The sequence below is a fragment of the Cannabis sativa genome, chromosome 2 (genome assembly GCF_029168945.1).
Source record: "Cannabis sativa cultivar Pink pepper isolate KNU-18-1 chromosome 2, ASM2916894v1, whole genome shotgun sequence".
NCBI classification, from domain to species: domain Eukaryota; kingdom Viridiplantae; phylum Streptophyta; class Magnoliopsida; order Rosales; family Cannabaceae; genus Cannabis; species Cannabis sativa.
This window is the reverse complement of record NC_083602.1, coordinates 10,895,668-10,967,756: the sequence shown is the minus strand read 5'-3', so window position 1 is coordinate 10,967,756 and position 72,089 is coordinate 10,895,668. Positions and strand designations below refer to the sequence as shown.

At 30.4% G+C, this 72,089-nt stretch overlaps 3 protein-coding genes across 4 annotated transcripts; 2 read left to right on the top strand and 1 right to left on the bottom strand.

The window, feature by feature from the left end:
* The first annotated feature begins 29,518 nt into the window (after positions 1-29,518).
* LOC133034118 (uncharacterized) lies at positions 29,519-31,045 on the top strand. The gene has a single exon (XM_061109139.1). It carries the CDS (start codon positions 29,519-29,521, stop codon positions 31,043-31,045), a length of 1,527 nt encoding a protein of 508 aa, XP_060965122.1.
* A 2,795-nt stretch (positions 31,046-33,840) lies between these two features.
* LOC115719142 (uncharacterized) lies at positions 33,841-34,614 on the top strand. The gene is made up of 4 exons (XM_061109138.1): positions 33,841-33,914; positions 33,994-34,095; positions 34,184-34,416; positions 34,506-34,614. The coding sequence occupies exons 1-4, from the start codon at positions 33,858-33,860 to the stop codon at positions 34,612-34,614; spliced, it is 501 nt and encodes a 166-aa protein (XP_060965121.1). The 5' UTR covers positions 33,841-33,857.
* A 13,694-nt stretch (positions 34,615-48,308) lies between these two features.
* On the bottom strand, positions 48,309-53,183 carry LOC115720952 (probable leucine-rich repeat receptor-like protein kinase At5g63930). 2 transcript variants are annotated; one of them, XM_030650167.2, is made up of 3 exons: positions 52,613-53,183; positions 49,537-52,404; positions 48,309-49,008 (listed from the first exon to the last, which is right to left on the bottom strand). In XM_030650167.2, exons 1-3 carry the CDS (start codon positions 52,659-52,661, stop codon positions 48,644-48,646), a joined length of 3,282 nt encoding a protein of 1,093 aa, XP_030506027.2. In that variant the 5' UTR covers positions 52,662-53,183; the 3' UTR covers positions 48,309-48,643. The 2 variants fall into 2 exon arrangements, with proteins under 2 accessions (XP_030506027.2, XP_030506026.2); XM_030650166.2 differs by having other exon boundaries at positions 49,537-53,183.
* Positions 53,184-72,089: the final 18,906 nt, after the last annotated feature.

Sequence of the window (72,089 nt, the reverse complement as noted above, 5' to 3'; positions counted from 1 at the left end):
CTTGCATTTGGAGAAGTGCTATGTTCTTTCCAGAGCATTGGTTAAAGTAAAGCTCAGGTTGGATGCATGGAGTATGCATCGGAAGGGACAGATATTGAACTTTGACTTAGATTTATTAAACTTACCATAATATCTATTCAAGTCAATATCGCCTAGTTGATCCTAGATCAAATGATCTTAATCCTGTTATGATTAGGCTCAATCTTGAAAGGCTATTCGTGTTCTTTGATTTGTTAGTTAAGCCTACTTTTAGGTCAGGGTGATACGTACATTTTGGGAACACGGTAGTGCAATTGAGTGGGAGCGCTAGCATAAACATGGAATCTATAGCTTCTATCTGGCGAATAGTAAGCAAAGGATGATCTCCTTCGAGCTTGACCAAACGAACATAAATGGTGGAGTACTCATTTCACATAAGCTGAAATATCATTTATACGGGGTCAAGTGTTTTAAGGAATAAATACATTGTAGGGTGTAACGGTAATCTAATCCCTTTACAGTGTAGATCATTCATATAGAAGATCATTCATCACATTAGGATTATAACATTGGATAACTAATGATGCGTCTATATGGTGGAACATATAGAGCATTCTATATACTGAGAGTGCAATTCTAAGTTTTATGCGTGGATTCAACGAAGAATTAATAAGTTAGTGAATTTTAGTGCTAAATTCTTGATCTACTTATTGGAAGCTCGGTTATATAGACCCATGGTCCCCGCACTAGTTGAGATAATATTGCTTGTAAGACTCATGTAATTGGTTTTGATTAATCAATTATAATTCTCAAATTAGACTATGTCTATTTGTGAATTTTTCACTAAGTAAGGGCGAAATTGTAAAGAAAGAGTTTTAGGGGCATATTTGTTAATTATGATACTTTGTATGGTTCAATTAATAAATATGATAAATGACAATATTATTTAATAATTATTTATAGTTATTAAATAGTTAGAATTGGCATTTAAATGGTTGAATTAGAAAATTGGCGTTTTTGAGAAAATCAGATGCATAAATGATAAAACTGCAAAATTGCAAAAAGTGAGGCCCAAATCCACTATGTAGGGCCGGCCACTTTTGTAGGGTTGTTCCCTCTGATATTTTCATTATTTTAATGCCAAATAATTCAAACCTAACCCTAGTGGAATGCTATAAATAGATAGTGAAGGCTTCAGGAAAATTACACTTTTCTTCTGACACTTCTGATTCAGAAAAACCTGAGCCTCTCTCTCTCCCTATCTTTGGCCGAACCCACTCTCTCTTTCTTCTTCCTTAAATTTCGAAATCGTTACTGTATGAGTGTGCCCACACACAGCAAGTGATACCTCAATCATAGTGGGGAAGATCGTGAAGAAAGACTTTCAGCAAAAAGGAGTTTTAGCATCAAAGATTCAGAGAAAGAGATCCAGGTTCAAATATTGATAATGCTCTGCTACAGAAAGGAATCAAGGGCTAGATATCTGAACGGAAGGAGTCATATTATTCCGCTGCACCCAATGTAAGGTTTTCTAAACTTTATACGTGTTTATTTCATCGTTTTAGAAAGTTCATATTTAGGGTGTTAATCAACATACTTGTGAGTAGATCTAAGATCCTGGTAAAATAAATTTCCAACATTTTTATGTTGAAATTCGTTTAGCACAAATAGGCACACCTAAATACTTATAAGGTAGCTCATGTTGCTTGAAACTCAAAGCATCTAGCATTCGTTGAACATATTCATCACTCATATTGCTGCAATAAAAAGTAATTTTTGTAGGATTAGGCATTAAACCTGATGTATGAGAAAATAATTTAAGACCTTACAACATGAGATATATACTCTGGAAGTCCCCACTGCAAAATAGAAGGACATCATCCGAGTTGAGATGATTTAACTTTAAATCTCCACACTTCTCATGGAACTTGAAATCTTATTTCTTCCCAATTTTTTGCATGATTCTGGAAATATATTCAATTCTTAAGACAAAGAGAAGAGGAGAGATTGGATCACCTTGCCTTAAACCTCTCTTTTCCCCAAAGAAACCATGAAAATAGCAATTGAACATCAGAGAAAATCTTGGTATTTAAACACAGTTCATAATCAATCTAATGAACATGTTTTGAAACTGAATTGCATAAAGCATCTCTTCAATGAAGTCCCACTTGATGGTGTCATAAGCTTTTTGTAGATCAAGCTTAATCATGCAATTAGCTTTGCTTGACTTCCTCCCATAACACCAAATAAGATCCTAACATATCATGATATTATGACTAATGAATCTTCCTTTAATAAATCCTCCTTGGTTCTGGGCTACAAAGTTTGGAAGGATTACTTTAAGCCTTGAACAAATTAGCTTTGTAGCAGCTTTATAAAAGATATTGCAACATGCAATAGTTTGATAATCACTAACTATATTTGCGCACTTGCTTTTAGGAACAAGCGTCAAAATAGTTGAGTTGATTTCTTTTAAAAGCTAACCAGCATGAAGGAATGAAGTTATAGCTTCAAAAATATCATTACCTATAAGATCCCAATTGTCTTGAAAAAAAAAAGCTGCTATAACCGTTAGGTCCAGGAGCTTTGAGACCAGAATGTCAAATATTTCTTTCTTAACTTCTTCAAGAGAAAAATCAGCTAAAAGAATGTAGGCTTGATTGTATTTTGTTTTTGTTGGCTATTGATCCCTCGAACATTCCAGCTCATGATTTTATCTATTTCCAAGAAAGGGTGCTCCCCATCCTATTTTTTTCCTTCTCAAGATACTGTTTTTGATAGTTTCCAACTTGCTCTCCTTCTTTATGAGTTGTGTTCAAAGGATCAGCCAAGGCTTGAAAAGACTTACTTGTAGTTTCAACCATTTCCAGGGCCTTTCCTTTTGGTTTCCAGCCCTTAGCAACTGATTGAAAACCATCAGAGCCAACCTTAACTTCTTTATTAGTCTCAACAACATCTTTCTTTTTCACATCTTCTTTAATGATCCACCCTTGTTTTCTTTCTCTTTTTTCCCGCACTCAGCTGTAAGGTGGCCCGTTCCAAATAAATGATCACACACAATAGGTTTCCATTCGTATGTGATCGACATCGAGGTGTTGAATCCATTCTAATTTTCAAAGTATATGATTTTTGGGAAGTATTGTTTCAAAGATACCTCAATTAGCACTTTGGGAAAACTAAGTTTATCTCTACATTTAGTTGCATCATCAAGCATTATAAGCTTCCCTACTTGTCTAATGATCTTGAACAACGATTTCTCACCCCAATACTTCAAGTCAAGATCATCAAGATGAGCCCAAATTGGAATCACCCTGATACCTCCTTTTTAAAGTTAATCGCAGGGTCCCAAGCTTTCATAACAACAGACCTTTTGTTAAAGAAAATATATCTCCTTTTAAGCACCTTATTTCTATCTTCAATGGAGTTGAATCAAATCAAGAAAACACCATAAGATAACATTCCAACTCTTTCAATCTTATCTTTTCACATTTTCCATGAAAATCCTTCTAAGATTGAAAGAGGAGGATTTGCCCCCAACACATAACACAATAGAAGGCTTCCAAAAGTCTACTTCATATTGTATTTACTGTAATCTTAAGCATACTCTTTGAACCAGTGCTCGAGAAGGTTTTTTCAGGACATCGTTGAACATTTCCAGACCTTAATATAGGGGGATTAGAGGAATTACCTTAAGCAATATCCTCAGAGCAGCGATTAGTGGCTTCCAAGAAATGAGCAAAGTCCTCTCTTATCTCTTTTAATATTATCTAAGAATAGTGTTATATTTAACTAATTAGTATAGTTTTATCTAATAAAACTAAATAGTTAAAAAAATTTAATTATAATTAATCAAAATAATAATTTCACAAAATACTATTTTACCCTTAAGAATTTATTTTACATAGAAATTAATTCTCACTCGAAATTCAATCATCAAATAAAACTTTTCTCTGTATAGTGTTGTATAGAGGTGAGTCAGGGACCATGGACCTATATTTTGAAGCTCCGATAAACCCATGATTATTTTTTATCTCATCAATAGAATAATCCAGTTTATTAAATCCATTATTACTCCACTATAAATATGAAATTACACTCTTTGACAAGATAGAATTATATTTATAGAATTTTTACTTGTAGTCTATTGATATAATCAATATAAGTAATTCGCCCTCCAATTATTAGTTCATAATCAAAGTTGGTAAAAATACCATTTTACCCTTCTAATTATCTCTTGATTCTTTATGTACCATTTACTCAATGTGAACAGTTAATCTATAACTGATTATCGATTTGGATCCAACTGTTAGCACTCCCAAAATTGACACTATTTGGATTCTACTATTGTATAACATGTTCTCAGCCACTCATGTTCTTAAGCTCCCAAAATAGAAGTTGTAAGAATCATCTTCTTTGAGAAACTTAAATGAGTAAATCAAAGAACTCAATAAATACAAATAGGAGTTCATGTATACTTAGGATTCAAGCTGATCTACTAATGATCATCATTGTGATATGAATAACTCTTTCAAGGTAAACGATAAGTTAATAAAAGATGCTTATTATATATCAGTCCAGTCATGCATAATCTAATTATACACAGTACCTTTACTATATGTCCATTGACATATGTGATCTGAATCAAAATCACACACACACACACTAGAAGTATAGTGTATAGTACACCATACTTAGCAGTTTCATATTAAAGATTCTCATTACTTTAATACACTACCGACTTGTTTAATTTATATCGTATAATCTTAATTCTCTTGTACATCCTTACAAGATTATACCTTCTCCATATCAATAAGGAATTTTCATATATTTAATAATTATACTCTTATAATTATAATATATTATTTATCTTATAATTGTATTTTATATATTAATTCTTTAATATATTATCCATTAATTACTTACTTTTAGGGCATAAATCCCAACATAATGAGTTCTTTAAAAGCTTGGAACTCATTGACCCACATACTCGTGAGTATGTTAAAAGATTAAGGGATATACACAAAATGTGATTCACCTCGGAATAATCACAAACAATACAAGATGACAATGTCTCACGTAAATATATTCAGTCAGCACTAACATTATAGAAGAGTGCGAGAAGCACTTTAGAAATCATACTTAGGCACAGCAATTGCCTTCAAGGTAAACATCAGAAGGTGATTATCAATATTCACTACAAGAAAAGGGCTTTTTGCCGGCGCATTTCGTGACATGCGCCGGCAAAAGTTGTCGACACAAACAAATGTGTGGACTCCCAAATTTATTTTGGGTTTACTTTTATGCACCGGCAAAACATAGCTATACCGGCGATGTCAAGTTAAATGCGCTGGTAAAACGTAAAACCATTAGGCGAGAGAATTTGTTGCCTTCGATTTCATTTTTAGGGCACATTTATACTTTTACCGGCGCATAGGTGATGAAAATTATTTTACCAGGATCTTAGATCTACTCGCAAGTATGTTGATTAACACCCTAAATATGAACTTCTAAAACGATTATGAAATAAACACATATAAAGTATGAGAAACCTTACATTGGGTGCAGGGGAATATAATGACTCCTTCCGTTCAGATATCTAGCCCTTGATTCCTTTCTGTAGCAGAGCATTATCAATATCTGAACCTGGATCTCTTTCTCTCCTTCTTTAGTGCTGAAACTCCTTCTTGTTGAATGTCTTTCTTCACGATCTTCCTCACTATGATTGAGGTATCACTTGCTGTGTGTGGGCACTTACTCTAATTACTAAGAGATTTCGAAATATCAAGAAAGAGAAGAAGGTGGCAGCTAGGTATAGAGAGACAAGGCTCAGGTTTTTCTCTGAAGGAAATCAAAAAGTTAAGTGTAAATTTCCTAAAGCCTTCACTATCTATTTATAGCATTTCACTAGGGTTAGGTTTGAATTATTTGGCATTAAAATAATGAAAATATCATAAGATAAATCCTATAAAAGTGGCCGGCCCTATACAATGTGGATTTGGGCCTCACTCTTTGCAATTTTGCAGTTTTATCATTTCTGCATCTCATTTTCTAAAAAACGCCAATTTTCAAATTCAACCATTTAAATGCCAATTATAACTATTTAATAACTATAAATAATTATTAAATAATATTGTCATTTATCATATTTATTAATTGAACCATACAAAGTATCATAATTAACAAATATGCCCCTAAAACTCTTTCTTTACGATTTCGCCCTTACTTAGTGAAAAATTCACAAATAGACATAGTCTAAATTGAGAATTATAATTGATTAATCAAAACCAATTATATGAGTCTTACAAGCAATATTATCTCAACTAGTGGGGGGACCATGGGTCTATATAACTGAGCTTCCAATAAGCAGATCAAGAATTTATAATCTAAATTCACTGACTTATTAATTTTTCGTTGAATCCACGCATAGAACTTAGAATTGCACTCTCAGTATATAGAATGCTCTATATGTTCCACCATATAGACACATCATTAGTTATCCATTGTTATAATCCTAATTTGATCAATGATCCTCTATATGAATGATCTACACTGTAAAGGGATTAGATTACCGTTACACCCTACTATGTATTTTATCCTTAAAACACTTAACCCCGTATAAATGATATTTCAGCTTATGTGAAATGAGTACTCCACCATTTATTTTCGTTTGGTCAAGCTCGAAGGAGATCATCCTTTACTTACTATTTGCCAGATAGAAGCTGTAGATTCCATGTTTATGTTAGCACTCCCACTCAATTGCATTACCGTGTTCCCAAAATGTACGTATCACCCTGACCCAAAAGTTGGCTTAACTAACAAATCAAAGAACACGAATAACCTCTTGAGATTGAGCCTAATCATAACACGAAAACCCTGTGTCTGATAAATCTAGGAAACTTTATTCACATAGTCATGTTTACTTTCCAAAGTATTGACAACACAATAAACAGGATCAAGTATGTGAAAAAGGGTTTCAGATGAATTCATACATTGTGTACATATAATCCTGAAATAAATCATGTGAACCATGCAACATTAAATGTTATTTCTGATCTATATTAATAAGTAAATCTGATTATATTGAAATGAGTTTTATTTAGGGCATAAAACCCAACAAACTCCCACTTGCACTAATATAAAACAAAAAGTGCATCTCAAATAATCTCAACACCTTGATACACAAATCAAGTGTAGTAGTAGTAAACTCCTCGTAATAGGATCTAAAAGGTTGATTTAAACACAACCTTTTCTCCACCATTACTCTTCCTTAATCACAAAATCATTAATAATGTGAAATTCCTCTCTATATGTTTACTCTTTTTGGGATACTGGATTCTATACCTTTGGCAACTACTTTTGGTTAATCAGGAAATAACACTAGTAGTTTAGGCAATTTGGAATGGTACCAAAGATGTATAGAACTTTCCTTAGACTGAATAAGTACCTTCCCTGCAACTTTAACATTCAGTCCCTTTCTGGTAGACCTAGAGACTTCAGATAGGTTTTTACACTTCTCCAAAATCACTATTCCACCCCCAGAGTAATCACCATCTTATCAGAAAGATTTTCTAGCACAAAGACAAATCTCGAAATCTGATGTGGTGTAGTCTAAGAGTTTTAAATACACTCTTATTGACTAACATATAGTTCCTCTTCTTAATCTTAAGATTTACTTGATTGTCTTCCAGTGTTCTTCTCCTGGATTAATCTGATACCTACTCATTACTCCCACTCAACAGCAGGTGTCTGGTCTAAGGCATACTAAAGCATATCTGAGACCTCTCACTGTTGATATAAGAAATTCTTTCATGGCTTTATCTTTTCTCGAATAGTTGAGACTTTTCCTTAGATAAATAAAATCTATGTCTAGGAAGTTGTGAAGCTTCTATAGATTGCCATTAGAAAGAAAATGCTTCAGCATCTTACTAAAGTAAGTTGCTTGCATTAGAGTAAGTAATTACCAGGTATACCACAAGCCATAGGTTTAGATAAACTCCAACCTATAATACTAGGAACAGGAAGTCTTGTTAAGTCCATTGAATAGACTTATTAACGAAAACTTCCTTTTATGTCCTTGTAATAGAAAACTTTAGGTTACTCCATGTGAATGGATTAAACCATAGTTCTATTGGCTTTTCTTCTTAGTTTCTTATCTTGACAATCCATTACTAGTTTAAACTCACAATGGATTTTAATCACTAGTGTCTTCCAAGTCATAAGAAGGTGAGTTTCTAGAAACTCTCCCACTACAACAAGGTACCGTGAATTATGTCTAAGAAAACTAAATGGTATTAACCTCTTTAGTTGTGACAAGACAACAGAGGCAGTGGGATCATCATATGTCAAATAAGATGATAGAACACTTTTGGAATTAAGAAATAAATATCTCCTTTATTTGCTACTTTGTTTTCAGACTTAGTCATTTTCTTAGAAAAGTAGTATATGTTTAAACAAACACTTTCTTATCTATTGACTATGGGATGGTCCACCCCTAATCACTTAGAATAGCTAACAAACATGCAAACCATGGTTAACAGTTCTAGCTTTTCTTAAGATTTTGATTAGGTCATCCATGAATCTAGTAATGATTTACATCAAGTATACAACCATTACATCATTCTGAAAATGTATTACCATAGAAGGATTTAGGCAACGACGAGTAACTAATCATCAATATGCAAATCGAAACATCTGGGGAGGTAAGTTTGGATATAATTCAAAAATCAATTTAATGATCTTTGAACTGCATATCAACTAACTATTTCTCCACCCCTATCAGTTCGCAAGATCTTTAACCACTTACCTTAATGGTTTTAACCATTGCTAGAAATTAATGAAATTTTTCAAACATTTCAAATTTTTTTGCATAAGGTATAATCTAGAGTTACGTTTTAAGAATACCACGAAAAACTCATATCCACCCCTGAATGTACATCCATCTGCGAATGAGATGAACTACTTTCAGTGGATATAGGCATATTAACTCTTTGCAGAGATTGATCTTGTCAAAACCACTTTGAACAAGATACAAATGCCATAGATTAATAAAAATGTGGTTGTGTCGTTTTGATGACTTAGGTTTAGTTACATCAAAGAGTTCTTAGAATAGTGCAAGTGGATCCTGGTCACAGAATACTAAACTCATATTCCATACAGTTTGAATCCATTGATAGAAGATGAATATTAAACACTTGTGAAAGTGTAACTGTATTGTAGTTCAAGTCACACACTCCCATAATCTCAAAGAATTCACTAGCACTTCCGCGCAACAACTCTACCATCCTTGAATTAGAAATATAAGAAAAAATCTGTTTGGAATCTAAAATTTAAGTCAAATACTTAAATTTATACCAAATATAATGAGTAATTCTATCTTGGACCACCACTACTAATTTAATTCTAGGTCTGATTTGCCCATACAAGTAGGAGATTTCTAAGATTGAGGATTTATATCATTTTGGGATAGAATTTCGGGAATATAATCAAAAGTGTCATTTAATCTCTTAAAAGAAAATAGAATGACATTAAATGATTTATAGACCATTCATCCAATGATATGTTATTGAGCTAATTCGAAATGAATAAGCTAAGAGGAATTAGGATAATTTCGTTTATAAATAAGAATCCAACGATGCTTCGATTAACGAGAGTCAAAGTAATCTTATTTATACAATCTTCTTGTTTCATATTGTAAAAAGACTAGTCTAAGGTGTCATCAATTGATGAACAACTAGATGTTGCATATACAATATTTATCTTTTGAGATCTAACAGTATTATGTAAGTCTAATGGTGAAAATCCATTAGGGATTTATCTCATTAGATAAACAAACCAAGTTAGACCAACAATGAAGATTCGAAATTAAACTACAATTAAAAACAGAATATAACATGGTTCAATATAAATTCATACACAATTCAGAAATTATTAAACATATAGCAAGTAGGAATGACAAGTGAAAATACTAAAACATACAATCCTAAATAATTTCCAAGGTTTTCAACAAACTGATATCAGTGTCCCGTTTAGGCGAGAGTCAAAGCTACCATCCATTGAATAGAGTTGTCAGCTCATCTAAAATGTTAAACATTCTAGCAATCTTTTATTCGATCAAGATTGGAATTCAGCGTTGCCCCGTTTAGGCGAGACTCAAGGCAATTCTGTCTTATGAGCTTCTACCATTGTTTCATATTTTGTAAGTCAAATATGGTCGCCACCATTAGGGTGATCCATACCATATAAAACACTTACAAAGCTACTTATCTTTCGAGATTAAACGATGCAAAATTGCTAATGAACGTTCCTCCATTAGGGAGGATTACTCACTAAAACAAACGCTATGTAAAACCAACAATGGAGATCGAATATCTTAATAATAAAGCTCATTCTTTGAAATGTATTTTCATTATTATTTATAATAAAATATATTCATTAAATATCGAATTTAGAATGAAAATTCTAAATTAGAATTTAATCTAATATTTATAAAATTATACTTAGATGGTGATTGAAATAAGTTGAATTATTTCCATCTCGGTAGTAATTTTGATATATAAATATTAAGAAAATTATTTAAGTTGTATTAATTTAAATTAATTTGCAACTCAAAATAAATTTTCATGAGAATATATTTATTATATTTTGAAAAAGAAAGTATAAAAACTTTATGTTTTTCGAAATACTTAAATAATAATTACTTAGAAAAATACTTCAAGCAAAAATATCACCTATCTAGATTTTCCTTGACTAATTAATTTAATTTCTAATAATATACTTTAATTCATTTATTTTAAATTAATCAATAAATGAAAAAAATCATTGATTTAAGTTGGTCCAAGAATTAATTAAAATAAATAATTAATTTACAACTTAATCTATTTTTCAAGATAAATTCAAAATCATCTTGCATTATGAAATGCAATTTCGAAAATTGATTAATAAAATAAAGAAAAAATATATATTTTGAAAATTATTTAAATTTAAGTTGAAAAAATAAATTTCAACTAAAAATAATTTTTTTTTTAATTAAGTGTCATGAAAAAAATATATGTAAGTATCATGATGAAAATCAACTTAGATATTTAATTTTCAATTTAGTTAAATGTATTAAATTCAAGAAATAAATAATTAAGTGTAGAGAAGGCTTAATTATTAATCTCTAGTTTAATACTAGGAAAAAATATACTTAAAATAAATTGTACCAAAATTAATTATTTAAATAATTAATTTCACAATGTATAATATTTTCCTATTTAATATTAGAAATAATAAGTAGTCTAGAAATAACTATCTAGAAAATATCTTATTTGACTAAGTATCTTTTCCTCAAAATTTGAAAAAAATATCTAATTTAAGTTGTATTAGAAAAAATCTAGAACTTAAATATTTTTCAAATTTAAATTTAACTAAATATCAAAAATTAAGCAAAAATTAAGTTGTAACAACTTAATTTGAAAATATTCCATTTTAAGTTAATATTTGAAAAAATATCAACTTAAAAAAATATATCTAAAGAATCTTAATAACCAATTCCTAAAATTCCTCAACTTATTTTTGAAATTTGAAATTCAAAAGATGTTAAGATTTAAGTTGATTTAGAGATAACTAAATATCAACTTAAATAGGAATATTTAATGAAAAATTTAAATTATGCTTCAGAAAGAATCTAGATGGTTATAATTCTATATTTAATTAAATACAAGAAAATATATATAGTTTAGCTTAGAATAAATATATAAATTCTTTAAACTATGGTTTTCTTAAATTAATTTCAAAATAAATGAAATTAATTATGTTGCTAATCAATTTTATTAGATTAAACTAATTTAATTAACCTAGTACAGTTATTCAAATCAGGCAAATGGGCCTTCACAATTGGGGTGGTTCATGTGAGGGGGGCTGGGTTCAGTATGTCATACCCACTTCTATGGCTCCCAACTCTCACACAAGGCCCAAAAGAGAGGAATTTAACCTTAAAATGAACAACTGTTAGTAATTGAATAGGCCCAAAACTAAATGGGCCTAAATAAAATCTATCAAGAACTATGATATTTTATTTAGCAACAACAGCCTATATGCATCTATAATAAAATTAAACACATAGGCTCACACAGGCACACAATTTGGATAGATCCTATCATGTTGCTAGGTCATACACAGATGAAAGAAGATTGTGAAAATTACCTGTTACAGATTATTTACTTGACCAAGGGAGCCATGAGTTAAAATCAGATCATTGGATCTGTCAACAAGTTAACCATGACTATTTGCAATCAAGCAATAATAGGTTTTAAAAACTTACAAACAAGCTAAAACACATACTCCTGCAACAAGGTTAGCTGGATAGTTGGATGTAGGATTTATTTAATTTAAATAATTAAATAAAAAAAATATTTTCGAAAAAAATAATAAAATAATAAAATTTATATATTTTCGAAATTAATAAAATAATATTTAAAATTAAACCTACAATTTTGAAAAATTAGGTTTCAACTAACCTAAATATCATTTCAAAATTTGCTAACTACTTTTAAAAATTTAATGTTATTTTATAAATTAAATATTCAATAAAAATAAAAAAGATAAATAAATATCTTTTTCAGATTTTATGATTTAATTTAAATAAAATAACAAAATTTTAAAGTTAGCAAAATATCTTACTTCTATTTAAAATTACATGATTATAGTTATCTTATTTTAAATTTAAATAAGGTCAAATTATTTTTTAAAAAATATTTAATTTAAAAAATTTAAAATCTGACCTTAAATTTAAAAATAAGATAAGATATAATCAAATTTAAAAATAAGATAGATAATTAAGCAAAAAAGATAGATATTTACTATTTTCAAATTCAAATTACACTAATATCATGAATTAATTTAAAAAATTAATTAATTTAATTATGATATTTAGAATTGAATTAGGAATAGTAAATGTCTAAATACAATACTACACAAAAAATCGGAAGTTAATTCCATGAAATAGCATGAAAAATCGAAGAAAAACGAAAAAAATGCGAGTTGTATGCATACTGTCCATGGGCGCGAATGGGAGTGCTTGGGCGAGGAAACACGGCTTAGCAAGGGTGCTGCATGATTTCCGCGCGCGCGTGGTGCAGTGACACCATCCCGATATTTTTCGAAACTTCAAAAAATCATAACTAATTCAAATTAAATCGAAATTGAGTTCTGTACAAAAGTAACTTGCTTAATTATTTCCATACTATCCAATAAAAATAATTCCAGAAACAGATATTCAATTATTTTTCACGAAAATTTACAAACATCAATCAATCATCAAACAACACTCAAAACAACATGATACCATCCAAAACATCAAACAAATCGTTTTAAGTCCAAATTTCTTGCAAGCAAATCAATTACCATGGCTCTGAGGCCAGTTGATGGAAATTATTTTACCAGGATCTTAGATCTACTCACAAGTATGTTGATTAACACCCTAAATATGAACTTCTAAAATGATTATAAAATAAACACATATAAAGTATGAGAAACCTTACATTGGGTGCAGCAGAATATAATGACTCCTTCCGTTCAGATATCTAGCCCTTGATTCCTTTCTGTAGCAGAGCATTATCAATATTTAAACCTGGATCTCTTTCTCTGCTTCTTTAGTGCTGAAACTCCTTCTTGTTGAATGTCTTTCTTCACGATCTTCCTCACTATGATTGAGGTATCACTTGCTGTGTGTGGGCACTTACTCTCATCACTAAGAGATTTTGAAATATCAAGGAAGAAGAAAGAGAAGAAGGTGGCGGCTAGGTATAGAGAGAGAAGGCTCAGGTTTTTCTCTGAAGGAAATCAGAAAGTTAAGTGTAAATTTCCTGAAGTCTTCACTATCTATTTATAGCATTCCACTGTTGGAAATTATTTTACCAGGATCTTAGATCTACTCACAAGTATGTTTATTAACATCCTAAATAAGAACTTTCTAAAACGAAATAAACACATATAAAGTTTAGGAAACCTTACATTGGGTGCAGCGGAATAATATGACTCCTTCCGTTCAGATATCTAGCCCTTGATTCCTTTCTGTAGCAGAGCATTATCAATATCTGAACCTGGATCTCTTTCTCTGAATCTTTGATGTTGAAACCTCCTTCTTGCTGAAAGTCTTTCTTCACGATCTTCCTCACTATGATTGAGGTATCACTTGCTGTGTGTGGGCACTACTCACACTAAGAATTTCGAAATTTTGAATAAGAAAAGAAGAGGGAAGTGGCAGCTAAAGATAGGGAGAGAGAGGATCAGTTTTTTCTGAATCAGAAGTGTCAGAAGAAAAGTGTAATTTTCCTGAAGCCTTCACTATCTATTTATAGCATTCCACTAGGGTTAGGTTTGAATTATTTGGCATTAAAATAATGAAAATATCAGTTTAAATTGCCTACAAAAGTGGCCAGCCATGCTTAGTGGATTTGGGCCTCACTTTTTGCAATTTTGCAGTTTTACCTTTATTGCATCTGATTTTCTCAAAAACGCCAATTTTCAAATTCAACCATTTAAATGCCAATTCTAACTATTTAATAACTATAAATAATTATTAAATAATATTGTCATTTATCATATTTATTAATTGAACCATACAAAGTATCATAATTAACAAATATGCCCCTAAAACTCTTTCTTTACAATTTCGCTCTTACTTAGTGAAAAATTCACAAATAGACATAGTCTAATTTGAGAATTATAATTGATTAATCAAAACCAATTATATGAGTCTTACAAGCAATATTATCTCAACTAGTGTGGGGACCATGGGTCTATATAACCGAGCTTCCAATAAGTAGATCAAGAATTTAGCACTAAAATTCACTAACTTATTAATTCTTCGTTGAATCCACGCATAGAACTTAGAATTGCACTCTCAGTATATAGAATGCTCTATATGTTCCACCATATAGACACATCATTAGTTATCCATTGTTATAATCCTAATTTGATCAATGATCCTCTATATGAATGATCTACAGTGTAAAGGGATTAGATTACCGTTACACCCTACAATGTATTTTATCCTTAAAACACTTGACCACGTATAAATGATATTTCAGCTTATGTGAAATGAGTACTCCACCATTTATATTCGTTTGGTCAAGCTCGAAGGAGATCATCCTTTGCTTACTATTCGCCAGATAGAAGCTATAGATTCCATGTTTATGCTAGCGCTCCCGCTCAATTGCACTACCGTGTTCCCAAAATGTACGGACCTAAAAGTAGGCTTAACTAACAAATCAAAGAACACGAATAGCCTTTTAAGATTGAGCCTAATCATAACAGGATTAAGAACATTTGATCTAGGATCAACTAGGCGATATTAACTTGAATAGATATTACGGTAAGTTTAATAAATCTAAGTCAAAGTTCAATATCGGTCCCTTCCGATGCATACTCCATGCATCCAACCTGAGCTTTACTTTAAACAATGCTCTGGAAAGAACATAGCACTTCTCCAAATGCAAGTAAACTCTGTTGTAGATTATCATATCAGTAAAACCTTATGTCTGATAAATCTAGGAAACTTTATTCACATAGTCATGTTTACTTTCCAATGTGTTGACGACACAATAAACAGGATCAAGTATGTGAAAAGGGTTTCAGATGAATTTATACATTATGTACATATAATCATGAAATAAATCATGTGAACCATGCAACATTAAATGTTATTTCTGATCTATATTAATAAGTAAATCTGATTATATTGAAATGAGTTTTATTTAGGGCATAAAACCCAACATCCACTAGGGTTAGGTTTGAATTATTTGGCATTAAAATAATGAAAATATCAGAAGATAAATCCAATAAAAGTGGTCGGCCCTATACAATGTGGATTTGGGCCTCATTTTTTACAATTCTGCAGTTTTATCATTTCTGCATCTCATTTTCTCAAAAATGCCAATTTTCAAATTCAACCATTTAAATGCCAATTATAACTATTTAATAACTATAAATAATTATTAAATAATATTCTCATTTATCATATTTATTAATTGAACCATACAAAGTATCATAATTAACAAATATGCCCCTAAAACTCTTTCTTTACGATTTCGCCCTTACTCAGTGAAAAATTCACAAATAGACATAGTCTAAATTGAGAATTATAATTGATTAATCAAAACCAATTATACGATTCTTACAAGCAATATTATCTCAACTAGTGGGGGGATCATGAGTCTATATAACCGAGCTTCCAATAAGCAGATCAAGAATTTATAATCTAAATTCACTGACTTATTAATTCTTCGTTGAATCCACGCATAGAACTTAGAATTGCACTCTCAGTATATAAAATGCTCTATATGTTCCACCATATAGACACATCATTAGTTATCCATTGTTATAATCCTAATTTGATCAATGATCCTCTATATGAATGATCTACACTGTAAAGGGATTAGAACACCGTTACACCCTACTATGTATTTTATCCTTAAAACACTTAACCCCGTATAAATGATATTTCAGCTTAGGTGAAATGAGTACTCCACCATTTATTTTCGTTTGGTCAAGCTCGAAGGAGATCATCCTTTACTTACTATTTGTCAGATAGAAGCTATAGATTCCATGGTTATGTTAGCACTCCCACTCAATTGCATTACCGTGTTCCCAAAATGTACGTATCACCCTGAGCCAAAAGTAGGCTTAACTAACAAATCAAAGAACACGAATAATCTCTTGAGATTGAGCCTAATCATAACAGGATTAAGATCATTTGATCTAGGATCAACTAGGCGATATTGACTTGAATAGATATTACGGTAAGTTTAATAAATCTAAGTCAAAGTTCAATATCGGTCCCTTCCGATGCATACTCCATGCATCCAACCTGAGCTTTACTTTAACCAAAGCTCTCGAAAGAACATAGCATTTCTCCAAATGCAAGTAAACTCTGTTGTAGATTATCATATCAGTAAAACCCTGTGTCTGATAAATCTAGGAAACTTTATTCACATAGCCATGTTTACTTTTCAAAGTGTTGACAACACAATAAACAGGATCAAGTATGTGAAAAAGGATTTCAGATGAATTCATACATTATGTACATATAATCATGAAATAAATCATGTGAACCATGCAACATTAAATGTTATTTCTGATCTATACTTATAATTAAATCTGATTATATTGAAATGAGTTTTATTTAGGGCATAAAACCCAACAATAGGTGCACCGACAAAAGGCATAAAGAATATTGGAGGGAAAATTCCCGCGTGGGAAAATTCCTTAGACTGAATAAGTACCTTTCCTGCAACTTTAACATTCAGTCTCTCTCTGGTGGACCTAGAGACTTCAGATAGGTTTTTACACTTCTCCAAAATCACTATTCCACCCCCAGAGTAATCACCATCTCATCAGAAAGATTTACTAGCACAAAGGCAAATTTCGAAATCTGATATGGTGTAGTCTAAGAGTTTTAAACACACCCTTATAGACTAACATATAGTTCCTCTTCTTAATCTTAGGATTTACTTGATTGTCTTCCAATGTTCTTCTCCTGGATTAATCTGATACCTACTCATTACTCCCACTCAACAGCAGGTGTCTGGTCTAAGGCATACTAAAGCATATCTGAGACCTCTCACTATTGATATAAGAAATTCTTTCATGGCTTTATCTTTTCTGGAATAGTTGAGACTTTTCCTTAGATAAATAAAATCTATGCCTAAGAAGTTTTGAAGCTTTTATAGATTGCCATTAGAAAGAAAATGCTTCAGCATCTTACTAAAGTAAGTTGCTTGCATTAGAGTAAGTAATTACCAGGTATACCACAAGCCATAGGTTTAGATAAACTCAAACCTATAATACTAGGAACAGGAAGTTTGTTAAGTCCATAGAATAGACTTATAAACGAAAATTCCTTTTATGTCCTTGTTATAGAAAGTTTAGGTTATTCCATGTGAATGGATTAAACCATAGTTCTATTGGCTTTTCTTCTTAGTTTCTTATCTTGACAATCCATTACTTGTTTAAACTCACAATGGATTTTAATCACTAGTGTCTCCCAAGTCATAAGAAGGTGAGTTCCTAGAAACTCTCCCACTACGACAAGGTACCGTGAATTATGTCGATGAAAACTAAATGGTATTAACCTCTTTGGTTGTGACAAGACAACAGAGGCAGTGGGATCATCATATGTCAAATAAGATGATAGAACACTTTTGGAATCAAGAATTAAATATCTCCTTTATTTGCTACTTGTTTTTCAGACTTAGTCATTATCTTAGAAAAGTAGTATTTGTTTGAACAAACACTTTCTTATCTATTAACTATGGGATGGTCCACTCCTAATCACTTAGAATAGCTAACAAACCATGGTTAACAGTTCTAGCTTTTCTTAAGATTTTGATTAGGTCATCCATGAACCTAGTAATGATTTACATTTAGTATACAACCATTACATCATTCTGAAATTGTATTACCATAGAAGGAATTAGGCAACAACTAGTAACTAATCATCAACATGCAACTCGAAATTTCTGGGGAGGTAAGTTTGGATATAATTCAAAAATCAATTTAATGATCTTTGAACTGCATATCTACTAACTATTTCTCCACCCCTATCAGTTCGCAAGATCTTTAACCACTCACCTTAATGGTTTTAACCATTGCTAGAAATTAATGAAATTTTTCAAACATTTAAAATTTATTTGCTAAAAGGTATAATCTAGAGTTATTGTTTTAAGAATACAACGAAAAACTCATATCCACCCCTGAATGTACATCCATCTGCGAATGAGATGAACTACTTTCAGTGGATATAGGCATATTAACTCTTTGCAGAGATTGATCTTGTCAAATCCACTATGAACAAGATACAAATGCCATAGATTAAAAAAATGTGGTAGTGTCTATTGATGACATATGTTTAGTTACATCAAAGAGTTCTTAGAATACTGCAAGTGGATCCTGGTCACAGAATACCTAACTCATATTCCAAACAATTTTAATCCATTAGTAGAAGATGGATATTAAACACTTGAGAAAGTGTAACTGTATTGTATTCTGGAATTAGAAATATAAGAAAATTTCTGTTTGGATTCTAAAATTAAAGTCAAAGACTTAAATTCAACCAAATATAATGAGTAATTATTTCTTGGACCACCACTACAAATTTAAACTAGAAGTCAGATTTGGCCATACAAGTAGGAGATTTCTAAGATTGAGGATTTATATCATTTGGGAATAGAATTTCGGCATTATAATCATATGCGTCATTTAAATTTCTTAAGAGAAAATATAGAATGACATGAAATGATTTATAGACCATTCATCCAATGATATGTTATTGAGCTAATTCGAAATGAATAAGCTAAGAGGAATTAGGATAATTTCGTTTAAAATAAGAATCCAACGATGCTTTGATTAGCGAAAGTCAAAGTAATCTTATTTATACAATCTTCTTGTTTCATATCGTAAAAATACTAGTCTAAGGTGTCATCAATTGATGAACAGCTAGATGTCGCATATACAATATTTATCTTTCGAGATCTAACACTATTATGTATGTCTAATGGTGAAAATCCACTAGGGATTTATCTCATTAGATAAACAAGCCAAGTTAGACCAACAATGAAGATTTGAAATTAAACTACAACTTAATAACAGAAAATAACATGGTTCAATATAAATTCATACACAATTTAGAAATTATAAACATATAGCAAGTAGGAATGACAAGTGAAAATACTAAAACTTACAATCCTAAATAATTTCCAAGGTTTTCAACAAACTGATATCAGTGTTCCGTTTAGGCGAGAGTCAAAGCTACCATTCATTGAATAGAGTTGTCAGCTCGTCTAAAATGTTAAACATTCTAGCAACCTTTTATTCGATCAAGATTGGAATTCAACGTTGTCCCGTTTAGGCGAGAGTCAAGGAAATTCTATCTTTTGAGCTTCCACCATTGTTTCGCAATTTGCAAGTCAAGTATGGTCGCCACCATTAGGGTGATCCATACCATACAAAACACTTACAAACTACTTATCATGCGAGGTTAAACGGTGCGAAATTGCTAATGAACGTTCCTCCATTAGGGAGGATTACTCACTAAAACAAACGCGGTGTAAAACCCACAATGGAGATTGAATATCTTAATAATAAAGCTCATTATTTAAAGAGAGTTGTATTTTCTTTGATTCTCTTTATTTAATCTATTTATTTTAAATATATATTTATTTAATTAAAATTTCCAATGTAGAATGAAAAATTCTAAATATAAATTTTAATTTAATATTTATAAATTTTACTTAGATGGATAAGAAAATAACATGAATTATTGCCATCTTAGTAATAATTTCCAATAAATATTTAGAAAAATATTCAATTTAAGTTGTTACAAAATTAATTTACAACTCAAATTTAATTTTCTATAAATATATATTGCATTTCGAAAAATTAAAGTATTCAAGGATACAATTTTCGAAAAGGCATGTTAAAATAAAAAATTAATCCTGGAAAAATTATTCTAATTTAATGTTCGCCCAAAATTAATTAATAAAATTAATTTACAACAAAAAATATATTTTTCCTATTTAATTAAATATATATAAGAAAAATTTCAAATATTTAAGTATGATGATGAAAATAAACTTAAATATTAATTTTCTATTTAATTAAATACACTAGAAAAATACTTTAAGCAAAAATATCATCTATCTAGATTTTCCTTTGACTAATTAATTCAATTTCTAATAATATACTTTAATTCAATTTATTTTAAATTAATCAATAAATGAAAAAATCATTGATTTAAGTTGGTCCAAAATTAAAATAAATAATTTACAACTTTAATCTATTTTTCAAATAAAATTCAAAATTCCAGCATTTAAGAAATGCAATTTCGAAATTTGATTAATAAAATAAAGAAAAAAAAATATATATTTTGAAAATTATTTAAATTTAGTTGAAAAAATAAATTTCAACTAAAAATAATTTTCTATTTAATTAAGTGTCATGAAAAAGAAATATTTAAGTATCATGATGAAAATCAACTTAGATATTTAATTTTCAAATTAATTAAATGTATTAAATTCAAGAAATAAATAATTAAGTGTAGAGAAGGCTTAATTATTAATCTCTAGTTTAATACTAGGAAAAAAATATACTTAAAATAAATTGTACCAAAATTAATTGTTTAAATAATTAATTTCACAATGTATAATATTTTCCTATTTAATATTAGAAATAATAAGTAGTCTAGAAATAACTATCTAGAAAATATCTTATTTGACTAAGTATCTTTTCCACAAAATTTGAAAAAATATCTTATTTAAGTTATATTAGAAAAAATCTAGAACTTAAATATTTTCAAATTTAAATTTAATTAAATATCAAAAATTAAGTTGTAACCACTAAATTCAAAAATATTCCATTTTAAGTTAATATTCGAAAAGATATTAACCTAAAAAATATCTAAAATATTCCATTTTAAGTTAATATTCGAAAAGATATTAACTTAAAAAATATCTAAAGAATCTTAATAACCAATGCCTAAAATTCCTCAACTTAATTTTGAAATTTTAAATCCAAAAGATATTCAGATTTAAGTTGGTTAGTTGAAGATAACTAAATATCAACTTAAATAGGAATATTTAATGAAAAATTTAAATTAAGCTCTAGAAAGAATCTAGATGGTTATAATTCTATATTTAATTAAATACAAGAAAATACATATAGTTTAGCTTAGAATAAAAAATTCTTTAAACTATAATTTTCTTAAATTAATTTCAAAATAAATGAAATTAATTATGTTGTTAATCAATTTTATTAGGTTAAACTAGTTTAATTAACCTAGTACAGTTATTCAAATCAGGCAAATGGGCCTTCACAATTGGGGTGGTTCATGTGAGAGAGTGCTGGGTTCAGTATGTCGTACCCACTACTATGGCTCCCAACTCTCACACAAGGCCCAAAAAAGAGGAATTTAACCTTAATAAGAACAACTGTTATTAATTGAATAGGCCCAAAAACTAAATGGGCCTAAATAAATTCTATCAAGAACTATGATAATTTATTTTAGCAACAACAACCTATATGCATCTATAATAAAATTAAACACATAGGCTCACACAGGGCACACTTTGGATGGGTCCTATCATGTTGCTAGGTCATACATAGATGAAAGAAGATTGTAAATATACCTGTTACAAATTATTAACTTGACCAAGGGAGCCATCAGATCATTAGATCTGGCAAAAAGTAACCATGGCTATTTGCAATCAAGTAATAATAGGTTTTGAAAACTTACACATAAGCTAAAACACATACTCCTGCAACAAGGTTAGCTGGATAGTTGGATGTAGGATTTATTTAATTTTAAATTAAATAATTAATTTCGAAATAAATAATTAATTAAAAAAAAATTCGAAAATTTAAAAAAAAAAATTTGAAATAAAATTTCGAAATTAAATTAAAAATTTAAATTTAAAATTAAACCTACAATTTTGAAAAATTAGGTTTCAGCCAACCTAAATATCATTTCAAAATTTGCTAACTACTTTTAAAATTTAAATGTTATTTTATAAATAAAAATTAAATAAAAAATTAAAAAAGATAAATGAATATCTTTTTCAGATTTTAAATGTAATTTAAATAAATAAAATAACAAAATTTAAAAGTTAGCAAAATATCTTATATCTATTTAAAATTACTTGATTATAGTTATCTTATTTTAAATTTAAATAAGGTCAAATTATTTTAAAAAAAAAATTTAATTTAAAAATTTAAAATCTGACCTTAAATTTAAAAATAAGATAAGATATAATCAAATTTAAAAATAAGATAGATAATTAAGCAAAAAAGATGGATACTAACTATTTTTAAATTCAAATTACACTAATATCTTGAATTAAATTTAAAAAATATTAAATTAATTAATAATGATAATTAGAATTGAATTAGGAATAGTAATAGTATAAATATAGAACTACACAAAAATCGGAAGTTAATTCCATGAAAAAGCATGAAATTCGAAGAAAAACGAAAAAATTGTGAGCTGTACGGACAGTTTTCGCGATCGCAGGAAAATTTCAGCACAACTCCGATTTTTTCGAATCTTCAAAAAATCATAACTAATTCAAATTAAATCAAAATTGAGTTCTGTAAAAAAGTAACTTGCTTAATTTTTTCCATACTATCCAATAAAAATAATTCTAGAAACAGATATTCAATTATTTTTAAAGAAAATTCACAAACACCAATCAATCATCAAATAACACTCAATACAACATGATACCATCCAAAATAAACAAACAATCGTTTTAAAGTCCAAATTTCTTGCAAGTAAATCAATTACCATGGCTCTGAGGCCAGTTGTTGAAAATTATTTTACCAGGATCTTAGATCTACTCACAAGTATGTTTATTAACATCCTAAATAAGAACTTTCTAAAACTAAATAAACACATATAAAGTTTAGGAAACCTTACATTGGGTGCAGCGGAATAATATGACTCCTTCCGTTCAGATATCTAGCCCTTGATTCCTTTCTGTAGCAGAGCATTATCAATATTTGAACCTGGATCTCTTTCTCTGAATCTTTGATGTTGAAACCTCCTTCTTGCTGAAAGTCTTTCTTCACGATCTTCCTCACTATGATTGAGGTATCACTTGCTGTGTGTGGGCACTACTCACACTAAGAATTTCGAAATTTTGAATAAGAAAAGAAGAGGGAAGTGGCAGCTAAAGATAGGGAGAGAGAGGCTCAGTTTTTTCTGAATCAGAAGTGTCAGAAGAAAAGTGTAATTTTCCTGAAGCCTTCACTATCTATTTATAGCATTCCACTAGGGTTAGGTTTGAATTATTTGGCATTAAAAAAATGAAAATATCAGTTTAAATTGCCTACAAAAGTGGCCAGCCATACTTAGTTGATTTGGGCCTCACTTTTTGCAATATTGCAGTTTTACCTTTCTTGCATCTGATTTTCTCAAAAACGCCAATTTTCTAATTCAACCATTTAAATGCCAATTCTAAATATTTAATAACTATAAATAATTATAAATAATATTGTCATTTATCATATTTATTAATTGAACCATACAAAGTATCATAATTAACAAATATGCCCCTAAAACTCTTTCTTTACAATTTCGCTCTTACTTAGTGAAAAATTCACAAATAGACATAGTCTAATTTGAGAATTATAATTGATTAATCAAAACCAATTATATGAGTCTTACAAGCAATATTATCTCAACTAGTGCGGGGACCATGGGTCTATATAACCGAGCTTCCAATAAGTAGATCAAGAATTTAGCACTAAAATTCACTAACTTATTAATTCTTCGTTGAATCCACGCATAGAACTTAGAATTGCACTCTCAGTATATAGAATGCTCTATATGTTCCACCATATAGACACATCATTAGTTATCCATTGTTATAATCCTAATTTGATCAATGATCCTCTATATGAATGATCTATAGTGTAAAGGGATTAGATTACCGTTACACCCTACAATGTATTTTATCCTTAAAACACTTGACCCCGTATAAATGATATTTCAGCTTATGTGAAATGAGTACTCCACCATTTATGTTCGTTTGGTCAAGCTCGAAGGAGATCATCCTTTGCTTACTATTCGCAAGATAGAAGCTATAGATTCCATGTTTATGCTAGCGCTCCTGCTCAATTGCACTACCGTGTTCCCAAAATGTACGTATCACCCTGACCTAAAAGTAGGCTTAACTAACAAATCAAAGAACACGAATAGCCTTTCAAGATTGAGCCTAATCATAACAGGATTAAGAACATTTGATCTAGGATCAACTAGGCGATATTAACTTGAATAGATATTACGATAAGTTTAATAAATCTAAGTCAAAGTTCAATATCGGTCCCTTCCGATGCATACTCCATGCATCCAACCTGAGCTTTACTTTAACCAATGCTCTGGAAAGAACATAGCACTTCTCCAAATGCAAGTAAACTATGTTGTAGATTATCATATCAGTAAAACCTTATGTCTGATAAATCTAGGAAACTTTATTCACATAGTCATGTTTACTTTCCAATGTGTTGACGACACAATAAACAGGATCAAGTATGTGAAAAGGGTTTCAGATGAATTTATACATTATGTACATATAATCATGAAATAAATCATGTGAACCATGCAACATTAAATGTTATTTCTGATGTATATTAATAAGTAAATCTGATTATATTGAAATGAGTTTTATTTAGGGCATAAAACCCAACATCCACTAGGGTTAGGTTTGAATTATTTGGCATTAAAATAATGAAAATATCAGAAGATAAATCCTATAAAAGTGGCCGGCCCTATACAATGTGGATTTGGGCCTCATTTTTTGCAATTCTGCAGTTTTATCATTTCTGCATCTCATTTTCTCAAAAATGCCAATTTTCAAATTCAACCATTTAAATGCCAATTATAACTATTTAATAACTATAAATAATTATTAAATAATATTCTAATTTATCATATTTATTAATCGAACCATACAAAGTATCATAATTAACAAATATGCCCCTAAAACTCTTTCTTTACGATTTCACACTTACTCAGTGAAAAATTCACAAATAGACATAGTCTAAATTGAGAATTATAATTGATTAATCAAAACCAATTATATGATTCTTACAAGCAATATTATCTCAACTAGTGGGGGGATCATGAGTCTATATAACCGAGCTTCCAATAAGCAGATCAAGAATTTATAATCTAAATTCACTGACTTATTAATTCTTCGTTGAATCCACGCATAGAACTTAGAATTGCACTCTCAGTATATAAAATGCTCTATATGTTCCACCATATAGACACATCATTAGTTATCCATTGTTATAATCCTAATTTGATCAATGATCCTCTATATGAATGATCGACACTGTAAAGGGATTAGATTACCGTTACACCCTACTTTGTATTTTATCCTTAAAACACTTAACCCCGTATAAATGATATTTCAGCTTATGTGAAATGAGTACTCCACCATTTATTTTCGTTTGGTCAAGCTCGAAGGAGATCATCCTTTACTTACTATTTGCCAGATAGAAGCTATAGATTCCATGTTTATGTTAGCACTCCCACTCAATTGCATTACCGTGTTCCCAAAATGTACGTATCACCCTGACCCAAAAGTAGGCTTAACTAACAAATCAAAGAACACGAATAATCTCTTGAGATTGAGCCTAATCATAACAGGATTAAGATCATTTGATCTAGGATCAACTAGGCGATATTGACTTGAATAGATATTACGGTAAGTTTAATAAATCTAAGTCAAAGTTCAATATCCGTCCCTTCCGATGCATACTCCATGCATCCAACCTGAGCTTTACTTTAACCAATGCTATGGAAAGAACATAGCATTTCTCCAAATGCAAGTAAACTCTGTTGTAGATTATCATATCAGTAAAACCCTGTGTCTGATAAATCTAGGAAACTTTATTCACATAGTCATGTTTACTTTGCAAAGTGTTGACAACACAATAAACAGGATCAAGTATGTGAAAAAGGATTTCAGATGAATTCATACATTATGTACATATAATCATGAAATAAATCATGTGAACCATGCAACATTAAATGTTATTTCTGATCTATATTAATAAGTAAATCTGATTATATTGAAATGAGTTTTATTTAGGGCATAAAACCCAACAATAGGTGCACCGACAAAATGCATAAAGAATATTGGAGGGAAAATTCTCGCGTGGGTTTTATGTGGTAGGTGGGGCCACTAATTGCGCCGGCAAAAGTGTTAAGTGAAACGCTCGTTTTGAGTTCAAGTTTACAATTATTTTTTTAATACTTTTACTGGGGCAATTGGATGCGCCGGTAAAAGTATTAATATGTATCAGGGGCTACGAAGCCCCCCCTTTCTTCCCCCCACTTCAATTTCTGCAAAAATAGCCGCCCTCTCCTTTTCTCTGGTTTTCTCTCAGCCGCCCCCTCTCCTTCTCTCTTGTTTTCTCTCAGCCGCCCCCTCAATCTCTCTCAATCTCTCTAAATTTCTCTGAAAATCTATCTCGCCCACTCAATCCCTCTTTGTTTACGTTTTTTTCCCCCAAAAAAAAATCTGATCACCACTCCGACTTCACCACCGCCGGTTGCACCACCGCACCACCACTGCCGTCCGCACCACCGCACCACCCAACGCACCATCTGAAGGTATTTTTAATTTTTAATGTATTAATTAAATATTTAGATTTGTATATATGTGTATGTGTATGGTAGATATGTATGTATATGTGTATGTGTATGTATGTATGTATATATATGTATGTGAGTGTATATACGTATATGTGTGTATGTGTATGTATGTATATTTGTGTATGTGTATGTAGGTATGTAGGTATATATGTGTGTATGTGTATGTATTTATATATGTATGTATGTATGTATGTATGTATGTATGTATGTATGTATGCATGAATATATGTATGTAAATATGTATGTGTATGTATGTATATATGTGTATATGTGTATGTATGTATATATGAATGTATGTATGTATGTAAATATGTATGTATATATGTGTGTATGTATGTATATATGTATGTAAATATATATATATATATGTATATATGTATGTATGGGTGTGTATAAGTGTATGTGAGTCTATGTGTATGTGTATGTGAGTCTATGTGTATGTGTATGTGTATGTGTGTATGAGTGTAAGTGGGTGTAGGTGAATAGATATGTGTATGTGAGTGTATATACTAATATATGTGTGTATGTGTTGATATGTATTTAGGTATTAAATTTTTAATTTGGTTTTACTTTTTAATTTATGGAATTAGGTCCCTGTTCGACCGCTCCGAATTACCGCTAGCTGCCTGCTGTTGTTATTTTTGCACTCGATTCAGGTATATTTTTTTGCTTTCGCTTAGTAGGTAGTAGTATGTGTTATTAGTTAATATGTCTATGCATGTTAGTGAAGTAGGTTCTGTGATAAAATTGACTGTTGGTGGATGGGTGGATTATTGTTTTGTTTATATATTGTCGTGAAATATTTGTTTGTGTTATTTATAGGTTTTGAAAATTTTGGGTTTACAATTTTTAAGTCGTTATGCTGCTGAAATTTTAGTAGAGAAAATGTAGAATTAATTAATTGTTTAAATGAAATAAAATTGATAAGTTAATTGTTGATAAAAGTAAATAAATAAAGTAAAACATAAAATTGAAATTGAAACACGTAATTAAAAATTTAGTGAAGTAATAGTTTTTTCTTTTTAAAGAAAAAACATTTTCAATTTAAATAATAAATAATTAGAGAATTATTTAATTATGGCCTTTAATATAAAATTTTAATTATAATGAAGTGATATTATTAATTTTAATAAGTTTGTAATTTTATTTTAATTAATAAATGATTATAAAATAAAAAAAAATGTAATGTATAAGTTAAAATGTAATGAAGTGGTATTAATTTTTTAAAAAAGTTAGTAATTTTAATTTAAATAATAAATGATTAAAAAATAATAAAAGTGAAAAATAATGTAATATATAATTTAAAATATAATAAAGTGATATTATAAAGTTCAAAAAGTTAGTAATTTAAATTTAAATAATAAATGATTAAACAAATAATAAAAGTGAAAAATGTAATATATAAATTAAAATATAATAAAGTGATATTATAAATTTGAAAAAGTTAGTAATTTAAATTTAAATAATAAATGATTAAACAAATAATAAAAGTGAAAAATGTAATATATAAATTAAAATATAATAAAGTGATATTATAAATTTGAAAAAGTTTGTAATTTTAGTTTAAATAATATACGATTTACAAATAATAAAATTATAATACGTAATATATAAGTTAATATGTAATAAATTGATTTGATAAATTTTAAAAAGTTAGTAATTTAAAATTAAATAATAAATGATTACAAAATAATAAAAATAAAAAAAGTAGTATACAATTTAAAATGTAATAAAGTGATATTAAAATAAGTATAAATGAGCATAAGATATTGTAAAATAGCATAAAATTAAAATTTTATTATCTTTTCTTGATCTCTTTGGTTATACACCAAAGATAGGATAGAACAATTGTATTTGTATTTGTATTATCACATAGTGATAATTTATTTTTTTTAATTTTACACATGCACGAAATACCTTAGACCCGTTTGGAGAGGCTGAGTCAGTAAGGACTCTTAAATACGCCTCTCCAAATTATCCAGGACTGTTTGTCTGCATGGATAGTTTGGGCTTGTTTTATACTTATAGTATGACCTATTGCTTATTTGATTATTTCATTAGTAGATATTTTGGTACAACGTCTTCTTACACGTTCTTGTAAGTCAGCAAACTTAATTACTACAAGTTTGCTAACTTATAAGAACTGTGGGGAGGTGCTGCCGAATTTTTTACAAAAATGAAATAATCTTAAGAGCGTAGATTGTACTATATGTATATTACAAACCTGAATGGGATAGGTTCTTTACCCTTTTAGTAATGGAGTGAGAAGGTGGATTAGGACACTTGCACATTTTCTTGTTTTTTTTTAAATTAATTTTGTTAATTACTTCATAGTGGAAGATGCATACCAACCGAAGTTGGATGAAGGCGCACCGGCGCTCTGCAGAGTTTCGAAGTGGCGTTGACGAGTTCGTTGCGGTAGCAACAAACCACGTGAATTCTGACGGATTAGCTCGATGCCCATGCATGCGGTGTTTGAATGTGAATTTCCACACACCTGCAACTATAAGGGTTCATTTATTTCTCAGCGGGATCCAACCTTCGTACAACCCCTGGTATTTCCACGGGGAGACTTTCTCTCAGCCCGCAGTTGAACTTCCTGAAAATGACGAAGAGGAAATGGCAGATGTGTTGGCGGACATGTTAAGAGGGGACTCTGGGTTTGACGAATCTGCTAACACTACTGATTCTTTCAATGAACCCCCTATCAACGACAACAACAAGTTTGATGACTTGTTTAAGGAGATGGAGGCTGAGTTATATCCAGGTTACAAAAAATCAGCACTCAATGCACTGGTAAAGCTTATGCACTGCAAGATTTTGAATAGGTGGAGTAACCAATCTTTCGATATGTTGCTGTCCATCTTGATTGATCTATTTCCAGAGGGGACAAAATTACCGAAGTCGCATTATGAGTCGAAGATGGGATTGCGCAATCTAGGTTTGGGTTACGACTCAATAGATGTGTGCAAGTATAATTGTGCTATTTTCTGGAAGGAGAATGAGAAGAAGGAGTTTTGCCCTGTATGTGGCGAATCACGATGGGTGAAAAGAAAGGGTAAGGGGAAAAAAGTTCCTCACAAAGTTATGTGTTACTTCCCACTCACACCTAGACTAAAACGATTATATTGCTCAAGACACACCGAGGAGGATATGCGGTGTCATTACTCGCAGAGACCAAAAGGAGACGGTGTGCTTAGGCATCCTGCGGATGCTGAAGAATGGAAGCAGTTTGATCGCCTTCATCCGTCTTTTGCTGTTGAACCTAGAAATGTCAGACTGGGATTGGCGACTGACGGTTTTAATCCGTTTGGCAACATGAGCAACTCTTACAGCCTGTGGCCAGTTATTTGTGTCCCATATAATTTGCCACCGTGGAAGTGTATGAGTTCTGAATCGTTGTTGTTGACCTTATTAATTCCAGGTCCATCATCTCCTGGGAAAGACATAGATGTATTCATGAGACCGTTAATTGATGAACTGAAACAGTTGTGGGAGACGGGTGTTGAAACCCGAGATGCCTACAACGAAACTGTGTTTTCAATGCGTGCGGCAATATTGTGGACAATAAATGATTTTCCTGCTTATGCTCTAACATCTGGTTGGAGCACAAAAGGGTATATGGTGTGTCCCACTTGCAATGAACATACTCCTTCCATTGGCCTAAATAGTAAGATTGGATATGTTGGCCACAGACGTTTTCTCGAAATGAGTGATCCGAGAAGGAGAAGCAAAAAGTACAATGGTAAGCCTGAGAAGAGAGCACCACCTCCTGTATTGACAATGGAGGATATTTTATCTCAATTAGACCAAATTCCATTGACTTTGCCTGGAAAACACAAACAGTTCGGGGGTGTGAAACAGTGAAGAGCTCAATTGGTCTAAAAAAGTATTTTTTTTTGAGCTTGAGTACTGGAAGTCAAAGTCCTTACGACATAATCTTGATGTAATGCACATTGAGAAAAATGTGTGTGACAGCTTAGTAGGTACTCTTCTAAGTATCGACGGGAAGTCAAAGGATATCAACAAGGCGAGAATGGATTTGCAAGACTTGCAAATACGACGAGAGCTGTGGTTGTATGAAGACCGGAATGGGAAGTGGAAGAAGCCTCCAGCTAGTTACACACTTAGTGTTTAAGAACGGATTGAATTTGCAGACTTCATAAAGTCTGTACGATTTTCGGACGGTTTTGTAGCAAACTTAGACAAAAATGTAAATTTGGATACGGGCAAGATTTCTGGGCTCAAATCACATGATTGTCATGTGTTGTTACAACGTTTACTACCGGCAGGTATCCATAACTTCTTGAAAAAAGAAATCCGAGACACAATCATTGAGCTGTGTGTGTATTTGAAACAATTATGCTTAAGAACACTTAATGTTTCGGATTTAGAAAAAATGCAAACAAATATTCTCACTATTTTGTGCAAGTTAGAAACAATTTTTCCACCGGCTTTCTTCGACATAATGGTTCACGTAGTTATGCATCTCCCTAAAGAAGCTATACTAGGTGGACCAGCGCAGTACAGGTGGATGTATCCCATTGAGCGGTCAATGTCTGTGTACAAGCAATATGTCAGGAATCGTGCCCATCTGGAAGGCTCTATTGCTGAATCTTTTGTGGTTAATGAGGCATTAACCTTTTGCTCAATGTACTTTCGAGAAGTGGAAACTCAATTCAACCGTCCTGACCGGAACAATGACATTGTCCAAAACATGCCAACTCGATAATTTTCTGTATTCAAGCATGTTGGCCGACCCCTCGGTATGAGGACAGTCGACACCTTACCCATGCAAAGCAAGCGTAAGGCGGAGTGGTACATTTTGAATAATTGCACAGAGGTTGAGCCGTATATCAAGTGAGTATAAATTCCATAAACACAAACACACAATAGTCGACTTCATCTAAAAAATTCTTAACTTACTAAGTGCATTATATTATATAGTGAGCACAAGGAGTTGCTTTAAGCAAGGGGTGTAGGAAATACTGAAAAAGTGCAAGAGACTGAGTTCCCTGAATGGTTCAAAACTCGAGTAAGTCTTGTTGCCTCTCTATACTCTTAATCTTGTTCTTAATAACTGTTCAACTTTTCTTAATTTAATATTTTTCCTGATATGTAGATTAATGAATTACGGTTGAGAAACCAGGGTGCAGTGTCAGATGAGTTGTATGCTATCGCTAACCCAGCGAATGAATCAATTTATTTTTATCCAGGGTGCATAGTGAACGGTATTAAATTTTTGGTCAAGGAAAGGGATGATAACCGCAAAACACAAAATAGCGGTGTTATGGTCCCCGGTGAAGATGGACAAAATTAATACGCCATACTTGAAAAAATTATGGAGTTCACTTATTTAAAAGATTGCAGTGTTCTCTTATTTTTGTGTAAGTGGTTTGACACTAACGGGAGTAGAATGGATAGTGACGGTGTTATTACTAGCATTTGCGTCAACCGACAGTGGTATCAAAATGAACCGTTCATACTTGCATCGCAAGCAAAATTGATCTATTACATTCCTGATTTGAAGAACGGTAAAGACTGGCTGCTTGTAAATGAGTACATACCGCGAAATGTTTGGGACTTCCCGAACACGGATGGGGAGACACCCTTTGTACAGGAAAACAATTCAGCTGAAACCGAGTTCGTTACTCAACTTCCACAGTTGGATGATGTTGACTATGTTCGCCATGATGTCGACCCAACTGAAGTTGCAAACATCCATCGTGTGAATTCACAGCCTGAACAATTAGATGATTTCATTATCGATGATGACAACGAGGGTCTAAATACCGAAGAAGAAAACTCCTTAGAATTAGAGAGTGACAACGATGATAATGCTGTATATGTAACTGATGATGAGGATGATGAATTGTAATTGAAATAGTGTTTTAAATAAAATAAAATTACAACCCTTCTTCTTTAATATGTTTGCAATATGTTAATATATTTTAAATAAACAATATGTGTTGTATATGTAGTATGTCTACACCAGGTGGCAGCAGTTCGAAAAAGAAAGGGGTCAGAGGTAAATACAAGGGTAAGAATGTTGAGGAGGAGCTCTCCAAAACACAATCTGCCAAGTTACAGATTGAGGTGCACGCAGAGACTGGCACCCCCGTCGGCAAAAACAGAAAAAAATTCAACAATATGGCGAAATGGATGACTCGGATGTCTATCCCCATTAATAAATTTAAATGGGAAGATGTCAGTAGAGCTGACATCAATGCACTCTGGGATAGACTTGAGGTATGTCTTAATAATTTTTTTAATTTCTAAATTACTATACTCTTATTACATTGTAATTAATGTATTAATTTGTAACTTGTTGCAGACCAAGTTTGTCCTCCGACGAGATAACCCTACATTCGTAGACTACGGTGAGTTCGAGATGTCAAAGGGTTTACGTGACTGGAGGGCAGACTGCAAGAAAAAGTGGATACAAAACCTTGAGGAGCTTGGACAGGAGAGGGCCGACATGTCACCTCCTGAGGGAGTAACTCAAGAAGTGTGGAGTGACTGCATCGCTTATTGGAGCACAGACAAACAAAAGGTACATTTTTTAAAATTTCTAATTTTAGTAATGTTTAATTTATATAGTCAATAATAAATAATTAATTGTTAGAAAAATTATTAATTTCAGGCGAGAGCAGCGGAAAATAAAGAAAGTCGGGGTAAGATGAAATTTCTAGGAGGCTGGGGCTCCAAGCCTATTGTTTCACATGTTGTCGAGGGGGTAAGTTTATATTTAACTATCATTCATTTAATTTTTTCTAGTAAAATAACAATACTAATCTATTTTCTCTTGAAAATAGGCTAACCCCGACACAGGAGAACTGCCAACTGCGGTGGAAACTTTTCAAAAGTTTCACCATAAAGGCAACGATTGGCGCAACGAGTTCGCGCAACAAGCTTACGTAAGTTTACGTTTTAATTCATTTTTTTTTATTTCTTTCAATTTATTTTGTATTAAAATTATCCATTTAACTTATTTGTTTGTTTTAGGAGCAAATGGTTGAAATAGCGGCAACTCAACCAGCGCCCACTGAAGATGAGCCCGAAGAGCCTGCTGTCGATCCTACAGAGTACCCCCGAGACTTACCTGTTATGACGCAAGTACTCGGGGAACGATCTCGGCATCTTAAAGCCTTTGGCCATCTCCCGAGACTGAAGGGAGTTGGGGCCAAAAGAGCACCTGCCACGCATCCTTCAGCCCCACCGACTGTTACAATGGAACAGTACGAGGCTTTACAGAAAAAAGTGGAGGAAGCGAGCAGACAACTCAACATACGAGGCAGCAGTATGAGACACAACAACTCTACCTCAGACGATTCCAAGATCAGTTTGAGTATCTTTCTCGAGCTGTGCCGGGTGTCAACTTGCCTCCCATGGATCTTCCACCATTGCCCACTCCTGGTGCTGGATCGTCATCGTAGCCTCCCAAGACTCAGAGAAACAACGATGACGACATTATCGGCCTATAGAATTGTACTTTTTTTATTATCTGGTTCGAACATTTAACATTTTGTTTATATACTGATTTTAGTAGAACATAATATAATTAATGTTGGTTTATCTTTTAATGTAAATTATGTTGGTTTTTTTTGTTAATATAATATTATAATTATTTAATTATATTTAATTAATTAATATTATAATTAATTAAATAATTAATATTATAATTAATTAAATATAATTAATTAAATTTTTTAAAAAATAAAAATTAATACTTTTGCCGGCGCATTACTGCGCCGGTAAAAAGTGGCTAAAACTATTGGTGCCAACCTGACGGTTGGCGCCAATAGTTTTGCCGGCGCACTATTGCGCCGACAAAAGCTTATCAAAGCAGGTTCATAGCGGATAAGGGCATTTTTTTAACACCGGCGCTTATTTTTCACCGGCGTGATTTCTCGCTGGTAAAAAGAAGTTTTACCGGCGCAGCTACTCTACGCGCCGACAAAAAGTCCTTTACCAACCAAGCTGCTGGGTTTTATGCCATAAATAAAACTCTTTACAATATGATTAGTTATCAATATAAGAAATTTGAAGTGATTGATGTTTGCATGAATTTTACATGCTAATGGTTTAATATGTTTAATATGTTTATTACATTCATACACACAAAATCAGTTAAATCCAGATCATATGTTTATTCACAATTACAGTATCGTCAACACAGTGGAATGTGATTGTGATCATATGAATCAAAAGTTTTGGTCCCTGTTTCATCAGTGTTATTGGATTTACACTAATGTGATAATAAGCGATGATGTGTACTTACACTTGGAGTAAGTGTTATGTTCTTTCCAGGACATTAGTAAAGTATACTAGTTTCGAATGTATGGAGTATACATTGGACTGGACCGATATTGCAACTAAGTTAAGATATTACAAACTTACCGTTATACATATCTTTCCAAGTCAATATCAGTAGTTGATCTTAAGATTAAAAGAATCTAAATCCTGATATGCTTGGGCTCAACTCAGGAGTGCTATTCATGTTCTTTGATTTATTAGTTAAGCCTACTTTTGGGTCAGGGTGATACGTATATTTTGGGAACATGATAGTATGATTGAGTGGGAGTGCTGAACATAAATATGGAATCTATAGCTTCTACTGGTGTATAGAAGTTAAGTGATGATTCCCTTCGAGCTTAGCAAATAGAAGTAAATGGATGAGATCTTGTTTAACTGACTAATTATTAGATCACTAAACACCATTTACAGGTAGCTAAGTGTTTTAAGGGGCAAAATACATTGAGGGGTGAGAACGGTAAAGAAATCCCATCTCGATGTAAATCATCTATATAGAGGATCTTTGAATCACAATAAGATTATAACAATGGTTAAATGAGATAGTATATTGGTATCGTGAAACATACAATATGCTCTATATAAGTCTGAGAGTGCAATTCTAAGTTCTAAGAGTGGATTCAACGAAGAATTAATAAGTAGGAATTTACTTGGTAAATTTGGTTCACTTATTGGAAGCTCAGCATATAGATCCATGGTCCCCATTCTAGTTGAGAACATTCTGCTTGTAAGACTCATTAATTGATTCGTGATTGATCAATTATAATTCTAAAGTTAGACTATGTCTAATTTTATGAATTTTCACTAAGCAGGGGTGAAATTGTAAGGAAAAGAGTTTTCTAGGTTTATTTATTTATTAATAGACTTTTTATGTCTAATTAATAATTAAATTAAATGACAATATTATTTAATAATCTATTTTAGTTATTAAATAATTAGTTTTGGCATTTAAAAGGTTAGAATTGGAAAATTGGCATTTTTGAGAAAATAGAGATAAAATTTGATAAAATTGCAAAATTAAGTGAGGCCCAATAACACCATGTGGCCGGCCACTTAATGTTAATTTTTCAAATTATTATTTTCATTATTTTAATGCCAAATAATTCTAAACCTAGACCTATTAGTTGCCTATAAATAGAAAGTGATGGCTCAGTCAAAAACACAAGTTTTCAGATTATCTTTCTGACAAAAATTTCTCTCTTCAGAAAACTGAGCCTTCCTCACTCTCTACCTTGGCCGAAATACCTCTCTCTCTTTTCCCTTCATCTTTTTCGTGACCCTAGTGAAAGAGTAAGTGCCCACACACAGCAAGCAGTAACTCAATCATAGATTGGAAGACTGTGAAGGATCAAACTTGAAGAAGAAGGACATTCGGGCTCAGATCTTGATTATACTCTGCTACAGAAAGGAATCAAGGGTTAGAGATCTGAGTAGAAGGAGACATTAATTCCGCTGCATCAATGTAAGGTTTTCTTAACTTTATATGTGTTTAATTTATCGTTTTAGAAAGTTCATATTTAGGATGTTAATAAACATACTTGTGAGTAGATCTAAGATCCTGGTAAAATAAATTCCAACAACTGGCCTTAGAGCCATGGTAATTGATTTACTTACATGAAATTTGGACTTTAAAACGATTGTTTGTATGTTCTTTGGATGGTATCATGTTGTATTGAGTGTTATTTGATGATTGGTTGATGTTTGTGAAATTTTCGTGAAAAATAATTGTGATTTCGTTTCTGAAATTATTTTTATTGGATAGTATGGAAAAAATTAAGCAAGTTAGCCTTTTACAGAACTTAATTTGGATTTTATTTGAATTAGTTATGATTTTTTGAAGATTTGACAAAATCGGGGCTGTGCTGATATTTTCCTGCGATCGCAGAACTGTCCGTACAGTTTCGAATTTTTTCTTTTTTCTTCGATTTTTCATACTTTTTCATGGAATTAACTTCCGATTTTTTGTATGGTTTTGTATATATACTATTACTATTCCTAATTCAATTCTAATTATCATTTTGAATTAATTTAATTTTTTTTAATTTTAATTCAAGATATTAGTGTAATTTGAATTCGAATAGAATTAGTATTTATCTTCTTGCTTAAATATCTATCTTATTTTTAAATTTGATTATATCTTATTTTTTTTTAAATTTAAGGTCAAATTTTATAAGATATTTATAAAATCTTTTAAGATATTTTAAAATATCTTATCTTTTAAGATATTTTAAGATATTTTTAATTATATCTTATCTTTTAAGATTTTTTTTTTTAAATTAAATCTTTTTAGATATTTTGACATTATTTAAATAAGATATTTATAATCATGTAATTTTAAATAGATGTAAGATATTTTGCTAACTTTTAAATTTTGTTATTTTATTTATTTAAATTAAATTTAAAATCTGAAAAGATATTTTATTTATCTTTTCTATTTTTTATTTAATTTTTATTTTTAAAATAACATTTAATTTTTTAAAAGTAGTTAGCAAATTTTGAAATGAGATTTAGGTTGGTTGAAACCTAATTTTTCAAAAGTAGGTTTAATTTTAAATATTTATTTTTTAAATAATTTCGAAATTTAAATTTATTTTTTATTTTATTTTCGAAATTAATTAATTTTTTTAAATTTTATTTTTTCGAAAATTAAATTTTATTTAATTATTTAATTATTTATTTTTCGAAATTATTTATTTAAAATTAAATAAATCCTACTTCCAACAATCCAGCTAACCTTGTTGCAGGAGTATGTGGTTTTAACTTGTGAATAAGTTTTTCAAAACCTATTATTACTTGATTGCAAATAGCCATGGTTACTTTTTGCCAGATCTAATGATCTGATGGCTCCCTTGGTCAAGTTAATAATTTGTAACAGGTACATTTTACAATCTTCTTTCATCTGTGTATGACCTAGCAACATGATAGGATCCATCCAAAGTGTGCCTGTGTGAGCCTATATGTTTATTTTATTTTAATATAGATACATATAGGTTGTTGCTAAATAAAATGTCACACCATGATAGATTTTATTTAGGTCCATTTAGTTATTGGACCTATTCAATTAATAACAGTTATTCATCTTAAGGTTAAATTCCTCTCTTTTGGGCCTTGTGTGAGAGTTGGGAGCCATAGAAGTGGGTACGACATACTGAACCCAGCACCCCCTCACATGAACTACCCCAATTGTGAAGGCCCATTTGCCTGATTTGCATAACTGTACTAGGTTAATTATATTAGTTTGACCTAATAAAATTGAATTAGCAACATAATTAACTTTTAAAATATATGAAATTTATTTTCATTTTAATATTTTAAAGTTAATTTTAAGAAAAACACTTTTAGTTTAGATATTATTTCTAGACAAACTATTTGTATTTTTCTTGTATTTAATTAAATATAGAATTTTAACTAACTAAGATTCTTTCTGGAGCTTATTTAATTAAATATTCCTATTTAAGTTATAAATTAGTTGTATCAAATGATTTTTCTTATCTAACTTAAATTTGAATATTTTATTTAAATTTTTAAATCAAGTTGAGGAATCTTAGGCATTAGTTATTAAAGATTCTTAAGATATTTTTTAAGTTAATATCTTTTCAAATATTAACTTAAAATGGAATATTTTGGATATTTTTTTTAGTTAATATCTTTTCAAATATTAACTTTAAAAAGATATCTTCAAATTAAGTGGTTACAACTTAATTTTGATATTTAATTAAATCTAAATTTGAAATTATTTAAGTTTTAGATTTTTTCTATCTAACTTAAATTAGATATTTTTCAATTTTTTTTTTTTGAAAAGATACTTAGTCAAATAAGATATTTTCTAGATAGTAATTTCTAGACTATTTATTATTTCTAATATTTAAATAGGAAAATATTATACTTTGTGAAATTAATTATTTAAATAATTAATTTTGGTACAATTTTATTAAGTATATTTTTCCTAGTATTAAATAGAAATTAATAATTAAGCCTTCTCTACACTTAATTATTATTTCTTGAATTTAATACATTTAATTAACTTGAAAAATCTAAATGTCTAAGTTGATTTTCATCATAATACTTAAATATTTATTGATTTTTCATGACACTTAATTAAATAGAAAATTATTTTTAGTTTGAAATTTAATTTTTCAACTTAAATTTAAATAATTTTCAATATATATATTTTTTTTCTTCTTTATTTTATTAATCAATTTCGAAATTTGCATTTTATTTATGCAATATTTTCGAATTTTTTTTGAAAAATAGATTGAGTTGTAAATTAATTATTTATTTTAATTAATTCTTGGACCAACTCAAGTCAATGATTTTTTCATTTAATTGATTAATTTAAAATAAATGAATTTAAAAATATATATATATTATTAGAAATTGAATTAACTAGTCAAAAGAAAATCTAGATAGGTGATATTTTTGCTTGAAGTATTTCTTTTCTATTTTTTATTATTTTCGAAAATTGTATTTTTTTATACTTTAAATTTTCGAACCCAATAAATATATTCTCAAAGGAAATTTTTTAAGTTGCTAATTATTTATTTAATTCAACTTAAATTAATTTCCTTAATATTTAGATTTAAGATTATTATTAAGATGGAAATAATTAATTTTATTTCAATCACCATCTAAGTATAATTTTATAAATATTATATTAAATTCTTATTTTTGAATTTTAATTCTTAAATAGAATTTAATGAGATTTATTTATTAGAATAATAAAGAAAATACATTTTAAATAATGAGCTTTATTATTATTAAGATATTCGATCTCCATTGTGGGTTTTACACCGCGTTTGTTTTAGTGAGTAATCCTCCCTAATGGAGGAACGTTCATTAGCAATTTCGGACCGTTTAATCTCGCATGATAAGTGGTTTGTAAGTGTTTTATATGGTATAGATCACCCTAATGGTGGCGACCATATTTGACTTGCAAATTGCGAAACAATGGTAGAAGCTCATAAGATAGAATAGCCTTGACTCTCGCCTAAACGGGACAACGCTGGATTCTGATCTTGATCGAATAAAAGGTTGCTAGAATGTTTAACATTTTAGATGAGCTGACAACTCTATTCAATGGATGGTAGCTTTGACTCTCGCCTAAACGGGACACTGATATCAGTTTGTTGAAAACCTTGGAAATTATTTAGGATTGAATTTTTTAAGTATTTTCTCATATCATTCCTACTTGCTATGTGCTAATAATTTCTGGTGTTAAACCATTATTTAATTTCTATTTGTTGATTTCTATTATTTTGTAGTATCCTGTTTTGTCAAAATGAATCCCATGTTATCACTGTTGACTGAAAACAAGCTGAATGGATCTAACTTTAATAAGTGGAATGAGAACATTAATATTGCTCTCATAGGAGAAAGTGCCTTGTTTGTTTTAACTGAGCCGTCACCTGAAGTGCCTGGGGATAATGCATCCAAAGCTGTGAAAGAAAAGTATGAGCGTTGGCAGAAAGCAAATGACAAAGCTCTATACTTTATGCTTTCTAGCATGGTTGACACCCTCAAAACTCGGTTTTCTAAAACTGAGAAGGCTGCTGAAGTTATGACGAAGTTAAATGAGCTATTCGGTAAGGCATCGCTTCAGTCACGCTTTGACGAGACTAAGAAGTACATTAACGCACGGATGGAACCTCATCAAAACGTGCGTGATCATGTTCTCCTCATGTCCAGTTATTTCCAAGAAACCCAGGATCATGGTGCTGAAATGGACAGTGCTACTCAAGTTAGTCTTATCTTGAATAGCCTGACTCCAGCATTTCTACCATACACATCAAATTATGTCTTGAATAAGAAGGAAATTGACTTTCATGAATTAGTCAATGACCTTCAAACTTATGAAAATTTGATTGGAGGACCCAAGAAGAAAGGGAGTAAACCTCACAATCCTGGGAATGGTAATGGGACGATAAAACCTGAAGCAAATGTTGCCTCTGCTTCAAAGCCCAAATCGAAGAAGAAGTGGAAGAACACCAAGAAGCGAACAAAAGCCATGAAAAAGGCTGCTCCTTCTGGTGATGCTACACTTAAAGGAAAGTGTTTCTACTGCAATGAGAAAGGTCATTGGAAACCCCAGTGTCCTAAACTTCTTGTAAAGAAACAAGGTATTTCCATTTATAAACTTTAAGAGTTTTAGTGAATTATTATCCAACTGGATTTATGATTCTGGACTAAACTTTGTTTATTTGTTTTCTTCTTCTTATAGGCCAAGCTACTTGAACTCATATGAGTTGGATCAGCAAGCTGGACCAAGGGTGAAATCGTCCAGATGAAGATGAAGCTCTTCAATTTTTTTTTTTTGAATTAATTGTTTTAGTTTAAAGACAATTTGGATTTCAAATTTTAGTCAGGGATATTTATCCTTGTTTCTCTCATATTGCTGCAATACATTTTTTTTATTAATAAAGTTTTATTTTTTTTTTATTTTCGAAACAACCATTGCAACTTATGAGATTGAGCTTCATTTATTTTAACTTCATCAACTATTACCACATTATATTTATATGTTTGTATGTGTAAGTGTTTTTATTATTGATGCAAATTCTATAATATTTACAACTCTTCATAGAGTTATATTATATAAACACTAGAAATTATTTCTATGTTTATCAATAATTGTTAATTCTAATACAATTATTAAGAATTTGTTTAATAAATGGATCTTATGATCTGATAGGGTGGAGAAAAGTTAAGAAAACTATGCAGTTCAACGATCTTTTATATCTAATGAACTCTGGATAGTATTCAACTCCACATAAACTCTATCACACTAAGAGAATCATGATCTTTACAACCTTTAGGGGTGGATCATAATCTCTATATACTTAGGGGTGGAGCTCATCCATAGTACCCTATATGTATATTCTTAGGGGTGGAGTCCATTCCACAATTCCCTATGAAACACATATCTTGTTTAAACATGGAAGTAATATAATGAGTCAGCTATTGTAAATATAATTTCTTGATCTTGATTGTATGTTCCATTTCGATTTTACTATTGTAAGTAAAAGTTTGATACCTTTGAAAGTTCTTTGTTAAAGTTTCACACTACCTTAATTGAGTGGGAGAATTTTAAAGTTCTATACCCATCTTCATTAGGTTGATAATTGTGATAGGTACTTAAGAACACTACTGAAAAGCAAATCTAACCATTCACATGGATAGGTATAGCTTATCAGAATTATGAGAATAAGATAAAGAACTCTAGTTCAGTCCATTCGAATGACTTGAACCTAGAATTCTTAATCCTCATAAAATTTGATGGTATCTTAATTTTGATTACTTTAATCTCTGGCATGTATTTTTCACTTCAAATACTAGTCTGCTATGTTGATGACTTAGTCTAAACTTAAAGTTTCAGACTAATACAAAAGTCACAACTAGGTAACTCTCCAAACAATCAGAGGTTAAAAGTATTATTTAACCAGACATCTGCTATTGAGTGGGAGCTATCTGAGATGTAATCAAATAGGGAACATTAGAAGATATTCAAGAAGGATTTATGAAAGTGATCTATATGTCAGATATTAAGGAATTGTGTATCAGTTGTCTTTGTATCTCACCATCTAATTTCAATTTATATGAGATGGTGCTTACTTTGGGGGTGGAGGAATTATTGTATAATAATTCAAGCTCTACCAGAGAAGAATTATAACTTTGTGTATTCGAAATCCAAGAAAGTTATATCACTGAAGAAAAGTCTACACTGTATTATCTCAATTACATATTTTAAAATATGAGAGATATGTCTTCTGTTCATTCAGATGTACTTTTAAAACAATAAAGATTTCAGTATCCCTTGATAAGTAAAGCATATAGTAAATGATGTTTCATAAGTGTATTTATGAACTAGTTTCCAGAAGTTTGGGTGGATTCAAATATACTACACTTGATCTGAAGATCAAGACATCAGATTGACCTATTTGCACAGTTTGTTTTATATTAGTGCAAGTGGGAGTTTGCTGAGTTTTATGCCCTAAATAAAACTCTTTACAATCTGATTAGTTATCAATATAACAAATTTGAAGTGATTAATGTTTGCATGAATTTTACATGCTAATGGTTTAATATGTTTATAGCATTCATACACACAAAATCAGTTAAATCCAGATCATATGTTTATTCACAATTACAGTATCGTCAACACAGTGGAATGTGATTGTGATCATATGAATCAAAAGTTTTGGTCCCTGTTTCATCAGTGTTATTGTGTTTACACTGATGTGATAATCAGCGATGATGTGTACTTACACTTGGAGTAAGTGTTATGTTCTTTCCAGGACATTAGTAAAGTATACTAGTTTCGAATGTATGGAGTATACATTGGACTGGACCGATATTGCAACTAAGTTAAGATATTACAAACTTACCGTTATACATATCTTTCCAAGTCAATATCAGTAGTTGATCTTAAGATTAAAAGAATCTAAATCCTGATATGCTTGGGCTCAACTCAGGAGTGCTATTCATGTTCTTTGATTTATTAGTTAAGCCTACTTTTGGGTCAGAGTGATACGTATATTTTGGGAACATGATAGTATGATTGAGTGGGAGTGCTGAACATAAATATGGAATCTATAGCTTCTACTGGTGTATAGAAGTTAAGTGATGATTCCCTTCGAGCTTAGCAAATAGAAGTAAATGGATGAGATCTTGTTTAACTGACTAATTATTAGATCACTAAACACCATTTACAGGTAGCTAAGTGTTTTAAGGGGCAAAATACATTGAGGGGTGAGAACGGTAAATAAATCCCATCTCGATGTAAATCATCTATATAGAGGATCTTTGAATCACAATAAGATTATAACAATGGTTAAATGAGATAGTATATTGGTATCGTGAAACATACAATATGCTCTATATAACTCTGAGAGTGCAATTCTAAGTTCTAAGAGTGGATTCAACGAAGAATTAATAAGTAGGAATTTACTTGGTAAATTTGGTTCACTTATTGGAAGCTCAGCATATAGATCCATGGTCCCCATTCTAGTTGAGAACATTCTGCTTGTAAGACTCATTAATTGATTCGTGATTGATCAATTATAATTCTAAAGTTAGACTATGTCTAATTTTATGAATTTTCACTAAGCAGGGGTGAAATTGTAAGGAAAAGAGTTTTCTAGGTTTATTTATTTATTAATAGACTTTTTATGTCTAATTAATAATTAAATTAAATGACAATATTATTTAATAATCTATTTTAGTTATTAAATAATTAGTTTTGGCATTTAAAAGGTTAGAATTGGAAAATTGGCATTTTTGAGAAAATAGAGATAAAATTTGATAAAATTGCAAAATTAAGTGAGGCCCAATAACACCATGTGGCCGGCCACTTAATGTTGATTTTTCAAATTATTATTTTCATTATTTAATGCCAAATAATTCTAAACCTAGACCTAGTAGTTGCCTATAAATAGAAAGTGATGGCTCAGTCAAAAACACAAGTTTTCAGATGATCTTTCTGACAGAAATTTCTCTCTTCAGAAAACTGAGCCTTCCTCACTCTCTACCTTGGCCGAAATACCTCTCTCTCTTTTTCCTTCATCTTTTTCGTGACCCTAGTGAAAGAGTAAGTGCCCACACACAGCAAGCAGTAACTCAATCATAGATTGGAAGACTGTGAAGGATCAAACTTGAAGAAGAAGGACATTCGGGCTCAGATCTTGATTATACTCTGCTACAGAAAGGAATCAAGGGTTAGAGATCTGAGTGGAAGGAGACATTAATTCCGCTGCATCAATGTAAGGTTTTCTTAACTTTATATGTGTTTAATTTATCGTTTTAGAAAGTTCATATTTAGGATGTTAATAAACATACTTGTGAGTAGATCTAAGATCCTGGTAAAATAAATTCCAACACAAGCTTCCCAGATAAGCTTTGCCGGCGCAGTTAGGGTACTTCTGCCGGCGCAACAATACGCCGGCAAAAGCAGGATTTCTTGTAGTGATTGTGAGGCGTAGAAACTTAGTTAGCATAACCATTTTTAGATAAAGACAAGAGCAGTTATGATGGTTATCTATTTGGCTCATGTGTCTTAAATATAAAATGTGGGGATTGTTCACGTTTCATATGCAGTTACAAGGATAAGATCTCAAGGGAATAACTGCATATCCCAGACATCTATAAATAGGGAAAGATTTTGTAGGATGGGGACGAACAATTTGAGAATTATAGAGAATGAACTAGATATTGTATCCTATAAACATCGAAATCCTGATAATAAGATGGACTCTTGGACTATGAATATGAAGAATTCACTTCAAAATCACGTAAAAAACCTTCTTGTCCTTATTTATTATTACAGTTATTATTTATTATATTGAAGTTTATTTATTAAATCAAGACTCATTATTTGTTAACGAAAAATGACGTTAAAAATTCTTACCTTTTCTTATTATAATCGGTTATTGAGGTATAATGTGTTATTCATTTTTACTCAATTTGTTGTGGAACTAGTTTTGTTTTTAATTTATGTTTCAGTGTTTTAGGAACTAATTTTTCTCTTTATTTTTTTAATTATAAACGGTTTGAGTTATTCTGTATTATTTCTTTGTATTAGTTATATTATAGAATTAATTTTATTTTAATTATAACCGGTTTGAGTTATTCTGTGCAATTTGTTTTTATTCATTATTTTATAAAATTGGTTCTATTTTAATTATAATCGGTTTGAGTTATTGCGTGTTACTTATTTCTATTCATTATGTTATAGAATCAATTTTATTTTAATTTATATCTGAAACATCTAACTCTAGTGATTTTTCAAACGACGACACAACTCTGTTGACTTTTTCGACGATTTTTGCAGCGATTTTTCTGGCGATGGTGATTTTTCTAACGACTTTTCTAGTACGGCGTTGATGACTTCTCCAGTGACTTTTTCGACGCTAATGACTTTTTCGGTCTTTTCTGATGTCGATATCTTCTCCGGCCCCTTTCCGAGGATATTTGTTATTAGAAGTTTTATTAAATTTATTTATGATTTTTTTGAAATTCCTATATTTTAAACTTTGATTATTTTTTAATCTTATGTCTTTTTGTATTATTTATTTATGTCATATAAATGTAAATTCTATTCATTTTCCCCATATTTATTAAGAAAAAACCCTTTTATTAAAACTAATAAAAATTAATGTATGCACAAATAAAAAGTCTAACATGAGGGACTCAGGATGGCTCGAGATCTTCTGTTATCTTCCTTTTCCATTGAATCTGATTGTGAACTGTTGTCAATATGGTCACAAGTAGGACTGAATTTTGTACAGATGCTGATGGACTTATTTATAGTACTAGTGAAGTTTTACGTGTAGCACACGTAACATATAAATTATATAATTATATGTATATTAAATTAAATTTACTTTTAAATATATTAGTAATTTTAAAACAAAATCTTTGGACAATAAACATAATTCTCGTTTAAACTTAGTTATTTATTTTTCTTGCATAAGTTAAAAATCTATATTATTCTTAAAAAAATTATATTATTATATGATGCTGACTTTTGACATAATATCTCATGTAGCTCCCCTTATATTAATTAGTATATAATTTTTTAGTAATGGGATTTGATATGTAAAATTATTTATTTAATATAATATATCTTGTTTCAAATATTTAAATATATAATATTAGTAAATTTATAATGTTGTATATTTTTTTGGCTACTATATATATTGTTATAATAATATTTTTCAAATATTTCAATCATTAATTTTGAATTATACTAAATAATACCTTGTAAATATACTATATATTAATTTTTAAATTGAGATATAATTAAGCTAGCATCTATATTTTGTAATTCATTGAAAGTGAAAAAAAAAATCAACATATTTTGTAATTTGTTTGTATTATTATATGTATCTTTGAAAAGGGTATATATGTAATTTAATAAGAAAAGGCCCAAAATATTGTGGCTTTTGTTATAGATTACAAACATGTTGCCTACTTCTTTTTCAAAATAAAAAAAATAAATAAATAAACATGTTGCCTACTTCTACATCAAGTTTATTAGCTTTTCTCTCTTAAGTATTGTTGAGAATCATAGGATTCCATCTTAAAACCAATTGGCAATGAGTGGAGTAGCCCATGTTCTTATATATGGCTCAATAGTTTCACATTTAATCCATGTGGGACAATATGGCTCAATACTTTCACATTTAATCCATGTGGGACAATATTCTTCAATATCCCCCCTCAAGATGTTATCATAAGTAGTGCCATTTGCTCGCTTATTTTTTTATTTTGCGGCTGGGAGTTCCATTTGCTCGCTTGCGGCTGGCTAACTCTTTGATAGGTATGGATCGAAGCCCGCTAGGGATATGGCTCTGATACCATGTTGAGAATCATAGGGTTCCATCTCAAAACCAATTGGCAATGAGTGGAGTAGCCCATGTTCTTATATATGGCTCAATACTTTCACATTTAATCCATGTGGGACAATATTCTCCAATAAGTATACTGATTTGTTTCACATGCATTAGCACAAATAGCTTTACCTAAGAAAGCTTGTGGCATTTGGAATCAGGAGTTTCCTCCTGCTGCGTATTCAGCTAGTAATACCAATTCAGACTTTGTAATGTTTTCAATTTAATGAAGTTTTCCAATTCCAAAAAAAAAAAAAAAAGAAGGAAACTAGTCACAAAATTATTTTGCTCCTAGGTAATTATTGCCAACCCAATTATTTAATTGAGTCATAAATTTGCTTTCTCATATCCATTATTAAAAAAGAAAAGATAAAAAATCCATACCATACACTATAGATCCCTTTACCTTATGCTAGAACATAAGATTTAAATTAATAAATTAGCATAAATATAATTGATAAAAATAAAAAATGAAATAGAAGAAACATCAACTGCAACTTAATGCAGACAATATACATGGTGGTTTTCTTTATACTTGGCAATTTTTTTTTTTTTAATATAATACAAGGAAATGAGACCCTACTGACTCATATGCCATAAGAAGTGAATATATTATATATATATATATAAATATAGATATATATGTATATATCATACACAGATATGGAGTGAAGAACCTTTAATTAAGACTCATACTGGTGGACAAAAATCAGTACAAACTATTATATGCAATAATAAAAGGTGGTTGATCCTTATTTTTCTTTTATTTTCAATTAGTATTGTCAAGAGTTGGGGACACATAAGGTGTCCCTTCTCTTTTACTTGACTCAGTGAGATAAATGACAACTTCCCTCATTGTTGGGCGATCTAAGGGAGACAAGCTCGTGCAATGCAGAGCAAGTTTGAGGACACTAAACATGTGGGAGAGAGTAGTTTCTTCCTCTAGATTTACTCGATCATCGAGTAATCCTGGTGTTACTGAGTGTTTATGAATGTAGTTTCTCACCCATGTCACAAGATCACAGCCTTGTTCTGGTGCCTGCACTGGTGTTTTGCCTGTGAGCAGCTCCAAAAGGACAACTCCATAGCTGTAGATGTCACATTTTTCTGTGACTTTCATGGTGTATGCATATTCTGTGGATTGATGATGTGAGGCAACAAGTAATTTTCAATGAGCATAAGCATAATAATCCAATGAAACTGTATGAGCATGTACAAAAAATTAGACCAAACAATTTGATGAAAAACATGATACTGCATCTTTAATTGAATGTTTTTAAAATTTTGAAAATTCCATTTTTTTAATACAAAATGCCCTTAATTTTTTATAAATATCATTTTATATAACAATTAGACAAATGCAGATATAGCCATTACAATCATCATAATAATAAACCAATGCAAGTGTATAAGCATGTAGAAAGAATTAGACCAAAAACACTTTGATTAAAAACATGATACTATGTCTCTAATTAGAGGTCCTAAAAATTTGAAAACATGCCATTTTTCCTATGAAAAACGCCCTCCAATTTCTAAAATTATTATTATATATCTGAAATTTAGACAATTGCAGACCATAGCAATTAGAATGAGCATAATAAGCCAATGCAAATGTAGGAGTGTAGAGAAAATTGGACCAAAAACAAGTTGATGAATGCTTACCAGGGGCAATGTAGCCATATGAACCAGCAACAGCAGACATAGATTTGGATTGTGGCATGTCAATCACCTTTGCCAAGCCAAAATCACCAACATGAGCTTCAAAGTTGTGATCAAGCAGAATGTTGTTGGACTTAATATCGCGGTGAAAGATCAAAGGCTTGCAGTCGTGATGCAAGTAAGCAAGGCCCTCAGCAGCGCCAAGGGCGATCATGAACCTTGTTGGCCAGTCAAGATTGCAGAAAGCTCCATGGAGCAATTCTCCCAAGCTGCCTCTTGACATGTACTCATAAAGCAGGAGATTGGAGCCTTGGTGGTAACAGAAGCCATATAGCTTTACTATATTCCTGTGTCTTATTTGTCCCAAGGTTTGGATTTCAGCAAGGAAGCTACTGTCCACGCTGTTTCCTTCCCTGTTTGATGCTAACTTCTTGACAGCAATTTTTCGATCGAATGGCAAAACTGCTTTGTAGACAGTTCCCCAAGCTCCTCTTCCAATTACAAATCTGTCATCAAAGTTGTCTGTGGCTTTTACCAAGTCTTGGAAAGTGAATCCTTCCCTTGGGGAAAAGTAGATATCAGTAACTGTTGTAGAAGACAATGTCTTGTTATCTTCTTGCAAGGGAGCAACAGTGTCAACTGGACGGCTCATCACATAGATAATGACCACAATTAGAATGAGAGAAACACCACCAATGGAGGCTGCAACTATAGCAATAACTTTACCAACATGGTTGCCTGACCTTGTCATATCTGAAGGACATGGGAGAGAAGATGGTGTTGTTTTGCATTCACCAAGAGGGTCACCACAAAGTCCTTGGTTACCAATGTAGCTGCTAACTGACATGTTTCGAAAGAGTGGTAAATCAGGAAGAGGCCCATTTAACTGGTTGTATGAAAAGTTGCAGCCAAGTAAACTTGAGAGATTCTGAAATGAGCTTGGAATTTCACCACTCAAATTGTTGTTATTCAACATAAGGTTTTCTAATAAGATAAAATTTCCAAGTGGTGGAGGAATCTCCCCAGAGAGATTGTTGTAACTGAGATTCAGTGCTATCTGCAAGCTTGAAAGGGAGCCCAACTCAGCTGGTATACCACCATAAAATGAGTTTCCACCCATTTGAAGCTCAGTCAAACGCAACAGATTTCCTATTGAGACTGGTATCTCCCCTGAAAGACTATTATCAGAAAGCTTGAGAAGCTCCAGATGTGAGAGTGTTCCAACTTTGCTTGGCAAATCATCGACAAAGTTGTTATGGCTAAGATCAAGCCGCTGCAGCATCCTGCAATTGAAAATCTCAGATGGAATCCTTCCAGAAAGAGAGTTTGAGGACACATTAAAGATCACCAACTCAGAAAGTTTGCCAATCTCTCTTGGCAACTCAGAAGTGAAGTAGTTGTTTGACAGCAGAAGCCTTTGCAAAGCTCTGCAGTGGCCTAACTGTGGAGGAATGGCACCACTGAACCTGTTATGATCCAACTCAATGGCTGACAGATTTACCAATTTGCATAAATCAGATGGAAAATTCCCTGTAAGGTTGTTCCCAACTAGACGAATCTGCACCAAGGACTTGCATCTTGTGACCCCAGATGGGATTTTCCCAGTGAGCCTATTTGACCCCAAATTTAACAAAATCAAGTTGGAACTTCTGCAAAGATGGCGGGGAATTCTTCCTGTCAAGCTGTTTTCAGACAAGTCAGCCACCCAAAGTGAGCTATATAATCCAAGTGACTGAGGAATGATGCCAGTGAGTGAATTTCCAAAGAGTTGAAGCTGAATCAAGTTTTTCAAGTATTGAAGTCCAGCTGGAATTGGACCAGAGAGGGAGTTGATTGAGAGGTCAAGCTTTGTCAAGTTTTTCAATCTTGTGAGCTCTTTTGGAATAAGGCCTTCAAATTGGTTTTCAAATAGATATAGTAATGTCAGCCCTGAAATCTTGCTCAACTCCATTGGTATCTCACCAGTCAAAAGGTTCTCTGAGAAGTCAATCTGAAGTGCTTGTGAAAGGTTGCCAATCTCTCTAGGAAGTGTCCCATTTAATTGATTTCTGTACATGTATAACTTCTGGATAGACACCATGTTTCCAAACTCTTTGGGTATTCCCCCAATAAGCTTGTTCAAATAGAGAGCAAGAGTCACCAACTTGGTACAGTTCCCAAGCTCTTTTGGAATAAAGCCTGAGAGCTGATTATCCCAAAGAATCAAAGCAGTCAATTCCTTGAGCTTTCCAATCTCTTTTGGTATCTCTCCAGTCAGCTGATTTTGTGCAAGACCCAGCAACTGCAAGTTTAGACAGTCACCTATCTCAGAGGGTAAGCTTCCAGAGATCTCATTTTCTCCTGCTCTGAAAGTTACCAGGTTTTTAAGATTCCCAAAAGAACTTGGCAAAGGCCCAGTTAGCCTATTAGTGTATGCAATCAGCTGGGTTAGAGAAGCAAGATTCCCAATCTCTTTAGGAAAAGGTCCAGATAATCTGTTGTTGCACAGATTCAAGATTGACAAATGAGAGAGGTTGCCAATTTCTAAGGGTATTTGGCCTTCAAAATTGTTGTTATTCAGATTAAGAGTTTCCAGATATGAACAGTTTCCAATCTCCTTTGGTATATTCTGAGACAAGCCATTTAAAGAAACATCAAGCAAAGTCAGGTTAACCAATCCACCAATGCTAGGAGAAAGAGTACCAGTGAGATTCATTAGGCTCAAGTCAAGAAACAGCACAACTGGCTCTTCATAATAGTCTTTGCTGCAAGTCACTCCTTCCCATCCACAAGGTGTGGAATCATGAGGATTCCAATTACCCAGATGATTAAATGTATCAAAAAGGCTTCTTTTTATATCTAAAAGGTATTCACCCTCAGCATTAAGCCCCTCTGACCCATCAACCAGAAGGGTAGCCATAATAAGTACAGTGATCAACAAATTGCATGATATTTTCTCCATACTCATTGTAAGAAGATTTTTTTCACAACATGAATTATTAATTGGCTACCAAACACAAAAAGTTTTTCTCTACATGTTCTTCAAAAACCAGTTTCATCATATAAAGAAGACTCAAATAAGTAGACTGGTTTTACATACCTGTCTTAATAGACAATTCAATCACCAAAAAGAGAGACAGAGAATCCATCAATAGAAATTGAAGTTTAGTTTCTGAGAATCACCACCAAGAGAAGAAAACTCCAACTGAGCTCAGGTGTATATTTACTTGGTAAAACTGTGGTCTCTGACTAAGATTGAAAAGAAAACAAGAAGAGTCACAGTGGCCTGAATAGTAGTAATAGTAGTAGTACAAATCTTGGTTTTGTTCTATACAAATGAAAGTGCAATAAATTTCCCACTTTTCTGATGATCATGATAAAGAAAATGAAAAAGGGTCAGTGGTTATTTTCTCCTACGAAATGATTTTGTAGAAAATCCCACTTTGTGTGATTTGACAAGAATATTAAGAGAATGAGAGCTTAGAAAATTGATGTCATGGCCGACAAAGCATGAACATGCTCTCTCTCTCTCTCTCTCTCTCTCTCTCTCTTTTATATTATATAGTTTAGTGCTTCATTCACAAAGGTAGCTGAAACTGTGTTTTCCATTATTATTTTTTTCATTTTTCTCTTTTGCTCTGTCTTATCTAAGTTTACACACTATATATATATACATATATAAATGGCTTGTAATGATTCCAGACTAGCATAAACTTTCTCAATCATTCAAAGTGTTTGATTTCATTCTATTTTTCTTTTTGTCCACTTGCCAACCTTTTAAGCTTATAATATATGTTTAAGTAGCTAGGTATAATATATATTTAATATGTGAGGAGTAATATAAATATTATATCTATATAACATATATATTTAATAGACCAAGTCAAAACTGACCTGACATTTCCTCTGAGATTTCTTTTCTTTTCATTATTTGTATTTTGTTAGAGATATAAAATAATGATCATTCTTATATCATGATACTCTATTATAGAGATGTCCCTTCTACCATTTCTCTAAAATAATAGTTGAGACTTGAGAGATTTATTTTGATTCAAGTCCTAAATGATCCTGAGCCCACGTTGTCAGTTCTGCATTCTGTCCGTTCAAGTTAATTTCAGCTTGTTCCTGTTGTAACCAATAATTAAACATGTTTACTCATCATAATTATATTTATATAAATAGAATACTCAATCTGTATTACCCATGTGTACTAAATAAATTTAAGTGTAAATATTTATTTTAAAAACATTAAACTATTAAATTTTTGTCCGATAGTGAATAATAAAAGAGAAATTTTAATTTCTATACATAATTTAACTACTTAATAATATATAAAAAAATAGTTCTTTTTATATTACATCAAAAATATGTTTATATAAAAAATATTTAAGCAAACTCAACTTTTTTTTATCGCTTTTTTGTCGAATTTTTTTTTATCTGATGGACCAATTTCAACTCATATAATGTAAGAATGAGAAATTTTTCTAATTAAGTAAAAAAATTAATCATAAAAACTCAAAATTTTCTAATATTACCCATTCATGGGTAATACCTATTAAAAGTGCACCCTTATTTAAATATAGAGAAATTTACACCTACCGACGAAATTTTGAAAAGAATATCATAACTAACGCTCATGTTTATATGTGTGAAATATACCTTTAGTTTTGCATTTCTTTTGGACATGTATATACATCTACTTTTTTTTTTCATTTTGTATGTACATACTAGCTTATTTATTTATTTATTTTTTTTTTGTCTAAGCATCCATCTACGACCTTTATATTGTTTTTCTTTCTATTTATTCATTTATTTGTTACTTTTTTTTTTGTTGATACCATATCTCTTTCATTTTATTTTATTTACTTTTAAAAAACTTTATAATAATTTTCAACTTCATTTACTTTTTCTTTCTTGTTTTTTTCTTTTTTTTTATTTTTTTTTCTTATTTTGAAGTTTAAAAAGATTAATTTTTACTACATAAATAATTGTTTGGTTTTAAGAGTTACATCATTGTAATTTTTTTTAAGATGATTATTATGTGAGAAGTATATATTTTTTCATCATCACTAAAGAAGATAATTGGGATCAAATGTAACATTTTAGTTTCTTTTATATTTTCTTAACAAATAAGTAATTAATCTTTAAACTTAAACAAAACAAAATTTAATGTATCAGCAACTTGATAGGTTACTAAAAACTATTTTTCTTATTTTATCTTTAGATATTACAAGATTAAATTATAAATAAACTTATTTTTATAAAATTATTTTGATAGAGTTATAAAATAACTTGTAAATACACCAAGTAGTACCTTAACACATCATATAAGTTATATTTAAAAAAAAAAATCAAACATTAGACAAAATTAAATATACTAACCAATTCCATAAGTTACTAAAAAGATATTTTTTTACTTAATAATTAAAAGTAACTAAATTGTAGTTTTCATATACTTATTTTAATATTTTATAGAACACTTTTGATATAATTTAAAACTACTTATAATGAAACTAGATAGTATCTTAAATTTATATTTTAAAAAATATAAAATAAGAAAAAATTATATTAATTTTGCTAATAAGTTATATCATAATTTATCATATTTTAATGTAATTTATTAGTTTCAAATATATTTAGAGGTAACATAAAGTAGCTATATAATATATATGTATAAATAATACAAATACATCTTGATCAATAATATAATATAACTTAAAAATAAAATTATAGTTTTGAAAGTAACTAATTAGTAGGTAAACAATAATATGATTTTAAAAGTAATTAATTAGTAGGTAACAAAAATGTAAATGAGATAATATTATCTCAAAGTAAAGCTTATTAAAAAGAAATCAATTAGTATCATACTACCTTACTTTTTAATAATATAACTTTTATATATAAAATTAATCTTTTCTGGGTAGATTAGTCACAATAAAAAAAATACTTTTAGTACGGTACATATTTGATTTTGTTTGAGTTTAAAAATTTTATTATTTTTTCGAACAATTTATAAAAGAAACTAAATAATTATTTTTGATTTCAAATATATTCTTTGGTGACGGTAAAAAAAATATACGTTTCTCATATATCAAAATGATACTTGAGGAGTAGATCACAATAATATTATTTTTAATCAAAATAATTAACAGTATAATTGTTATTTATTTTTTAAATTATAAGAAATAAAAATAGATATAGATCCAAAAGAAAATAATAAAAAAAAAATAAAAAAAAGTAACCATACATAAAAGAGAAAATGATGAAAAAATAAATAAATGTACCACTTGAATACGTCCAAAAATAGATTGCATATATTTATTTATACATGCGGTACAGTTACCGCTTATTGTATTATTTAAATTATTGATGGTATATTTGTTAATTACTTTATAATTAAGTATATAATTAAAAATTCCCCTTAAATATATCTCTCTTATATTAAAAGTGGCTACAAAATAAGAACTTTTATTTTTTTTTTAAATATTACAATTTAAATTTCAGCTCACTTATTTTTATAATCTTTTATCTTATATTAGATGTAACTATATAACATAAATTATTTTCTTTTTCACATTACATTTCAAATTTAAATTTATTGTACATACTTAAAATATATTTTTTTGTTATCATTTTTTAGGAGTTTTTACACCACATATAGAAATTTCTAATTTTTTTACTTTTTTACTGTGGGGCGAATTTTTTTTTTCAAATATAGTGTGTTAGTTTCATAATGTGTACTATGTTAAGTTTTTACAGTTGTTCTATGGTTGTTTTTTAGTTGTTCTACTGCTGTTTTAATTGTTTTATTTTGTTGTTTTATATAAAAAAAATAGTATTTTTGTAAAAAAATTAATGTGACAGTTAAATTGTAAACTCTTGCTCAAAATTTAATATTTTTGTAAGAATTTTTTTTTTACCCAATTCACATATCTAAAAAATATATCTTTCTATTTTTATTTTCTTTTTAAACAATAAAAAAAGAAAAAAAAAAATATATTTATGTTTGTTAACAAATCACTATTGTAATGGTGTTACCTTTTCCAGATGCAAAAAAAAAAATATCTTTATTATTATTTTAAAAAATTAGAAAAAATATATGATATTTCTATAAATAAAAATTATTAAACTAAATATAATCAATAATAATATTGAATATTATTATATTTTTTATATAAATATCACTTAAATTAAATATTTTTTTATAAAAAATAATGTTATTTATTTAATAATATATAATATTATGAAATATTATTTATGGATGTCAAAATCATCATATTAATTATCACCATTAATGCTTGATTGTATTTTCCTTTATTACATATTAATTTAGTTTCTCATTCCTTTAATCAATACTTTTATGTAAATAGGGGTTCACCCCATTGGAATAAATAACTGATAAATTCTTATTCAATTTCTCTTTATCTCTTCATCATCATTATCTTCTTCTTTTCTATTTTATATTATTTTATAATAAGTTATCAGCACGAGTCTCTGCCTAAGCTTCATGCATGAGTCTCTACCCAAGCCCCAATGTAAGTATTTTGTTAAAGTTCTTGAATTGTTTCAAGGTCACGATACACTAAATATATATTTATATATACTCATCTGACTGAAACAATTTTAAGAATCTTTTTTTCTTTTTATCTATATATCTATATATTATATATGTATGTATATGTTTTTATATGTTTATTATTGATTTCGTATATATATATTATGTTCTTATCATTTATAACATTTTACAATACATGCGTGTCTATGATATAGTAGAGAAAATCTATATAAATTATACATATATCCTGAAGATTATGCATTATGGATAAAATATTACATATATCCTGAAGATTATGTGTTCTTAATAAAATCTTACTGTTGCCCTTGATTTTGCTCAAAATACGTGGACCTGGATAAGGATGACACGTAGAACCAAAAAGACCAGCACTTATGGAAATTAGCTAAGTCTTAGACGAGAGAAGAGTGACTTAGGAAAGGTGTCTCCCAGAGGAGACACAAAGAGTATCTTTATGCTCCCGGAGGCCAAAGACGTGCTAAGGCAGTTCCGGGAGGTACTGGAATCCATTGAACAATCACCTCGCATTTAATACCGTATGGGGGAAGACGTATTGAAGTCTCTATAACTGACATGACAGATGGCGTAACTCCCCTGTTTTGGCTACTACACTATGATCAATAAGGCTAGTGACGACTACTTTATGAGGAATCACATCAATCAAGAGGGGATAAAATATAATATCCACCTAACTCTCAAGATACCTACGGTATAGGTCATGTATTTCCTATTTCGTATCTGCTGGGAATATGTGCCCCTATGAAGCTAACACAGAAAGACAAGTGATCCATTCCTAGGGATCACCCTAGAAAAATATTATAAATACCCCACAAACATACTAAAAAAGGGGTCGAGGATTCTGGGTTCAAAGGGATCAAAGAGAGAAAATAGGAGAGAAATCCACCAAGGACATTCTGTATAATAAATACTCTCATTAATAACAAAGACTCGTGGACTAAGGCTCATTAATGCCCCAACCACGTAAAAATCTCATGCACTAAACTTCCTACAACTTTTCTTATATATTATTTGACTGGTTGCCGAAAATCTCGGTCAACACTTACATATATCCTGAAGAGTATGCAAATATAATATTTATCATATAATTGACTAAAATATAATAAAAGAGATGAATGTATATTCATGTATATGTTCTTGTATTCTTTGAGGACAATGAAAAGTAATCTAATATCGATATAGATTTTGACAAATATTTTCTGAAGTAAATATTTTATACATGTAAAAAAAAATATATTGTATTTATGTGAGTACAACTAAAGAATCATTAAAAATAATTATTATTGATGTAATTTTACAGTGGGTTTCGAATACCCAAAAAGAATGTTAAGAAAATTGTATTGAAACATCAAAATATAAGAATAACAATGAACATGACTAATGTTATTTAAATACATGATACATGTATTTATTGTTCATCATTCCCTGCAGAGAATGATACGAATTGAATTCAATTACTTTTATAGATTGTTCGTATTCTATATATTAGTCATGTTATTATACATTGTTATTACTTGCAATGTTTATATTAGACCTTATTGTATGTAACATATATTAAAGATCAAATTTTGCATACATCTTGAAGATTATGCAAAAACTGTATCCATATATTCTTTGAAATATTGTAAAAGAAATTGTTAAATAATTTCTTATATTTTTATGGATGAACAAGTAATAAATTTTTAAAAATTTATAAAAATATTTTATTTGTTCAATGTCATTCCCTGAAGTAAATGTAATAATTTTAAATAATCAATGGTATTGTTTACTACTCAAATATTTCCAGAAGAAATTGGAAACAACTAAAAGATGAAATACCATAAATAATAAAAGTGCATGAAATCCATATATCATGTGTGGAATTGAATAATAGTAGTCACGTACTTATAGTACGGACACACTTATAATCAAGATAAAATAATATTTGATTATTGAATAGAATGTGAATTGTACAAATTTATTGTACATTTAAAATATTTAAATATCATTCCCAGAAGAGAATGAATAGACATAAAATTCTATTTCAAAGAATATAGATTTTACATATATTGGTAATGCCAGAAGCAAATTAATATATACATATTTTATTATTTCTTGAAATCAATAGTTTCAAACTATATTGTTGGTACAAGATATGTATATATATATATATGTTTACTATTTAATTCAATTTGTATATTCCCAGAAGTGAATATATAATTTACCAATATTTGTTAGTGATTCAATATAATTGAAGTGATAAAGAATCACAAAATGATTATTTAAAAAGCTTCCTGAAGAAGTCTTACATACAATTGCTACTTGGAGTAGTAAAATATCTTTGTATGTACCTAGATGTATAACTTTTATCTAGTTATGAAAGTGATAGGAAATAACTTATTATATGTACTAGTTGTACATTTAAATATATAATATATAAAGTAATGATAATTAGACTGATGAATAGTCTATTAATAAATTAGACGACTTGTTAGAAAGATACAAGAAAAAAGGAATGCTATATTATGGTTATATCTATTTGACCATTACAACAGCATAGTGAAGTACGTCTTGTACCTTTTAAATGTATGTACACATCATTGAATTGATGATGAAGAAATATAAAACTTGATAAACATATTAGTAACTCCTGAAGAGTGTACATATTTTGGAGAATAATATAATTATTTTATTCGTGTATATAAAAATAAAACTTGTAATGATTATGTTGTAGTGATTTTACATTACCTTTTAAAAGTTTCATTGAAATACAAATTATAGTGAACCTAAAGTTCCTGAATTGAGTTATTTTGACATGATCAATCATATGCAATAAATTGTCAAAGGATTTGACTAAAACTTTGTTGAAGAACCAGAAGATTTTTCTCATTGTTAATTTATAAGGCTAAAAAGAAGAATGTGCATATATTTGCACATAGAAAATATTTATATTATATTTCCTTAACAATCTTGAGCCATTGCTAGATTTTTATTGCATAGTATCTTATCGATGTGATAAGATCATGTAAAGACCCCTTAGCTTTAATTTGGAAATTAGCAGATAATTAGGGCTTTACTATGAAAATTAATTATTAATGTTGAATTAATTATTTATGATGATTTATTTGAATTCAGAATACATTTTTATGTCACATATAGAAATTTCACAATTTTGCATATTTTGTGCCCGACAACATTGGAATGCGGTGTATGGCTATTAGAATCACATCTTAGTATTTTTAGTATATCGGGACAATAGTTTAGACATTAGGAATGTCGGGAATAGTTGGGATTTCAGAATTTCCCAAAATACCCCTAAGTGCCATTTTATGACTTTTAGTGTGGAAGGGCAAAATGGTCTTTTTGCCCATTTGTATTTTTGTCCTTTAGTGGACTTTATGTTGATGAATAATCTGATTTTTAAAGTTTATTTAGCTGAAATAATTTAATAAAACCATTCTTTTATCTCATTTTATCCATTTTCCAAAAATAAGAAATTTGAAAAGAAGCTCTCTTTCTCTCCAACTTCTCTCTCTCTCGTGAACCCTAGGAACCAGCTAGGAATTCATTTTTTCTTCAGTTTTTCAAGCAAAGTAAAGCAATTTTTCGTGAATCCAAGCTCTAGGTAAGATCTCAAAGCAACTCTCTTCTAGTTTCTTGATTTTAAAGAAAGTGAATTATGCATGTTTTTGATGTTTTGCTTGCTGTTCTTGTTGATGTTGTTTGGTTATGTTTTCAGTAGCTTTATTATGATGGTTTAGGGTGATTTGAGCAGGTTTTGATAGCTAATTTGTTGGATGAGCAAGCTTTGAGTTTTTGAACTCAAGCTTGGCTCATCAATGGTGAAATTTGTTTCTGTTTATGGGTAGTTGTTTTATCACTTGGAAAATGTTTATTGCGGTATAATATGCAGGTCTGGAAAGTTTGGTTGAGTTTGGAAACAATTTGATTAGGGGTTTGATTTTTGTAGGTTTTCTGGGTAAAACCGGCTAACCGGTTTTACACTGCTTGTAAAACCAGTTACTAGAATTTCACAGCAGGGGGAAAAACCAGTTTTTCAGCTTGTCGTTTTGTGTCAGTTTCAGGTTTCTAATTAGTTGATTTCCCTGCTAGTTTGGTATATTATTATTTTAAGTTACAGTAGATAGGGTTTTGGTTGTAAACCTTAGTCCCGGTTGTGATTTAGCGAGTCACTTATGCGTGTTGTTATCGATGTGATTTAGGAGCCTATAATTCGCCGAGCAGTTGTTCCACTCAGGTTGATCGGCACACCTGAATTAGGAATTAAGGTAAGATTAGTATAATATCATGCATATGTTATTACATGTGTTAGCGTACATGTGTTATTGCCTGTTAGATTACATTGATAGCAATAATAGTATACGTAGAATTGTACTGATTATTGATAAATGTATGTTGGCTGAAATACTGATCGATGCTGTCACATCAATATGGCTAGAGTATGACTAGCATATTCAGTATAGGTTGACATTATGTTCGATAGTATTGTCGTATGAACGTTCTAGACTCAGTACCGTGTGGGACACGGGGATTAGGTTATGATCATGTTTATGGGCTCCAGGTTATAACCTAGGTTATTTGTATGTTTATGTTATACTTTTCTTACTGAGTCTGTCGACTCACCGTGTTATTTCCATGTGTAGGTAAGGGTAAGGCTAAAGCTGAGGAATCGTGAGGACGAGCAGATGAAGGTTGTACATGTCGGGGCTGTTAGGCCTGGAGCGTACGATCCTCGGGACATCAGGATTTTTGTTGTTTAGTCGCTGGACGACAAACTTTTGATTATATGTATAGCAAACTTTTGTAAAGTATTTTATAAACGGGATCCCGAAATATTATATATGTAATACTTAAAGTTTTTAATTAAATAAGCAAATTTTAATTAATCACGATTTTCAATAACCTCGTTGATTAGCAACGAGCTACACAGTATGTTTAAAATCACGTTAACATGCCTATGCTAGTTAGGGTGTTACAGATCATATGATCATGGATTTACAAAATTTATAAATTTATGTATTTTTAATTATACACGTGTGACTCATTCTTAGAAATGAATTAAGTTCATAAGTATTGAACTTGAACCTGAAGTTTATTGAACCTAAAATTCAATGTCATATAGTATATATGAGTTTAAATAAATATTGATTCATTGTGATATATTAAAATTTATACAGGTGCATTAATATTATTACATATCACAATTTTTAAAATTCTCTTGATCAGGGGGAGAGAAACAGTTGGGAACGATGATAATTTTTTAAAAAATAATCCTTGCACAAAGTATATAAGAACGATATAGTTCAAAATGATATATACCAACTGCAAATCAATATTATTCAAAGTTGAGTTAGAATGAGTTGAAAACGCCTAAAGCGTAAATGAACAATTTAGAAATTATTAATAAATATTCATTTGATTTTTCCTGAAGTTGTTTAATCTAGATGTACTCATGAAGATGCATTAATGTTATAAAGTATTGATGATTTAAAAATGATAATCGTAATGGAAGCGGTACTCTAGAAGAGACTCCCAAAAGAAGTTAGAAATTACACATTTGATCATAATTAAATCCCCGAAGTGGTTCTATATAGGTACCGATAAATGATAAACATATTTAAAAAATATGTATTTTAAAGGAATATCTATAAGTTATGTCAATATGGGAGGAAATTATCATATTATAAAATTTTTGTCGACAATAGATGTTGAATGTTTGCCTATGCAATAAACTAACATGAGATAGCAAAGATCATGGTATTAGATTTGTCGAGAATTATCGACATATACTTTGTTTTTGGCCAAAATATTATGACACAGTCCAGGCAAGTTTACTCGCATAAAGTGAACTAAGACTTGTAGGGTGTGAAAATAAATATTTCTAATGAGAAATTTGCATATATGTATTTGTACAAAATGAATTGCTGTATAAAATTTGCAAAGACATGAGATTGATTGATGTAAGGCTTAAATATTGAGAAAATATAATTATGATTTGATTATTGTAACGCCCTAATGCTAAGGCACGCTACAGTACTTTTTCAATTACAGTGCTATCTTTGCTAATCGAAGAATTTTCTTGAAAAACATGTCAAATTAAAATTTTTATAATAAATATTAAACTTTATAATTTACATAGTCATTTATAAATACCGGGATCCCGTTTCTAAACTTCTATACAAAATATGCCAAATTATATAATCAGGTCACACAGCGACTACAAAATAATATCCCCAGATGTCCTGAGACCGAACACTTCCGGTCGCGCTATCACGACATGTACAACTTCATCTCAGCCAGGCTCATTCCTGTTCACCTTTCGCCTTTCCTCCTTTACCTACACATGCAAGCAGAACTGTGAGTCGACAGACTCAGTAAGAAAAGCATATAACATGTCATAAAATACCGACTTGTATCTAGGCGCCCATACACCTATATACAAGGCTTGACAGATGAGTAAGAACGTTCCATACTAGGGTACATCCACTATACCTTATACAGTGCGTACCTCACTGTATGAGTGTCGGTAGGGTTTGTTTCGTACCCCGAGTACCACTGAGTGATATACCATAGACACCTTGTACTTTCCCGTACCTGTGCTGGTATCACTGTAATGTACTCTCAAACAATATTCACTATACTAATGGACTCTGTACCATAACCGTACAAGTGTTGGTAGTGCAACAAACATATAAGCATGCATATACACTTGACATATATATACACTCAGATATTCATATTACATATTATACACAGTTCTTACCTTCCTTCTAAATTCAAGTGTGCTGGCCAACCTGAATGAAAAGCCTTGTGCTAAATGGATGCCCTAATTACATAATGAAAACTGGGTAAATAACATAATCAAAACCCTAATCCGGGAAACCCGAACCCACAACTCTAGGTTCTGTTATACTCTCTAGGGATTACACTAACTCATGAAACAAGGAAACACCAAGCTACGACACTGAAATAGACGAGAATTGAGAAAATAGAACATTCGGGAACTCTGCAAAAACTGGCTAACCGGTTTATACCAGTTCACCCAAAAATCACATATTTTGCTCAAAACTCTACCAAGTGCAACCAAACCTTCCAGAGTACCTAATTAGGGTATACACAATATATTCCAACCAGAAAATCACAAAAAAACTCAGTGAATCAAATTATGCCATTATAGACCTAAACTTTGAGCTCAAAGCTCAAACTTGCTCAATTCTATGTCCATACACCAAGACTAGTATCTAGAGCTTAAAATCAACTCTAATAAAGCTTACAATTTGAACCATAATCTATTCAAACCCTAACAACCCTAATTTTTGAAAATCACAAGTTAACATCAAACTTTAAAGGTCAAGAACTACTAAACAAAGGGTACTATGGCTTACCTTGGCTTCAAGAACACTTGAATCCTTGCTGAATTCCAGAAAAAATGGATGAAGCTTGATGATTTTCCCCTGGTTTTTGGGTTGGCCGAACAAAGAGAGAGAGGGGAAAACTGTTGAACTTTGTAATTTGGTTTTCTTTGATTTTTTTTCTCAAAATGGAATAAGGTTTAACAAAATAAACCATGGCTGAAAATAAACTAAATAGGTGTCACTCCCATAGGCAGCCACCCAATCAACCATTAAACAATTTACTAAAATGCCCCTTAACTTACAACTTAAGCATTTTTAAGACTAGGGATAAAATGGTTGAATTCCATAACCCCGCCTAACCTCAGTATTTTATTTTTTCCAAAATATATCTCACTAAGAAATAAGGTTCTAAACTTACCCATGTGATCAAACTAGCCATCCATTGCATTTTCTATTGTCGCCGAGAAAAATTACAAAAATTACATAATTTACATATAAGTCAAATAATACTCCTAGAGTTTAATAAAATCTCTGGAATTGAGAAATTATAACTCTAATGCCCTTTTCTAACAATGGGGCCACAAATAATTAAATTCATAAATAATTATAAAAATATCAGAAATTAGTGCTGATTGCCTTTACTAATCCAACTTACTAAAGCGGTCATTACAATTATAGCCTGAGATATATTTTATGAGGATTTATAAGCATCACATAAATGTTGCAACAAAATGTTATTTATTTGGAGCTCCTAATATGGTGAGAATTTGAAATAAGCCTTATCTAAAAATTCTAGAAGAATTTAATACATGTCTTAAGTGATATAAATTCAAAGTCGGTCGCACTATATGACAAAAATCTCTGTATGAAATAAAGACATGTAAGTAAATTATTATATGAAAAACACATATTGTCTATGCAATATAAATTCAAAAATTATACGTTTGATAGACTTTTGAAGAGTTTTTGATTATATTATAAATGATTGAAGAATAATTTTTTTTTTGTATATTGAGAAATATCAAATGTATAAAGTTTGTTCATTAGTAGAAAAGTCCTGAAGTACTTCATATGCATCAAGAATTATGAAAATTTATATTGTCATTAATGTGTTATGTTCATATCTACTTGAAATTTTAAATTTTAGTATGAACTAAGTTGTGTACACACATAAATGATACAATTAGTTGAATAAATATTGATGTTTCAGGAGCCCTTCATTTATAATTTAAAAGTCAGCATATACTTTGGAAGATTTATAGAAAATTTATGATCATAGATAATATACGGTAATATTTTAAAAGTGATAACAATAATCTTATGAGATATATTATCACCAAAATGATTGTGGATCATATGTACATGAGGGGGAGACATATTCATGTTGCACTCTTTTTGCCTTAGCTCAAGTTTTGTCCCACTGGGTTTTCCTGGCAAGATTTTTAACGAAGCAACTTGCAAATAATTATGAATATGAAATATATATTGCACTCTTTTTTTTAGCTCAGATTTTGTCCCACTGGATTTTTCTGACAAGGTTTTTATAAATGCAACTTTAAATCATGTTAACATACTTGTATTTTATGAAACAAGTAGAGAATGTGTGGGAGTGAGATTATTGACATAGCATATTCAAGAAACATATGGATTGCACTCAATAAAGAAGTATCAACACAAGCAGTTCTCTATGAAGATAATAATGCTTGCATCGCTCAACTAAAAGGATGGTACATTGAAGGAGATAGAATTAGAACACATTTCACCAAATTCTTCTTTATATATTACAAGAAAATGCATATTGGTGTTCAACAAATTCAATTAAGTGTCAATCTTGTATATTTATTCATATAGTTATCACCAACATCAACATTTGAGAAGACGACATACTAGATCGAAATTCGTTGATTAGAAGATCTCCACGAATGGCTAAATGAGGGGGAGTTAGTTTACACTGTACTTTTTTTCTTTTGACCAAGTTTTTCAGAGAAGTTTTTATTGAGGCAGTTATTATGGACATCTAAGGGGGGTATTATGAAATATTATTTATGGATGTCCAAATCATTATATTAATCATTATGGAAGTTGCCAGGTTGTTTATCGAAGACCGTCAAGATATGTACAATCATCGTTAGAGACAAGCTTGACTCAGGATTTAGTAAGTCTTTACTTGTTTAGTAATTTATTTGGTTAGAAATTCAGATAGGAAGCATGTTAGTAATATGTTAGTTGTTTAATGCGTTCCCTAAAAATCCATGTATGCAGTATTTAGGTTATATATGATTGATGTCTAACCTACCTGACTTATGGGTTCGCAAGCTAAGCCCTATAATATGGTTTAGACTGGAAGCGGTCGGGGAGGTCAAAATCCTCTACATCCATGTGGACGCGGCAGAGGCCAAGGTAGATTTCAAGGAGCTGGTTATGAAAATCTACCACAGGCTTTTAAGGATTGGGAGCAAAGGTTTGTAGAAATGCAAGCCTGAATTAATCAGCAAGATGAAGAGATCCAGAGGCTGAGACAGCAAGGTCATTCTACTATGCCTCCTCAGCAAGTGCCGGCTACTTTTGTTCCAGTGGTGCCAGTAGAACAACTTGTTACTGGTAACCGCATGGAGCCTTTGTTGGGTTTTGTGCCCTAATAAATAAAACCCATTTCAATATAATCAGATTTACTAATTAATGTAAGATCACAAATCGCTTTTATGTTGCATGGTTTAAATGATTTATTTCATGACTATGTTTAATGTATAAATTCTATTAAGTCCATAACATATATAAATATGTATATTTGTTCCTGATTATAGTGTCGTCAGCACAGTGGAATATAATCATGATTATATGTTCAAAAGTTTAATTCTCATGATTTGTCAGTTCACTGGATTTACGCTGACATGATAATTGTCGATAAGGTATACTTACACCTTGGATAAGTGTTATGTCATTTCCAGGGCATTGGCAAAGTTTACCTGTATCGAATGTATGAAGTATACATTGGAAGGGACCGATATTGATCTTGGATAAGATATCTTAAACTTACCGTTATATCTTTCTAAGTCAATATCAATGGTTGATCTTAGGTCTATGGATCTTAATCCTGATATGGTTAGGTTCAACTTAATTGTATTATTTATATTCTTCAAGTTGTTCGTGGATGCTAACCAATGGTTCTGGTGGATGCTAACATGGTAGTTCAATTGAGTAGGAACGCTAATTATAGATATATAATCTATAGCTTCTAAACTTATTTAGAAATGAAACAATTATTTCCTTTGAGCTTGGCTGAACAGAGATAAATGATTGAGGCCTCATTTAATTATATTAGATTACTGGAGTATCATTTATAAGTAGCTAAGTGTTTTGAGGATAAAATACATTGAAGGGTAGAACGGTAAATTTGTCCTTATTCAATGTAGATCATCTATGAAGGATTTTTGACTATTAAGATTGTAACAATGGATAATTATAACGTATCTATATCGTGGTATATATAGATTGTTATATATAATTGAGAGTGTTATTCAATTCTTAATATATAGTGGCACAAGGCGGAATTAATAAGTTAGAGAATTTACTTGCTAAATTTTAGATCTACTTATTGAAGGCTCAGTTATATAGGCCCATGGTCCCCTCACTAGTTGAGATAATACTACTTGTAGACTTAGTTAATTGATTTTAAATAATCAATTATAATTCTAGAATTAGACTATGTCTTATTTAAGAATTTTCAATAAGAAAGGACTTATTTGTGAAGAAAAGAGGTTTGGGGGTCAATTTATTAATTAAGAGACTTTGTATGGTCTTATAAATAAATAATATAAATAAAAAATTTATTTGATAATTAATTATAATTATTAAAGAAACAGTTTTGGCATTTATAGGATTGAATTGGAAAATATGATATTATTGAAAGAAGAATAAGTGGTTGAAAAAGTGGAAAAATTGTAACTAGAGATTGATCCTCTAGTGGCTAGCCCAAGTGTTGATTTTTGCCCAATATTTTATTATTTTTTAATCCATATGATTCAGCCCTAAGCCCTATGTGACAGTCAGTAATCCCGTGATCCGTAAGGGGAAATACCGGGTAAGCTGTGCAATCCCACATCGCCTGGGGAAGGTCAAGTGGGATGATTCTGAGACTGTGTAGGTATGTGACTACATAGTTGAAGAGAGCTTAAATGGATTGATTGTGTAATATCCAGATTAAAATAGTATTTAATTTTTTTTCTCTCCTTGGGATATTAATTGTGGGAGGATAATTATCTTATATATTTGTGTTGTTAGTGAGTTGAGATTGTTGCTTAGATTATTGTACAAATTTTCTAGAGAGAGTTAAAGTTATATTAACTACGAAAGTAAAATATTATGGTATTTTTACAAGGTAGGTAATCATTTAATTAAAGCCCAATATGAAAGTTTATTAAGGTTTTATAAATTATTTAGTGGATTTTAATTAATGGTATAAGTGATATTAAATAACATTATTATAGAATTAATGTTAAAAATTCGTAGGTTTGGATAAATTCGCAGGATTAAAAACTGTTTTACTAAAACGATCATATCTGGAGTTCTAGAGCTCGGATTGAGGTGATTTCAGTAGCGTTGGAAAGATAATTCAAAGATCTATCAATTATGTAGAAATAGATTTATCGTAATTTTAACTTTATTGGGGTCAAAATTAAGCTACAAAGTGACAACCTGTTAAGTTTAGTATAGAAACCCTAAGTTTTAAAATTCAAATTTAAAACTTATATCTAACAAATAAAATTTTTATTTAATTATTCTATTTCGAGTTAAATTAGTATCAGATCATAGGGGTTATTTTATTATTTACTTTTATAGGTTTAATTAGATTATAAAACCTAAATCTACCACATTCTTGATACCTAATATGCAGAGCCTCTAACCCTGGAAAAAATAAAACTCAATCTCAATCTCTTTCTTTCAGCCTGAACACAATTCTTAGAGAAGACACTCATAAAATCCTGTACCCTACAAGTTATTCATCTCTCTATCTATCAAAGATTTATAATTTTCCTTCTTGTTTCGTTCTCTTTGCCAAACAACACTCATGATTTTCATCAACATAACATTGAGATCATCATCACCATTCTAATAATTTGAGATTTCCAGATCTAGCACTGATTAAGAAGAGTCATCAAGAGGTAAGAGAGTTCTTCCACTTATTGTTGTGAACTTTTAGGTTAAACTATGAAATCTTGTTTTTTATTTTTTTTATGAAAATTATTGTCTTAGTAAAATGGTCATATCTCTCTCAATATTGATCCGTTTCTAGCGATTTTTATATTGTTAGAAAGCTTATTCGATGATCTAAAATTTTTATGCAGAAACTATTCACCAATTCGGTGTTCTTCTATGTCGAAAATTATCATCTTTCGGCTGTTGTTGTAATTCGTTTTTTTTCCAGAAAAAAATACTTTCACTTAAAATACCATAACTCTCTCAATTATTGTCCATTTTTAATGATCTATATATGGTTTCAAAGCTTATTCAATTTTCCATAAGTTTCATGAAGAAACATTTCGTTAATTCGGAGTTATACTATGTCGAAAAGCTAGTTTCCTTCTATATCATGTAATTCATTTCTTGAATCTTGTTCTTCCAAAACTGTTTTGGTAAAATTGTAATATCTCTTTGAATATAATTCCAATTTCAGAGATTTTGGTATCATTGGAAAGGAAATTTAATTTCCTAAAACTTTCATGAAGATGTTATCTTCTAGTTCTGAACCTTTCAATGCAAAAAGTTTGTATTTTTGCTAAGTCGTATAATTCGTTACTCCATATTCCTTCTCAGAAATAGTTTCAGTAAAACAATCATAACTCTCTCAGTTTTAATCCATTTTTAATAATCTTTATATCATTGGAAAGATAATGGAATTTCCTATAATTTTTATGAAGACAACTTTTACTGAATTAGTGTAGTTATTAGTCAAAAATAGTAATCTTTCTGCTGTACTGTAAGAGTACGAATTTTAATATTAGGGCCTTGACCCATGTCTTATTATAGGTAGTAGTGACGAGATAACAAGTCTTAAGCAGCGGGATTTGAGGTAAGGAAATTAAGTAGTTTTTATGTGTTGAACTGCATAATTTAAATTATTTGTCTATTGAAATATTATTTGTGATGTATTATTATGAATGTGTATATAGTACTGAGAATGTGTGGTATGGACACAATATGAGTTTGTGAATCGATATATATTATGGTTGGTACGATTTGTATGTTGTATGTTGTATGATGTATGTGGTGTGTTGTATGTTGTATGTTGTATGCTAACGTCTCAGGTACAAATGAGGGGCCATGGTGGGGTATGATACGGGGTAAGGCCGTTGAATGTAGAGATACCCTACCCTACATTTTTCTGATTCGTGTATGACATTGTTATGGTGGGGTATGATACAGGGATATTACTGTTGAATATAGAGATACCCTATCCTATAACAATGGTAGGGCTACATAAGCCCAGGTTACTATATGGGCAGATTAGGCCCATGATATTCTAGGGCCAGGCTAGGCCCAGGTTATATAAGTAATGGCTATGATATGCCAATGTTATGGTAAAGACATGATATGATTCAAATAATTTTTATATGTTATTGCTATGATTGTGCTATGAGTATGATGTCAGGGTTGTGATCCCTACATATATGTAATGGTTTCGTTTAGTACAAATATATGGTATATGATATAGCTTTCCATATCTGGAGTTATTTAAATTACAATTATGAGCTAAGGCATAGAATTTTGTTAAGACTGGATACGTTAATGTTATAAAGAATCGTATTATTGTGAATTTTAAGATATGTTTAGTGTATTGAATGCTATTGTATGTTAAGCATTTCCTTACTGGGCTTTTAGCTCACCCCCTTACTTTCCCCCTACAGGCAATAGACAGGGAACATTGAATGTAAGTTTGGTGAGCTGGGTCAGTTCTGGTATGTATACTGTGAGGGGCTATGGACGAGAAAACGGTCTAGAACGCCGGTGGAGCCTTAGTTTTGTTTTTTTTTTATAATAAAGTAATCTGAGCTCAGCGGGATGTTGCAAATTTATTTTTTTTTTTAGAAAAATACACTCAACTACTTATTTTGTTTTAATATGAATGATCATTCACATTTTTGCATATTCATTGTAAAACCCACTGTGTATTTCCAAACATCTTTGAATCTTTTTAATTAATGCATCAAAAATAGTATTTTGTAAAATAAGGCAAAATATTGGGGCGTTACATTTGGTATCAGAGCCGATCGTTCCTTAGCCCGAAGCATACTCACAGTATACATACAGAAGACTGAAAAGATCCCTCTCACTATAATGTAAGTGTTAGTTTTAATATGCTTAGTATTGCCATTAATAGTTTTATACGTGATACATAAATTTTTGTTAAAATATGTTTCCTAGAATTAGAGCCTCATCTGTAGTGGGTGCTTAGAGAAATTAAGAGTATATTACCTCTTATGATTGATTACACTTTTACGAAGAAGATGAATAAATTTTATATTTCTTTATTGTCTTGAATTTAAACTAGGTAGGACAGTGTTCCTTTCTTGAAAATTTAGAATAAATTATATTATGAATTCATAAGACTTTGTTTGATAAATATAATATTA

Bases quoted from the DNA above. Each gene is read 5' to 3' on its own strand.
- LOC133034118 (XM_061109139.1), top strand. From the start codon at position 29,519: ATGCATACCAACCGAAGTTGGATGAAGGCGCACCGGCGCTCTGCAGAG.
- LOC115719142 (XM_061109138.1), top strand. From the start codon at position 33,858: ATGAAATTTCTAGGAGGCTGGGGCTCCAAGCCTATTGTTTCACATGTT. The intron at 33,915-33,993 runs GTAAGTTTATAT...TCTTGAAAATAG, and splicing joins TTTCACATGTTGTCGAGGGG to GCTAACCCCGACACAGGAGA. The intron at 34,096-34,183 runs GTAAGTTTACGT...TGTTTGTTTTAG, and splicing joins AGTTCGCGCAACAAGCTTAC to GAGCAAATGGTTGAAATAGC.
- LOC115720952 (XM_030650166.2), bottom strand. From the start codon at position 52,480: ATGAGTATGGAGAAAATATCATGCAATTTGTTGATCACTGTACTTATT. The intron at 49,009-49,536 runs GTAAGCATTCAT...ATCAATCCACAG, and splicing joins ATATGGCTACATTGCCCCTG to AATATGCATACACCATGAAA.